The 68,744-nt window shown below is 62.7% G+C and overlaps 1 protein-coding gene across 6 annotated transcripts; it reads right to left on the bottom strand.

The window, feature by feature from the left end:
• Positions 1-31,622: 31,622 nt before the first annotated feature.
• OLFM1 (olfactomedin 1) lies at positions 31,623-67,687 on the bottom strand. Of its 6 annotated transcripts, none has more exons than XM_042964839.1 (6): positions 67,483-67,687; positions 53,835-53,984; positions 48,922-49,077; positions 46,737-46,956; positions 39,470-39,576; positions 31,623-32,541 (listed from the first exon to the last, which is right to left on the bottom strand). In XM_042964839.1, exons 1-6 carry the CDS (start codon positions 67,576-67,578, stop codon positions 31,867-31,869), a joined length of 1,404 nt encoding a protein of 467 aa, XP_042820773.1. In that variant the 5' UTR covers positions 67,579-67,687; the 3' UTR covers positions 31,623-31,866. The 6 variants fall into 6 exon arrangements, with proteins under 6 accessions (XP_042820773.1, XP_042820772.1, XP_042820771.1 ...); XM_042964838.1 differs by lacking the exon at positions 67,483-67,687 and adding an exon at positions 57,348-57,616; XM_042964837.1 differs by lacking the exon at positions 67,483-67,687 and adding an exon at positions 55,901-56,136.
• Between the last annotated feature and the right edge of the window lie 1,057 nt (positions 67,688-68,744).

Here is a 68,744-nt window from a genome sequence, read left to right as displayed (position 1 = left end):
GGCTAAAGGGACGAGCTGTCTAACGGATTAACCTTTCAGAAGGGGTTTGAAAGGTAGAAAACCCTCCAGAATTCGGAGCGAGGGAGCGGAGACGGCGGAGGGACGAGGCAGCGGGAAGGTGGCGAGGTGAGAGCAGAGGCTCACGGGTGGGGACGGTCCACCTGCCGGCTGGCGCACGGCTCTTTCGGAAAGCAGACGGGGATCGTAGCGGTGAGGGTGTCTTCCAGCCACCCAAGGACGGCGGTCTGCAGCGTTTGACCTCGAGAGGCTGGGGGCCCCTCAGCCGAGCCCCCCCCCCCCGCCAGCCTGTTCCTCGGGGACCATCCGGGGAGCCCCAGAGGACAGGCAGCTCAGGGCATCCGAGGACGCGGCCGCTGAAGGACCCACTCCTCCGGTCTATCTGCCCTCGCCGAGAACCCACAGCCAGAGAAGCTTTGAGGATGGGGGGCTTCCCGGAGGAGGGGGTTGAGCTTGTCTGGGAAGGCAGGCAGGATGCGGGGGCGAGGTGGGCCAGGGCAGGGGGACGGTGGGGAGCGGGTGACGGGGGGCTGGGCCTTCACGTGGGGACAGAGGACGGGCTCGCACGCCAGGCACAGGGACCGCGTTTCTCGTGGAGTCCCAGAGCTTCAGGGGCTCCTGGGTGTGGCGCGGGGAGCCCGGCCACGGGGAAGGAGGGGGCGAGGAAGAGAGCTGGAGCCCAGGAGTCCCACTCAGAGACCCGGCCGGGCCCAGCAGACGGCCTGCGCCCACTCCCCCATCAGCGGCCATGTCCCGCGGGCCCCGTGGGACCGCTGAGTGTGTGCGGAGAGCGGGGGGCGGCCGGGTTGCACCGTCCCCGGGGACTGGCGAATTTGAACAACGTGGTTGTCTGGTGCCTGGCCCGGGGCCGGCAGGTGCGTGTAGAGCGGCCCTCGGAGAGGGGAAGTGTGGGGCTGTGGACGAGACCATCCGCTCAGGAAGGGAGTGTTCCGTCTCCAGGCAGGACCCCCAATCTGGGTCGAGACAACATTTCACACACGAAACCTATGTGACACCAGCTGTGTCCCCTTCCTTGGGACCCTGGCCGTGTTTGTTGCCCGGACGTGAGTCCTCCCTCCCATCCTGGTTGGGCCGTTCCAAACACGGCCTGAAGTTCTCCAACATTCCTTCCGTCCAGGCCGCCCGGGACCCAGACTCCTTCCTGTGTCACCCCCACCCCGGGAGCCCCGCCGGCCCTCTGGCCCACCCCCTGGCCCGCTTGGCCTGCACCCTGGCCTTTGTCCGCATAGCTCCCTGTCCCTCGAGGATCTGCCCCCACCCCGGGACGCTTTGCTTCTGTCCCTTGTGCACACTAAGCCTGTCCCCGTTGCAGCCTTCCCGCTGGAGGGCACGCCCATCCCGGAGGCTCACCCTCCCTGAGGCTGGTCCCTTCCTCCCCATCCCAGGAAGCCCGTGGCTGATGTTCCGCCTCCGTCACCCCCTCCGTGGAGCTGGGCTTATCTCGGCGTCCCCTTGCTGTGCGCTCCGTGGGGACGGACGGGGTCTGTCTTGCTCTGTTGCTCAGTGCCTGGCACGCAGCTGGCGTCTCCTAAATAGTCCCTGATGAGGCAGCGGGGAGCCCCCGAGGCCAGAAGTGCAGGGAAAGGGGCTTCCTGGGGCCCCACAGCCTGAGTCTCACAGCCTGCCCCTGGGAGAGGTGGGAACCCACCGGAGGACGTGAGGCGTCAGGGGGCATCAGCTCATACGGGGTCTCCCCCCGTCCCCGGGGGCAGCGTTGACTGTCCGAATTTCGGCAAAAATAATAAAATCCCTTAACTATCTCGTCTTCCGACGGCCGCTCTCCTGACAATTTTGAAATGCGCTTGGACAGGAGCACCGGGGACCTTCCCGGGGCCGAGAACGTCAGGCGCTGACCGATCGAAATGAAAAACCGCCCAAGAAGAGGGCCCTGACTGAGAAATTCTCCCGATAAGCATTTCAATGCGTCCCCAAATTGATTTCAGATACCAAGATCCCTGATAAAGTGGAAATTTACAGTCTCACTGCTAAAATTCCTTCTCTATCATCGACTCAACAGATGGTGTTTCTTCGGGCTACCTTTAATAGCCCTAGAAATTAAATTAGTGAAAAATGGAGAGCTTCCATAATATTAAAAGTCAACTGTGGCTTCAGGAACCCGGTGAATTTCCACCCACAGAAGCAATCCTGTATGAAAAGAAGCTGGAAATGAGTTTCTGCTTAAAATGGAATTGCTGATCTGTCCCCCACTCGGCCCCTTGGGCCAAACCCGGGGGCCGGGACGCATCAGGCGGGTCCCCTCCATGAGACGAGAGGCGGCGTGAGCCAGAGGGTGGCCCAGTGACCCCTAGCGTGCACGTGGGGTCGCTCACGCCCCTCTGCAGGCAGAGGAAAGGGTCATCAACGGTCCTGCGGCCACACGGTGCGTCAGGCACACACAGACTGGGACGACTCAGCGAGGTCCCAGCGTGGGAGACCAGGGCAGCGGCTCAGGCTCCGTCCGTGCCCGACTGTCCCCACGTCACAAGTCGGGAGGGACACACCCAGACCCAAGCCTGTGTTTCTCGGACCCCAGACTCAGGTGCCTTTGCCCAGGGGTGGTGAGCAGGGCCTCTTCCGGCTGGAGGCCGACGTCAGCCTCCGCCAAGCGGGGGCCGGGGGTCCCTGGCCTCTTTCCTCTCTCCCCCCGCTGCCACTTTGGACACGGAAACCTCATCCGACCCCACCATCGACTCTCTGATGTCTTGCCACACGGTCACGCCAAGCCACCCGCCGCTCGGAAACCCCTCCCCTGAAGCACGTGCCCGCTGGCCGTTACCGGGAGCAACGCAGACCCCACAACGACCAAGTCTCAGCCCACGCCTCCCTGGAGCGGAGTCTCAGAAGTGTTTCAAGCCGTGTGGACCGTGACTTAGGACGCGCCCTTGCCATGGCTTCAGCATGGCCGCACTGCCTGCGCGTCAGGGCTCGGTCTGAGACCCTCGAGAACGGAGAGTGCGTCCTAGTTCCCTGTCACGCGGACTCGGACCCACCACGTTCTCCTTCCTGTTTCGCTCACGGCTGGCGTGCCAGTTCCGGGGGGGCTCCTGCTTAGGGCCTTCCAGCTAACTCAGCTCTGACACTGGGCCGGGAGACCCCCCCGCAACCCCTCCCTGGGGGGCTCGCTTCCCGCCCGATAAACCCAGGTCCACGGTCACACACACAGGGAGTGGGGAGCACGGGACGGTAAGAGGTACGACTTGCCACGCGCAGAGGCTTCCGCCGACGCCGCCTTTGGGGAGAGACGACGCCCCGGACCCCTTCTGGCGGGGGCACCCATCTGCTGGCACCTTTGGCCCCAGGGCGGGGCCGCCTGAGCCGTGCTCCCCGCCGGCCTCCCCTTGACCTGCTGGCCTCGCTGGCACAGAGCCCGGGTTCTGCCGCGCGTCCCTGTGACCTGCAGGGAAGGCAGCCAGTCCCCGAGGCCCCCACGTGGAGACCCCAACCCCCAACCCCACGAGGGGTCTCGCCGGCCCGGGGGCGTAGGAGCCCCTTCTGCTCGCCAAGGGTGGGGACAGCTGCTCTCGGCCTCCGGGCACAGAAGGGGGGCTTCTGGGGTCACGGTGACACCGCACTCACACGCTGAGACCCAGGAAGAGACTGGGGGGAGTTGGACTCGGGATAGCTTATTTCTGGAACTCCCTCCCAAGCCGCTTCTAAAGGCCACCTGTTTCTTCCAAGGGCTCCACCAAGCAGCGTGGAGCAGACACACAAGCTGAGATCTTCCCTCGCCCACCTCCCTGACACTCCCCGGTGGCAGCTGGCTCCTCTCCCGGAACATTTTCATGCATTTCTGCGGGAATAACGAGGACAGGTGCATTCTTCATCTGGACGAGCTGTCTCCTTACCTCTCCATCAGCGGAAGGCGCCGGAGCGCCCCTGTTCCCCGGCGTGCTCAAGCCACACACACACACCCCCCGCGGCCAGGGTGCCCTTGGAGGTCGGGGACCAGACGACTTCCGGTCAGGCTCTCCGGCCCCCAGGCCCCCCGCCGTGGAGCCGCCTGGGCTCACGACTGCCCGCCAGCCGCTCTCAGCTGCCCCTTCTCCGAGAGCACTGCTCCGGTCCCCAGGCACCAGACAGGGTAGCGCGTGTGGTGGGAACCTGCGTCCGGTGTCCTGAGCGTGTGATCGCCGGCACGCCTAGCTCCTCACAGTCCAGTCCCCTGGTCTACAAAATGGGAAACAAAATAGCTCCCAGGTCGCAGGACCATCGTGCTGATGAGTGGGATCGTGTGTGGCAGGCCCTTTCAGAACTTGGGATGCATCTGAGCCCAGGAGAGGAGCTCGGGGTTCTCTCAGCTCTGCTTTTCCATGTGTTGGCTCTGTCCCTGGGCTGGCTGCCTCATGGTCGCAGTATGGCTGCCAGGAGCCACCCCTTGTCCTCGTGCCCCCTCCTTCTGGGAAGCACATGATGTCCTACAATGGCCAAACGTGAGTTCTGAAGGTCATCCTGATGGGCCAGGTCTGTATCGGGAGGAGGGGGTCACGCCAGCTCAAGCCCTTGGGCCACCCCAGTCCTCGCGTGGGGGCCGCACGCTGCGTGGAAGGGGCGGGAGGAACAGGGAGAGGTTCCTTCCTCTCGAGCTCCTCTCCGGTCCTCTGTTGTTTTTGGCCACGCCACGTCCCACCGATGATCCAGGCTTGATTCCTGAGCCACCTTCATGACGCTGGTTCTCCGTCCTCTCTTCTTTCCAGCCCGCGGCCGAGGAGGTGAGCACGTGGCCCAAACCCGGTGTGGGGCTGGGAGCCTCCCCTCGGACCAAGGGCCACAGCCTTCCCCAGAGAGCAGGTTCCCGGCGACTTTTCTCCTTGGCAGCTAAGACGGCTTTTCCCCAAAACAATAGAAGTATGCTTGCACCTGTCTTTGTCCACGATGAACAGGGAGGGGCCCTCACGGCCACCGCTCGCCTTTTCCTTTGTCCCCGAACGTTTGCTAGGGGACCGTCGCGCGGGTCATGGTAATTCTTTGCTGAGAGTGAATCTGATTCTTCTGAAAGTTCCCACCGGCACCAACACGTGCAAACAACGCCACTGAGTAGCCCGATGAGACCGGGGGAGTGCGGGGCACCCTCCCCCCCTCCCCTCCTCCCTCCCTCCCTGGGGTCTGGGCTTCGCTGCCACGGCCTCGGGCCCCGGGGAGGCGATGCCACGCGAGGATTACTGCGGGGACCTCCCCAGTGCCTCCGTCAGAAACAGTCACATGGATGGACCCTGTCACCCGATCTATCTGATCTGTAGTCCTTGCGCGGGTGGACGGGTGGGGGCGGTGGAGGGGCTCCCGGTCAGCAAATCACACCTGTGTGAGGTGGTCCACCTGGCCAGCCCAGACCCAGACAGCAGCGGGCTCGGGGTCACCAGGGGATGGAGGACAGGGTTATCACCTTCGGCAAATCTGGTGGCTGAAGCCAGGCCGTCACCCAGAGCCACTCTTTCCGAACTTTCGGGCGCACGCAAATTCCCTCGTTGCCCTTCCGCTGGCCCGCGGGCCGCCCGCCGAGCAGCAGGGACGCAGGGCGTCATCTGGAAAATGGTGACGGTCCCATCACGCCCATTCACAACAAGAATGCAGGTAAAAAGCCCTCCCGCCCCCGCGCCTCTGCGGTAACAGTAAGAAGGAACTGGGTCCTGGCTGGCCGGGCTGGAGGACGAGGGGCCGACCGTGAACAGCCACACGGGAACCCAGCCCCGTCTGGGGCCGCTCTGCCCGGGCACAGTGCCTCGGTTTCTTCCCCAGCAAGAGGGCATCACCCCCCTTTCGGGCTGCGCACACCGAGACTCGGGGCCTTGGGCGGGGCCTGCGTCCTCTTGCTGCCCAGCCTCTCCATCCCGAGGGCTTCCGCACCCCGGGAAGGGGCCCTCGCTCCCCAGGAAGGTGCGGATTTGTCTGGGGACATCGAGTGTCCGGTGTGGTCGGATCACGTGAGGCTGGAGGCGGGTGGGGTGGCTTTGTCTGGATAAGTAGGTTCTACTTGGAACAAGAAAAGCCCTGGGGCCCCTGACGGAGGCACCGTCAGGACCCCCTGGCTCAGGGGGCGCCTCTGAGCCGGATCCCTTATCGAGCCCCCTCCTGGGTGAACCGACGTGCATTCATGCATTCGGTATGCTTCCACCTGTGTCCCGAGGGTCAGCCCGGCAGCAGGAGACTTCGGTCAGCTGTGATAGAACTGGTGAGGCCCCCGCCCCTGTTCTTGTCAGAAGAGACAGCCCATCACCAAGCGGCCAGCGTGACTCAGAGTGGCTCGAGGACAACCTGGACCGGGAGGGAGAAGGATGGGTCCTCCCTGAGGAGTGGATCTAGCCACGCAGGTTCTGGCTGCCCGTGCTGTGCGCAGAAGGGCAGCACGCGCAAAGGCCCTGAGGTGGAGGCCGGCAGGACAGGTGTGAGGAAAAGAGAAGAAGGGCAGAGCGCCGGGGAAACACGCGGGCTCCGGCCGACTCCGGAGTGGGTTTCCCGGAAAGACGCAAAGGCTGCCCCGGGGGGCTCTTTGAGGACCAGGGGTTTGATCGCTAGGCCCCGTGCCCACGTGCTCCCGGGAGCAGGGATCGTGCCGCCTGGCTCTCTCCAGGGCCCTGCACGCAGCCCAGCGCCTGGAGCACGGGGGGCGCCACGGAAGTCACATGGAAACGAGCAGGTCAGTGCGTCCCCCTGGTTGGGGGGGGAGCACTGGGAACAACCCGCCCTCCCAGCTGTGCCCGAGCTCCTGTGGCCAAAGGGAAAGGGCTTCCTCTGTCCGCGTGGCTGGCCTGTCCTGAGGAGAGGGGTGCGGGCCGGGTGCCCCTCTCCTTCTGCCAGATTCTGCCACGTAACCACGGTGGGCGTCATGACCTCGGCCTCTGCCTCTGGCCTCCATGGGCGGGCTCCACGGGCCTCACTCGGGGCCGGGCGAGAGGGACTGTGCTGGCCTGGGTGTGAGGCACGACGCCCCGAAGGACGGACGGAGACGCGCCAGGCCCCGGCAGCGGCTTGTGCCGACCCCGCTGGCTGTCCCTGGGGCCCGCGTTCCTTTGGCCAAGCTCACCCTAGTGCCCAGGGGACACGGCTCCTCCCCCAGAGGTAAGGTGCCGGCAGGAGGGACTTTCTGCTGGATCATAACCCACCCCCACCCCACCCATCTCTGGCATCCCACGGCTCTGGGGGTCTTTAACCGCAAGACTGTGCATTCGGTCAGACGCGGAGCCCCGGAGACGCGAACCGGTGCCCTGAATGCCGGCCCTCTCCGCCGCGGCCTTCCTGGGGTGCCCCCCTGCCCAATCCCACTGCGCGCCCCCCGCCCCGAGGAGCCTCGGCCGAGCGGGTCCGAGCCCGGGCAGCAGGGCCACGCAGACCGGGTGCGGAGACGGGCGAGCCTCTGATGCGTCGTCGTCAGACAAATGGGAGGCTCGGTCCCCCACCCCTCCCTCCTTCGCCCCCGAACAGATGAGCTGCCTCTCGGAGGTCTGCGGGAGATCCGTCTCCCTCTGAGCTGTGGGGCCGCCGCGCTCCCAGCACACGCATCCGCCCTCAACTACCTGCGCGGGGCCACCCCCTCCTCCTAAATTTATAGGCGGCGCGTCCCTCCCGAGAAAACACACGTTAGTAACGATAAACACAGGCTCCGGCCTCGGAAACAAATGCCCCGAGCGTGGAGTTTAAAGCCGTGGCGGCGGAATCGCGGGCGCGCTCTGCAGAGACAGAGCCGGCCCGAGTCCCTGCGCGGCTTCCCCGGCCCGGCTTCCGGGGCCTCTGCGGCCCCGTCAGCAGGGACGACGTGGCCCAGCCCAGTCCAGACCTCAGAGGACGGGGCGGGGGGAGCTGAGGAAGCAGGGGAGGAAGGGCGAGTGTCGCCGTCTGAGGGCGGGAGAGCCCCGTGTCCGCGGATGGGAGCCACGGCCTCAGCTCTCTGGCCAGGTGCCTGGGGCTAGAAGACAAACGAGCCCGCCAGGGGACCCGGCACCCTCACCGACCGGAGCACAGCCGGAAATACGCCCGGCAGAGGCTCCGTGGACAAAAGGCCTGTTCCCAGTTTATTTGGGGAAGGGCCCTCCGCTCCTTCCGGCCCCGCTCGCTCGGTGCGCCGGGGCGGGGTCCGTGGACTGGTCAGCGCTCTGGTTTGCCAAGGGGTTAGGGCTCTGAGAAACACGGGGGACCGCTGACCCCCATCAGACGGGGAGACCCCTGCGCAGAGAAGAAAAGCGACCTCACCCAGGCTGCCCTGAGCCGGGGGGGGGGGGGGGGGTGGCAGGGCAGAGTCAGGGCCAGATTTCCACACAGCTTCCCACCGGCCCTGCCACCCTGGTGTCACTGCCCCTGAGCTGCTCGCACGCCTCCACGGCACGTGCCTGGCCTCCCCACACCTCCCTAACTGTGGAGCAGCGGGAAGGCTCCAGGCTGGCCGAAATCCATCCACACCCAGCCCGGCCAGATCCTGGTGTGTGTTTGCAAAGCACTTTCTATCCGTCGTTCCCTCAGGAGGCCCCAAGACACTGCCCGGACGCAGATCCTGGGAAGGTTAAGAGCACCCCAGGTTGCCGGCAGGAACCCAGGCCTTCTCACCTCCCCAGGGCCCCCGGCTTCAGTCTCGCCTCTCCTCCCTGCACGCCAAGCCCTACGGCGATCTCCGAGGATGCCGTCGGCTAGACAAGGCAGAAAGCAGAGCCCGACGCGGGGCTCGAACTCACGCACCGTGAGATCATGACCTGAGCTGAAGTCAAGAGTCGGATGCTCAGCCGACTGAGCCGCCCAGGCGCCCTCTCTGTTTTTTATGTTAACGGTTGTCCCCACCCTTGGTCCTTGGCTCCACGGACTGGAAAGATGGCTGGCCCCAAGCGCCACCCTGTCACCACCTACCCACCGTCTGCCCTGGGGAACCGAATTCAGGGCTTTCCTCCAGCACAGCCGGCTGGTGAGAGCACCGTATGGTCCCGCCTTGGTCCCGGCCTTCCTTGTTCCGTGGTTACTGTGGATGTCGCCCCGGGGCCTGATCTCGATGGGGCCCTGCAGCCTGGGAGTGGCTGCCCCCAGGCCAGGGTGGAGGCTCCGGGCAGGACCAGAGCCAAGGACTCACATGCCTCTGGGAGCGGACATCCCCAAGAGCCACTGTTTAACCATCAGATGACTCAAAAGGGTTCCAATTTTGTAGAAGCTGTTTACACGGGCGCACCAGGACACGTTAGCAATCACGCCCCCTCCCTCACGCGACTCGGGCAGGGTGATAGAAGCGTGTATTCCGGGTGGTGTTACTTCCGCTTCAGCTAGGTCTCTAAGTGATCTGAGCAATCAGGTAGTTTACCGAGAGCCATTTCCATGGAAACAAAAGAAAAACAAAGGGTAAGTAGTCCCAGCAAGGCCCGCACTCGTTCTCGGAGCGGAGAGAGCGTCCAGCTGAGAAGATTGCCACAGGGCCACCGGCGGGAAGGCCGTCCACATAGGAGCCGCAGTGGTGGCTGCCCGGACGTTCAGTCGCCCTGTCCCCTGCGGGAGCCAATGTGGCTTCAGCAGAGGAGCAGTTTGATTTCCATCTGACTCCAAGGCAAAAGAGCGGGAAGAACTTAGAAACGTCAGCTTTTGGGGGGTTCTAGCCACAGGTTGGAGGAAAGTGGGAGAACTCCGGATCCGGTCCGCGTGACGGGCAGAAGACAAAAGCCCAGGCGGCTGGCAGTCCTGGACTCTGACGTCCGCAAAGGTTATCGCGCAAACACGGTTTTCCTCTCCAGCAAAGCTGAACACGGTTAAGGTTCATTTGTTTGCGCACCGAGTCTGGTTTTCAATAAACTCGGCCTGATGATGGATGTAAGGAGAGTGTTACTTAAGCGAGAAGAGTGACTGAACGTACAGGCTCTTTTACACCTGCTTTGCCGGAACTTTCCACGAGGAATCCAGACTGCACTTCGAAAAGCCTCCAGGGGCCGGGAAGCCAGGTCAAAGATCCGTCCAGTTGTGTCCTGTTCCAGGAAGACAGATTCTTCCCAGTCTCAGGCAAATACATAAATTGTCATGAGGAATGACAGCACTAAGAGTTTCTGAATTCTGGAGGGATCAGGTAGGGAGAGGAAGATAAATGTTTCGACCTCTGTCGACGACTCACTTTGCCGGATGGCTGTGAGTTACAGGCGGCCGCAGAGAGAGAGGAGAGGAGGAAACCGCGTCCTTCAGACCTGGAGTCAAAGCGCAGAGGAACCAGCAATGTTTAAATGAACCCCCTTCTAGGGGCGCCTGGGTGGCTCAGTCGGTTGAGCGTCCGGAACCAGCAATGTTTAAATGAACCCCCTTCTAGGGGCGCCTGGGTGGCTCAGTCGGTTGAGCGTCCGACTTCGGCTCAGGTCATGATCTGGCGGTTCCTGAGTCCAAGCCCCGCGTCGGGCTCTGTGCTGATGGCTCGGAGCGTGGAGCCTGTTTCGGATTCTGTGTCTCCCTCTCTCTCTGCCCCTCCCCTGCTTGTGCTCTGTCTCTGTCTCAAAAATAAATAAAAACATTTAAAAAATTAAAAAAAATAATAAATGAATCCCCTTCTCAAAAAACAGTAGGCTCCATTCCTGACCTGGAAGTTCCTAAAAATCAGGGAACTACCTGCATTGGGGTCCCCTGGGGAGGCCATTGAAAGGGGTCCCTGGGCCTGGCCAGACTCTCCTAATCAGAGCTCCTGGGGGTGCAGGGGAGTCTGCGGTTTTAATCATCTCCCCCTGCCCCAGGTGAGTCCTACACCCTCTGCGGCCTGAGAGCCCATGACCTGGTCCAATCTCCCTTCACGCTTGGGAAAAGGAGGTCCAGTTCCCCCAGGACTCTCCCGGGTGGGTAACACAGCCAGTGCTCAGCCCAGGGTATTCCCTGCTTGGGGAATTCTCTGACCTTTGCAGGAAAGGGGCCGCTCGACCGCTCATCTTCCGCACCGAGGATACACAGCCCAGCTCAGAACTGGCTGGACAAGACGAGAAGTTCGCAGCCAGAGACGAGCCTCGTGTGCATTCTGTCCATCTTCTCTCCCGGGGCAAGCGTGGCTGGCCCCTTGGCCTCGGGGGAAGCCCCTCCCGTCCGCCCCCATGTGCCTGGGGGTGTGTGCGTGTGCGTGTGCACGCGCCAGACGGCACGCCAGCCCTTCCCCCGGCCCTCTGCGCACACGCAGACTGCGGAAGGTGAGCTGGACCCAGGGCACGTTTTATTGAGCAGTTAGCAGTGTCGTCCTTGAGCTGGAATCTCTTCTATCCCTCGTCTCCTGGGAGCCACGCAAGAGCCCCGTGGGCAGGGTCCTCACCTTGCGGAGGGGATGAGGCTCAGGCTGCTGAGGAGGCTTGTCGGCATCCCAGCCGGTAGGTGGAAAGGTGACGGGACCCCAAGATGTCTTCCCTTCCCTACATCCCTACGGCAGGGGTGCTGGCCGTGGTGCTGACACCCTCCTGCATGGCGGGCTCAAGCTCTCCACTGTCTGAACTTGACGTCTGCAAATCTACTTTCAATAGTCCCTCTGTTAAGAATGGCACAGGCCTCGAAGGTGAGCCACACGGTCGGGCGCCACAGAGCCCAGCGGGACGCCTGGGTTTCTCCCGCGTGAATCCCTCCCCGCACCCTGGCTGGCCCCGCCTAACACTCGGCCCCAGTGGCGGCCTCAGCGGGCACAGTACCGTGAGGTCGGAGTCACTGTGGCAAATGTCATGCAGAAGTGGGGAGGGTCAGAGGAAGCAGTGATTCCAACGCCGGATGGCAAACGCAGCTGTGACGAGCGGGCTTTTGGTGGAAAGGGAGGGGAGCCGAAGAAGTCGGGCAGGGGTGCGGGAGGGTGAGGGGCCCGCGGGCTGGGTGGCCCCAGACTCTGAGGGGCGTACCTGATCATAGCATTGCTCGTGCCACAGCCACAACATCCAGCCCCGGGTGCACCCACCCCGTGCAAACGGCTCTAGTTTACAGAGTAGCTACCCCTGTGGGCTGGAGCCTGGACCCCCGCCCCCAGGCTGTGCCTGGGCCACCCTGTTACTTCCAAGGCCAGCTTCTCTGAGCCACGGACAGGAGCAGGGGCCTAACGTGCCCAGATCTGAGTCTGGAGGGGGGGAGTGGAGGAGGGCTGGTGTGGCAGGAGAGGCAATGGGGGACCGTGGGGCAGCACCAAGGACTCGGAGAGGCAAGTCCTGACGAATAGAGTCCATTGTGGAGGAGGGGGGGGGGGGGGAGGAGCCCAGGCCCTGGAGCTCCTCCCTCCACAGCACAGGAAGGAGATTCTGCTCCGAGTTGCAACCCCGGGAGGGTGTCGTCTGAGCCATGCTGGGGGCTGCTGGCGTGGGTGTGGTCCCATGTCAAGACATGCCCCCCCACGCGGATGGAGAGCATTTGGGGGGCTCTGCCTTCTAAACACATGAAGCGTCTAAGTTTTATGCATGGCCTGGTTTATTTATTTTTAAGTTTTTTTTAAGGTTTATTCATTTTTTGAGAGAGAGAGACAGAGCGTGAGCGGGGGAGGGGCAGAGAGAGAGGGGGACACAGAATCGGAAGCGGGCTCCAGGATCCGAGCCGTCAGCACAGAGCCCGACGCGGGCGGGGCTCGAACCCACGAACCGTGAGATCGTGGCCTGAGTCGGACGCCTCACCGACTGAGCCCCCAGGAGCCCCTGCGTGGCCTGATTTATTAATTTAACAAACACCCAGCGCTGGGCCAGCACTCAGTCAGTCCCTGCGCTTAGTCCTGGGAGGGGGGCACAGGTGGTGTCGGGGCGTGTTCTAGGGAGGACACCTTGGTTGCTGGAGGGGGCCTTGAACGCCGGTGCCACCTGGCTTGATGTCATGAGTGTGGTTCGCCACGTGGCTGTGGCTCTCCACCTCTCAGCTGCTGGCGGGAAGGCACTTCCGGGGTCCCCCCCCCACGTGACCGCTTCCGACCAATGAGCTCTGAGCAGAAGGGGGTGTGACGTTCGATCTCTGGGGCAGGTGCGGGGCTTCTGCCTCCAGGACCAGCACTGCCCACGGGGTTTCCCAGCGGCCTGCACCATGAGTGGGCCGACCCGTGGGGTCCCTGTGTGTAAGCGACACCTACCCCTTTGTTGTTTTAAGTCCCTGTGACCTTGCAGACCCGTCCTGACTGACTTGGGCGCTGAGACCGTGTGGACCTGTAGTTCCAAATGAGACTGCAGATCGAGATGTGTATCTCTCCGAGCACATCTCTGGGAATCTGTTTCGGGGATCCGAGACCTGTCACCTACGGGAAGGATGGGAAGGGGCCAGGGGTGCTGGTGGAGGCAGGGGCTCTTCCTCCCAGGGGAGGGTGGGGCCAGGGAGGGGCTGTGATGGGGCCTCTCGACAAGCGCTCCAAGTCAGGGACACAGGAATAAAACTAAAGAGCAAAGTCCAAGTGGCCAGAAAGGGGAACGTGTTGGTTTTGAACACCTGCGGTTCGGGAGACTGGCGAACCTTCCCTAGATGGCACCCCGAGGGTGGGCAACCAGGAGTGAGTGGGCAACACAGGGGTGAGACGGGGCAGGAGGACACCCACCTGGGCAGCCCTCACTCTGGGGCGGAGGACACAATGGATGTCCCATCGAGCTCACCAATGTCAATCCTACTTGGAACAAGACGCTCCTGTTTCTGCACTGAGGCTGTGTCTTTGGGCCACATTTGAACATCAGAGGTCTGGGAGTCAAGGAGGCCTCCCTGGAAGAAGAGACGCGTAAGTTAGTAGCCAGCCTCGGTTCAGTGAAGGGGGGCAGTGGGGGCGGGGGGTGGGGGAGCAGGTCTGGCGTCAGGGGCTCGGGCCGGGACCCTGGCCCGCTCTGGGTGGCGGGCCCGGCCCGTCCTCTGGGACTGGGGGCCTTGGGAACCAGAGGAGGGGGTCGGGCACGGCCCTGCCTCGCGGCCCCGGGCGTCCCAGGCTCCCAGCAGGTACGTGGGCGCAGCTGGCCGCGGAGGGCGGGGTGCACAGGGGCTCCGCTCGTAAACAGAGCCCGCTGCTCCTTCCCCGCCCCCCCTCCCCGGCTGCGAGAGGTGACGGTGTCTGTTCCCCATTAATCTTGGTGAGAAAGCGCCGTGGGCTGCTGTAATGAAACCCGTGCGTCTGGTTGCCATGGCACTCCTGCCAGTGTCGGTGCCCATCAGCCGGCAGAAGTGGGTCACACGTTCACCTCCTCCTCGTGTTTGAACTTCTGTAAAATAATGATGAGTCAGACCCAAGCGTGCGCCCCGCCCGCCGCTGTGAACTCGCCCCCTCGGCTGCTTCCTGAGCTGCCTTAACGAGCTGCCAGCCTGACGAGGGGCTGGTGCCCACCCACAAGTCACATCTGGTGCCAACGTGCCTCTGTGCTCCCAGACCGGCCGCGGAGGCCACACACCGTCGTGCAGGCCCCTCGGGGAGCCTGAGCTTCGCGCTCTCACGCGGACCAAGGGGCCTGTGGACGCGGCCGGTGGGGGCGGCTCGGTCCAGTCTCCACCCTGGGTTTCTATCTGTCTGGGGTCAGGGGGCCCGGCAGGGTCTCCTGCTGGCCGCCTACACCCTGCCTGGGATTTTTACAGTGTTCACCCACTCCAGGCACAGAGGATGACGAGACAGACAGACAGGGCGCTGCCTTCGGAAGGAGGAAGGTGAGGTGAAGCTTTTGCAGGTGCAGAGATGCTGGAAGATGGGAAGGACAAGGGACACACTCTAGTGGAGTGAACGGTGGCCCCCAAAAGATATGCCTACTCTGAGTCTGTCACTATGACCTTCCTTGGAAAGAGTCTTTGTAGACGTAATTAAGTTAAGGATCACGAGATGAGATCATCCTAGTTTAGGTGGGAACAAAATCCAAGGGCAAACGTCCTTAGCAGAGAAGGAGAGAGGAGGCCAAGTGAGACCAGAGTGACACTCAGGGACGCTGCCTCAAGCCGAGGGCCACTGGGTCCCTGGGAGCTGGGACGGGCAGGAGGGACCCTCCCCCGGAGCAGCGCCAGACCCTGGGGGAGCTCGGAGCCAACCTCGGCGGGAGCCAGAGCCTGCAGCCTCTGTCCGCTGACAGGCCACCGAGGCTGGGTGGCGGGGCGGCGGGGCGGGGTGGGGACCTGGGGGCATCTGCTCAGGCCCAGAAGGCGGAGCCGGTTCCCGAGAAGGCGGAAGGACCTGCGAGCTGTCGCGGGCTGAGTGAACGGACACCTCTTACCGTTGGCCGGATATCGGGGGAGGGACCGCGGGGCCTAGGGCTCGTCCTGGGGCTCCCGTCTGAGCCGCGGGGGGAATGTGGTGACGTGTGGTGAACGGGACGGCACGGGGGCTTTGGAGGTGACGGGGACCCACTCTGGGCGGACATGTCCGCCAGACGTCCGCGTGCAGATGCCGGTGGGCGAGTCTAGAGTGAGGAGGAGAGGCCGGGGCTGGACGGGCCTCTGAGCGCTTGGCACGCCCCTGCCTGGAAGGGCCCGGCTCGGAGCGGGTGCTCAGCGGATGCCGGCCAGCGTGCGTCCGGACTCTCTGCCCAGCCAGCAGGGCCGCAGGAAGGGCCGGAGGGGGCCGGGGCAGCCCTGGGGTGGAAGAGGGGGGCCTTCTCCAGGGAGGCTCCAGAGAGGACGGAGGACGGAAGGCTCAGGAGCAGAGGCCTCCCCTGCCCGCCGTCCTCACTCAGCCTCTCTGGGCCCCGCTCGGAGTCTGGGAACCTGGTGTGGAAGAACCACGCCGCCACCCGTCCAGGCCTTGGCAGCCCCCCTCCCCCGGACACAAGGAGTGACATCAGCCTGGGGCCAAACTCACCCGCGCCGCTCGGCCCGAGGCCCCAGTGCGGCTGTCCCCTGCTGGTGCTGACTGCCCCCGACCCTGCTCCCCGAAGCTTGGGAGCGAGGAGGACTGGGGCCTCTCGTGCTCTGACCTTGGGAAGCCAGGAGGGCGGTGAGGAGACGCGGGCTCTGACAGCCTTCTTCTCGAGAAACAAGAGATTTCGCTCCTGAAGCAACACGTGGCACTCGCCTCGGGGCTCCTGGCTCCGGGCGGGGCTGGTGGGGATCCTGAGGGACGCGGTCCAGGGTCAACCGTCTCCCGTGGTCATGTTCCCCGGGCCGGCTCACCTGTGCCCACCGGGCAGGGGGGAGGAGCACGTGTTCCCCCTCCTCCCTGGGCTGTGGGTCTCCCTGGGATCCTTCTCCATCACCCAGACGGGACCCCTGCCCTGGGCTGCACGACGGGGCTTTTGCAGGGGCTTGGGCACGGCTTCCGTGGAGCAGGAGACGCGCACCACACATGCCGGAAGATTCCCGAGGGGCATCTGAGGCACACCAGGTGGCCCAGGTGCTCCAGTTTTCAGGGGAGAAAATATTTCCCAGCATCCCTTGCGTGACAGTAGTTGTGTGACCAGTGGGATAAGCAGAAGCGTCATGTGACAGCTCTGGGGACGGTCCCCAAATGGCAGTTGGGTGATCACCCTGTGACCTGCTTCTTCTTTGTCCTCTCCTTCCTCCTGATGCCTGGGACAGAGATGTGAGGGCTTGAGCTCGGGCCGCCATCTTGGGCCATGAAGACAAAGGGGAGGCGGAATAGAGGCCAAAAAAGTCTGGGTCCAGGAAGCTGAACTGGCAAACCATCCCTGCTTGGCAAACCACCCGTGGCTTGGCCAAGTCTAAGGGAACAGAGAGAGTGTCACTGTGAATGTGACACTCCTCTGAGACCTGAGATGAGGAGGCCGCTCCCAGCAGAAGCAACGGCCCTCGCCAAGGCCTGTTTGTGAGGGCAGGACGTCGGGGCCCACAGTGGTTGGGACGCACTTAGGGGGGCACGAGGCTGGGAGCTTGTCAGGGGCAGACAGCAGGGGCTGGGAGTCAGCGTCCCGTCCTGGTGGTCCCACCTGCCGGGAAAGGGTTCCGGACCAGTCCTCTGCACCTGTCTGTGATGTCAGCAGGGGTCCTGGGACCAATCCCCCCTCCCCAAACTGAATGAGGGCCTCTGTCCCCTGGCGAGGGTCTTCAGATCCCTGAACCTCATTGCTGGCCAGGCCCGGGGGAGTCCTGGGCTCCCGAGTCCACAGCATCTCAGAGACTCAGAGGGAGTCAGCCCCTCCCGACACCCCCCGCCCGGACGGTGTGGAGAAGTCCCCGTCGCTTACAATCAGCCTCCACACCTGCTTTTGCTGAGGGTGGTGGCTCAGGGAGCACCTTCCAGGCACACGGGCCCCCCCAGGGTCCCGCGGGGTTGCGGCACTGCCACGGCGGGCGTCTCCTCCCAGAGGAGGGGCGGCGGAGAGGAAGGGAGGACCTCCGGCCCCGGGCTCGCTCCCTCTGTGCGCCCCCGACACCGTGCGGATGAGGAAGGCCGAGGGGTGAAGTCTGGAAGACGGGCCGGTGCGGGGAACAGCCTGCGTGTTAACGTTTGAATGGGGTGCACGTCCCCCTAGACGTGGGCTCCTTGGGGAGCCCCCCCCCATACCAGCGTGTCCCAGGATGGGCACCTGCAAATGTCTGCAAAGCGAGCCACTCGAAGTCAAATGCCAGGGGCTTTGCTCAGACCCGGGCTCCAATCGTCCCCACCTGCCCCCCGCGCAATCGGCCTCCCCCATGAATTCGCGCCCTCGGCACCTTTAGCAGCCGGCCACCGGCCACTGGCCACCGGATGCTGGGCCGTGCCGTCCCCCGCACGTGTCTTGGCTGCCAGACCGTAACCCCAGCAGGGGAGCCAGTGCTGGGGTGAGAAAAGAAGGTGGGGTGCATATGGGAGGAGGGTGCCGGAGGTCCCGTCCCTCCCTCCAGCAGCCCACCCGGCAGGCCTCAAGGTGCAGACACCCGACTCTTCTCCGGATCCTGCTCTCCCTCTGGGGGGGCGAGGCCAGCTGCTCCCCGGGGTCCTCGTCCCGTGCCCTGCCGTCCCCGTGCCGCAGGGGGGGGACCTGGGCCCTCTGTGAGCTGAGCAGGTTTTTTCCACTGCCTCCTCTGTTCCCTGACACGAACTTAATTAGCTCTCTGTTTTCCAAACAGGCGACGTGACTCAGCACTTCCACACGCACGGTCTAAATTTGTCCCTAACCCCCAGGTGTCTCTTAGCTCAGTCCTTCCGTCAAGTTCCATCACAGGGTTAGAGCCCACGGCGGAGGGTGATTTCCAGCAGCTTCCTGGGAGGACCAGGTGGGGTCCGGCCACACAGCCTTTCTCCTGACCGCCCGCCCCCCTGCAGAGGGGCGGGCCACAGCCACAGATGGCCCAGGTTCCTTCCTGGGGTTTGTCCTTTCTCCTGGTGGGAGGGGGCTCCATCCCTAGGAGTTGCTGGAAGTTAAAACACAAGGTCACCATCCGCTCTTGCTCTGCAGGCATTTCCGGAAAGCCGTGCAGACCTTTGCTCCAGCTGCTTGGGGTGAAGGGCACAGTAGAGGGGGGTAGGGCTTCACCAAAGAGCAGCCAAGGGACCCAGCCCAGGGAACCCCCCCCCCAACTCTCTGCCCCTCTCCAACTCCCTTCCCCTTCTCCTCAATCCTCCCTTGCCTTCCCCACCCTGCCCTCCCCCTCCCTCCTTCCCCTCCCCTTCTTCTCCCCTCTCCCCTTCGCACCCCCCTCTCTGCCCCCCTCTCCCCTTCCCCTCCCCTTCCCTCTGCCCCCCTCTCCCCTTCCCATCCCCCTCTCTCTGCCCTCCCCCTCCCCCTCTGCCTCCCTCAGTGCCAGGCTTTGCTTGTGCTGGGGGATGGGGGGCACCGTGGTTAGGGGTTAGTCGTGGCCCTCCCCTCCTCAGATATTAGCAGGAGGTGGTGACCTGGTGGGGGCGGGGAGGAGCTGTGTCTACCCACCCCCTGCCCCTCCCCCTCCCCTTGGGACACATCAGTGAACTCCCTCCTTCCCCCACTTGGTCTTTTAGGGCGATGTGACGAGGTTTTTCGGGATGGTCAGGGACACCCCAGCAGCCAGACCCAAGCCCAGTGCCCTCCCCAGCACACCTACTCCCCTCCCACTTGTAGGGGTCCCGGCAGGAGAGAGCCCCTTCCTGGGGGCCCACCTACGTGTTTTGGAGCTGGCCGCATTTCTGTGCGTGTGGACAGAACCCGCTGTCACCCACACAGTCCGCCCCCCTGCAAGCTCCCTGAGACCCCCAGATCCAAGGGGCAGAGGGAGGGCCCCCCTGTTGCTTCCTGGGGCTCCTGCTCTAAGGAGCCACACAGGCCTGCCGGCACACTGTGAGTCCAGGCAGCGAGGCGCAGGGGTGGGGGGTGCACGAGGAAGCTCTTGGCCAATCCCTCCCTCCCCTGCCCTTCCCGGGGTCCCCACGCCCTGCTTCAGGCCCCTCTTGCTTCTTTAAAGCAGCGTCTTCCCCGCCCTGACCCCCGCCTCCCTCAGGTAAGGACCCCTAAAGGCCACTGGGTCACCCCTCCTCCTCCAGAACCATCGATGGCTCATGTCGGTCTTCAGCATCTGCCAACCCCTCCTGACGTGTGAGGTCACAGTTCACAGGCTCTGGGGTCAGGACGTGGACGTCGTGGGGGCTGCTACTGCGTCTTCCGCAGGGTCCCCGGCCCCTTTCCCTCCTTTCCTGTGTGCGCCTGTCCCCGTCACCCCGGCTCCGGCTCGGCCTGAGAGAGCAGCACCCCTGGGGCCCGGCTGCGGCTGCAAGGGGGCCCGGTCCTCGGGAAGCCGCGGCCGCGCAGGCTGGGTGCACAGCGCTCTTCCTTGAGTGGCTGCGACACGCAATTAGGGATGTGGAATGCGTCGCATGCTAACGTGCATGATTGCTCTCCGCTTCTCCTGCCGTCATCAAGCAGCTAAATAATGTGGCCAGATGCTCGGAAACGGGCTGCCGGTGTCAGCGCCAGCCCCGCCAGAGCCCGTTGAAGGAAGCAGTCGGCCGGTGACGGACGAGCAGAGGGTCCCTCGCTTCCTGCCCGGACCGGGGGCCCCTCCTGCGGGTTCTCGGGCTCTTCCGGCCGCAAGAGCGGGAGCAGCCGCCACCCCCCACCGGGATCTTCGGCCCGGGGCCCTGACTCGTCAGCCGGGCCTGAGCCGCGGCACGCCTCCTGTGGCCCGGTGTGACTGCCCGAGAAAACACGTTGGCTGTTTTCTGGAGAAACGCAAGTGGGGCCCCGCTCGCTTGGGCCGCTCGCTGCCGCGGGGCGCCTGGCTGAGCCCCCTCCCGCCCTGTCGGTCCAGCCGGGCCCGGCGGGGAGACCCTAGTTCTGGCTCTGCCTTCACCTTCTCTCGTGCGACCTTCAGGAGCCACATAGTTTCCATCCTCTGGGTGGAAACGGACGTGGTGACCTCAGGCAGCTGCCTTCGCGTCTTCTCCAGCAACGCCAGCGTGGCCTGCTCCCCGCTCAGAGCCCTCCGTGGCTGCCTGCTGCCACTCCGGGTCCCGCCGCCTCACGCCCGGGATGGGGGCCTGAATCGCCCCCCCCCCCCCCGATGGCTCTCCTGCCAACCGGTGACCGGAGTCCCCGGCCGCGGCATGGCGGCCACGGGAGGGGCACAGCCAGCGCCCAAGGAGGTCCCGTCCCGCCGGCAGGCGGCGTCCGTCACGGACCTGGCCCCTCCGTGAGCTGGCTTTGTCCTGAAAAGGGCCCACGTGCCTTCTGGAAGGACCTCACGTACCGATCCACCCAAGTCGTGTGCACAATTGGAGCCAGTCACCCGGCGGGCCCCGTCCTTGAGGGATGAAGGGGTGAAAGGGACGGCCGACGAGGCTGCAGGACCAGGGTGAGAGGAACCCGCAGCATAAACGCAGCACGGCCTCGCCCTGTGTTGACGTTGCGTCCAGTCCCCCGCAGCCCTGCCAACCTGGGTGAGCCTCTCCTCTGGGGACCGAGGCCATGAGCTCAGGGAGGTTGAGTCGCCTACCCGGGATCACCCAGCGCTGCACCTCCAGCCTCCGTGAAGCTGTGGCCCAAGAGGTCCCCGGAGGTATGCTTTTTATCCCCACCGCCTTGGCAAGATCTGGTCCCCTTGACCGGCTTCCTGGCTCCCCGGCCTCCGGGAAACGACCTCCCCCAGCCTCCCCTGCGCGCAGATGGGGGTCACAGACCGACTCTGGCCTTGGGAATGGCACCTGCTCAACATGCCTTTCAGCTGGGGGCTCAGGATGGACCGAGCCCCCCGGATCCTCGCGGATGCCCCCGGACGCCCCTGGGTCCCCGCGCACCGCCTGGAAGGAGAGGAGGGAACCTGGTGCTCGCTCGCTGCTGCTCATCCAACGTGTCAGAGAGAACACGGCCCGTCCATCAGACCGCGGGCCAGAGACCCTGGGGGTACTCAGGAGGGCCTCTCTCTACATCTGTGCGGAGCGCCCAGCGTGCCCGTGAGTGGAAGCATCCGGGACTGAGCTCGGGAGGGCCAGCACCAGGCCCTGAAGCTTCTCCCCCCGGAGAAGCGAGGGTCCTCCCTGGAGGGGAGGGGAGGCTCAGGGCGACACGTGGCCGCCACCCTGCGCCTTGGCAGGCGCCTTTTGGGAACCCGGCCCCCCCAGGGCCGTGTCCTGTGCCCCCTGGCAGCCTCAGGGACATGTTGGTTGACTCCCGTCCCAGTGTCAAGGGAGACCGTTTTACAACAGAAGGGAGACCAAGGCTCGTCTGAGGCTCATCTCCCTGATTTAGAAAGCCAGCGGTTCCAGCAGCGTGCGGTGGCCGGTGTTTTACGAGGCCCTTTTACGCGCACAACGCATTTTACGACTTAAGAAAGCGACCGGGCAGCGCCTGCCTTTCCCTGCGCAGGAAATCGACACGCCCAGCATCTCCAATCAATAAAATCACATTTTGCTGACTTTGAGATGTCATCCCGGGGGTGCGCTCGGGCTGCGGGAGCCGGGTGGGGCGTGTGGAGCCGGATGCTGGTGTGCAGAAAACCCATCTGGCCGGCTGCACAAGCAGATGGCCCCGGGCGGGCGGGGCGGTGGCCTGGAGGTGCCGGGTGGATGGCCCAGCGGGCAGAGGCTGCGGGGAAACTCAGGCTCGCACCCCATGGGGGCTGGGGACAGAACAGAGGTCGCTAGATCCGGCCCTGCCTTCACGCAGCAGGCACCCCGCCGGTGATTTTCCTCCCCTCCGCTTGCATACGGCCAGTGGTGGGGAGCTCACCACCAAGGGAAAGTTCTTTCTGCATCTGCTGAAAACCCCTCCCTGGACCCGCCCCCTTGGAGGCTCCACCTGTTAAGATTGGACCCTTCTCACCCAGAAGGGAGGTGGCCAGCCCCAGAGAGCCCCGCTTGGCAGGCCCTTGCTCCCAGCTGCCTCCTTAAGCTCTGAGACCCAGGTGCCCTCGCGTTGCTCCTGGCCTCAGCCCCACGCCTGCCTCCTCCCTCCTGCTCGGACGGCTGGTCCCCCTGGGGCTGGGACCTGGCTCCCCGCACCCCCCCGGTGGGGGGCTCTTTCTCCAAGTGGTCCAACCCTGTCGTCTCCCCGCTCTGTGAAGCCCCAGCCCGTCTCCTGCGGAACCTGCCGGCAGCATTCTGTGCACGGTCCTGCCCCAGCAGCCGCTCAGCCCTTTGGCTCCATTGGCCTGCTTGCCCCCCTACCGGGGCCACCCTGGCAGTGGGTCACGCCCTTGACCTGGTCACCCCAGGGTATCTCCTCCTCCCAAATCCTGGCTCCAGCCTCCCTTCCTCCAGCCTCCAGGGTTGTAAGTCCTCAGACGGGGCCGTGCTCTCACGACAGATGGCCACCCCGCCTGACCTGCACGGCGTCTGTGACCCCTCCCGGTCACCCCGCTCCCGCTCGCTCCCACTCGCTCCCTGTGCCGTGAGAAGTGACCTTCTCACTGCGGTCGACAGGCCCGGCCCCCGAGCGGTTAACCCATCGATCTGTTGCTCTGTGTGCTTGTGGCTGCCCAGGGGCCTTTGACTCCCGGCACTGCCTTGAAACCCGAGACCCTACGCCCCCTCTCCCAAGTCCCCCCTCACCTGACGCTGACCTCCCCTCTCTGCACTGAGAACACAGGGGCAAACGGAAAGGGGCCGCCGTCCCCCCAGGGCCCCCACCGTGCGTCTGCCGAAGCTCTACTGCTCCCAGGAGTGGGGCGCCCGGACCCACCACAGGCCCCTGTTTCCGTGAGTCCCTTTCTACCCCTGGGGATTTGCGTCCTGCAACTGCCCGCCCGTTCCCCTGACGGCCCCCCTGCGGCCCGGCGTCCCCACCTGCGCAGACCCGTCCTCGGTCCCGGGCCCCTCCCCGGCTGCCCCCCTCTTTCCCAGCTTCTCAAAGGGGCTACGGCACTGGGCACCCCAACTTCTCCAGCGACCCTCCCCTCCTCCCGTCCGCGCCCCTGTCCTTCCTCCCTCTGGCTCCAGCCACACCTGCTGGCTGGCTCTTCCTCCCATACGCCAGGCGTGCGTCCGTCCCGGGGACTCGGATCCCCGTGGACAGTGCCTCCCGGGAGAGGCACCTTCTCTCCCATCCCTCTCCACCCCTGCTGCCATCGGCCGTGGGCTTTCTGATTTCTAGCCGCACCCTCCGCCTCCACCCCCAACATGGTAGGCCTGCGGAGGAGAGCCTGCCTTCACCACCGCATCCCCAGTGCCCAAAGCACCACCCGGCACATAGTAGGTGCTTCGGAGATTCTGGATGGGTGAACGGATGAACGGTTGTTTGGTTAACTGAGCTCAGAAGCAGATGGTTACGTCCCACACCGACCAATGCGTCAAAGCAGCCCCAGAAACGGAGGGTCCCTCTGGCCATTTACAAGGCCCTGAGCTCACTCACCTCTGTGCAGACACCCGGACTTATGGGTCTCTGTGTTCCCCATGGCTGCAGGGCCCTCCATACAGCAGGTGCCTGTGCGGGGAACCCCAAAACATCAGGCTTGAAGAGCCTCAGCTCCTTGGGCATCGAGGTCTGGTAGCTCAGAGGGGGAGGTGAGTAGGGAGAGCCATGGCCTCGCCCAGCCAACCTGGCAGGTCAGCCTGACCCGTGGCTGCAGCACCGGGGACACACCTGCCTCTCACTTCTCATGCTGTGCGTCCACCAGGAATCCCAGAGAGAGGCTCCTGGGCACGATGTCACAGGTGACCTTGACAAGCAAGGTCATGGTCCACGTCCCCAGGGCTGCAGCCCCAGTGCCCCTGCTGTCAGGGAAAATTCTAGACCAGACCAAGTAGCCCCAGGGCCATGTGCCGCCATCAGGGAAAATTCTAGAGCCCTGAAGCTTTTGCCTGGTTTATTTGTTATCCGATGGTCTTAACGTCCACACAGCAGCTCTGCTCCCACTTTCCCACAGGGGATGCCCCATCTCGGGGCAAACAAGTCTCACAGAGAAGCTTAAACGAGCAGCGTGTTTGGAGATGGTCTGAGCGAGCCCCAGACCCAGAGCCAGCGGAGCCCAGATTGGGATAATTTCACCATGAGGGGGATCGCACAGCTCCGAGGAGGCGTCTGTCCCGCTGGCTTGAGCGATCGCCTTGAGGCACGTCCGTGACACCCGTGGTTGGGGCCAGTCCAGGTGGGTGGAGGCAGCGGCTCAGGGACACTGTCTGGGGCCAGGGTGGGGACGCATGCGAGGGGCACACGTGGAGACGAGTCCACGAAATGGAGAAGTAACAGATTGCCCTTCCCTGGCAATCTGCCGCAGGCCCGTGCTGTGTGCCGGCTCAGGTGTGCGGCCCGGGGCCCTGACGGTGGCCGAGCCCCAAGGCCCTCTGCCCCCCGGGAGCTCACGTGATAAAGCAGCAGAGGTCAGCAAACATCACGGAAGAGGCCGCGGAACATCGCGAGTGAGCCTGTCTGCAGAAACGCAATTTACGGGCACCGTTCTCGAAACAACTGGCTGCACCTCATCAAATAATGTTTCTGTAACTCAGAGCTAATTGGTTTTCACCGTCAACCTTACGCATTCTTTGGAGTAGGATCTATTTTCTGACTCTCTGTATCTGTACCCGTCGCCTCATTTCCTCATTTCATTTCGGCTGCTCTGAATAATTCACACACAGCAAACTGCTTCTAGCTCCTTCCGCCGAGACATCGGAGGGGGAGGCTGCGCTGTCAGGCGGGCTGGGGGTGCGGGCAGCCTCCCCTGATGTGGGGCCTGGGCGATTTCGAGCTACAGCAGGGGCACCGGCGGTGTGACCTCCACGGCCCCAAAGGCACTGGGGCTCTCGGGCCCTTCTCGTCCTTCTTGCGTCGCACCCGACTCGGGTTTGAGCAGCAGGGAGGAAGTGTGCAGAGGCCAGAACGGGGCGGGGTGGGGCGGGGGGGGACAAGAACCAGAGCCAGGCCAGGTCCTGCACCCCACGGGGACGGCATGCCGGAGGGCGCGAACAACCTCGTCTCTACGCACGGCGGGCGCCTCCGAGGACGTCTGGAAAGGTTTGCTCCATTGGAACAGAGAACTGACCGCGGCTGGAGTTTCCTTTGCCTTTCGAAGGCCCGTGCCCAGCTTGAACCAGCCTTCCTCCTCGATGCTCTGGTGGGACTACGTGTACACGTCATGCAGGGGCAGAGCTGGGCCCTGGGGACACCCAGGTGATGGACCTGCCCCTGCAGGTGGGGTTCACCTTCAGGTGGAGAGAAAGTCCGCCCTGTGAGCCTCTGGGGCAAACGTGCCGGGCAGAGGGCACAAAGGTCCTGCCATGCCACGCCGGAGACGAGCAGACCCGACGTTTGCGGTCTCCCCGAGACCGTGTGGCCCTGTGGCTCCAAGAGGGGGCTTGTCACTGTGGCTATCTGTCCGTGGTCGGAGAGGCTGCTCCCTGAGTGCAGCAAGGTGGTGGGCACGGCCAACCCGTCCCCAGGGCCGCTGGAGGTCACCGACTGCTCCGGCCTGGGCTTCCCGGCACCCAGCACGCTGTGCTCCGGAGTCAGGGGCACCGACGGACCGCTAGCCAGGCCCCAGCATCCCCATCCCGAAGCCCCAGCCTCCATGCTGTGCCAGGTGGGCTCGGGGGGTCCTCACCACGGTGCCTTTGGAAGCCGCAGCCCTGGAGGGTCAGTTGAGGGGCCCCCGGGGCCCCGTCGGCCAGCCCTGGAGCAAGGGTCTGACCAGGTGACGCTGGCCTCCAGCGGGCAGCACCCCCTCCCAGTGCTAGATGCCTACATGTCCCTGTGGCTTCCTTTGCAAAACGCCCTGACAGCCTGTGCTGGGGCCAGAGAAGGCGAGGGTCTCAGAACAGGGTGTTTCTTACCAGAAAATCTCCTCTCAGCTTACATTAAGCCTGTACCTACGGAATCATTCCTGGCTCGAAGAGGCTGCCTGAATTTTTCTGTTATTTTATTGCCCTTCTACGGGCAAAATTAGCTGCTGGTTTTGCAACAGAGAACTGGGGGCTGGCAAACGCCTTCTGGAACTGTCTCATCTCCGTGGCCAGAAGGAGAGCCCCTCGGCACCCGGGGGTCACGCGTGGACAGACAGCCTTCCGGAGGCCGGACTCAAGGAAGCACATCCTGTCCGTCCCCAGTCATTTCTTTCTTTCCTCTTTTTAAAAACTTTTAAAATATGTTTATTTATTTTTGAGAGACAGAGACAGAATATAAGCAGGGGAGGGGCAGAGAGAGAGGGAGACACAGAATCCGAAGCAGGCTCCAGGCTCCGAGCTGTCCGCATAGAGCCCGACGCGGGGCTCGAACTCACAAACTGTGAGATCATGACCTGAGCCGAGGTCGGACGCGTAACTGACTGAGCCCCCCGGGTGCCCCCGTCCTCAGTCATTTCTGAAGCCCCTGGTTGCGAGGGCCGGGCCTGGAGCCTTGGAGCTGTAGTAAAACTTTAATTGAATGTCTCCTTTCTGGGCCCTTCCTGGGCAAGCATCGGCCCCTCCGCTCACCTGGTGCAGCCGCTGTTTTTCTTCTTTATTATGGCCTGCCACAGCCGATTTAACGGGACAACGGGCGCCGGCCTAAGCCAGACAGGCAGCCGGGAGCTGACAGCCGAGACTGTCCCGCTAATTAAAGGAGGCGGCAGGGCCGGGCCTGGGAGCGCTGGGGGTGGGGGGGTAGGGGGTGGAGGGCAGGGGCACCTCCTCCTTGCCCGTGCCGAGGGCCAGCGATGTCCTTGTAGCAGAAGCTGTTGGAGGGAGGCAGAGGGGACGTCCCCCTGGGACGACACAGAATCCGATAAGCAGAAATGAAACAATGAGAGTGTGGGGGAGCGACATCGCTCTCGGAGACCTGATTTTCAAGCCGGTAGCGGGGGGAGATCAATCAGGAAACTACTGGGTTTTTTTATTTTCACGGCGTCAGCCCCCTGCCAGGCCTGACTGGGGGAGGAAGGTGGCCCGGGGTCGGGGTCGGGATCGGGGCGCCGGCAGCCGAAAGTCTGGCCGTTAGGGGACGGCTATATGACACGGCACCGTCTCCAGGCACAGCTGTGCCTTCAGCAGAGGCGCATCCCGGGTCAGCCTCTGACCAGCGGTGCTGACAGGTTCAGGCGTCAGCTGGGCTCCCCGGGGCTCACTGTCTTCACCTGCTTAGTGAGGACAGCGGTGCCTTGGAGGCGAGGCAAGGGATCCCCTGCCAGGACACAAGCTTCCCGGAGCAGGAAAGGGAGGCCGGAGGGCCCCTGGCCTGGAGGTCACGTGGGGCCTGGCTGCAGCGCACCCCCTCCCGGGAAGCGGAGAGCGAGGGATCGCGCCCTGAAGTCGTTGCCGACGCCTGGTGCCCCGGCCAGCTGGGCAGGGGTGCCGTGGGGCCGTGGCCGCCTCCTGAGAACGGGGACCGGGTGCCAGCGTCACGTGGGACGCTCTCCAGCACCCCTCCTCGCACCCTTCCCACGCGGCCCGCGTCAGGCCAGGATGCTCAGGCCCCGAAGGGTGGTGGAGGCAAGGTGGAGCCCCTCCATGGATGTGATGGTGCAGGGCTGGGGCGGGGCGGGAGGCTGGGAAGGCGGGGCCGGTGGACGAAGTCCTTTGGGCGGAGTCTCCCTTGGAAGGGGGCCGGGCGAGTGACCACCCCCGTTTCGTCATGGCGGAGACGGGTCCCGCTAGCCTGCAGGGGCTTGGAATCAACCAGTGTGCACGTGTGTGTGTGTGTGTGTGTGCATACGTGTGCTTTGCACACCCATACGTGCACACGTGTGTGGAGGCGCGTGTGCTGGGGCGGCAGGACGACGGGCACCCAGAGGGAGGTCCTGCTCCCCTACTTGCCAGCCGCCCCCCTCCCCCCCGGACAGACCCCTGTCCCTTCCCTCCCGCAGCCACCCTGCAGCAGTGAGTCACCAGCCCCCGGGGTTGGAGGACCAGGCACACCGTTCCGGCACCTTCCGCTGCCTGCTGGGTGATGAACAAGCTTCCGGTGACTCACACATGCTGTGCGTGCCAACGGGCAAGCCGAGGGCGGGGAGCGTGGCGCGCAGGGCCCGGCGGCCCCGGGTTCAGGGCCAGCCTGCCACTCGGCAGCGCGTTCCGGCCGCTCCTTGCTCTCCGGGGTCGGCGTCTGCAAAACGCACGTGGTGCGGCACCACGCGGGACGGGGTTTCCCAAGGATCCCTCAGGAGGCAGGACCTCACCGCGCTCTTAGAGTCCTGGCAAAATCTCTGGATTTAAGCACTTCGTGTCACCTCTGCGCGATGGGACGTCACACGGCAGTGCCAAGCAGCAGGGCACAGTCCCGTGCTCCCAATGTCGCCTTCAGGAGAAGTTGCTACACGAGGACAGCAAGGGGGCAGGGGAATGTAGAGGCGGGGCACCTTTCGTATAAGAAGAGTGGGTGTGGGTGAGGCCTCTCCTCATTTTTGGCTCCGAAGGACTCCCTGTCCTCACAGCCTGTGAAAACAATCTCTAACAGTAGATTTATGAAAATGAAATTACAGGAGACCCTTCTGGAAACAATTTACTCAGGAAATGGAGATTGTTCTCTCCAGACGGCCTCCTCAGTACTGCAGGTCTGGGCCACCAAGGGAGGGACACCTTACCCGATGGTGAGTGGATCTGCCGTGGCCCCTTCACACTGAAAAAGCTCTGCTCCGCCAGGCCCAACGCGCTCAGCATCGGATGGACCGTCGGGCTCCCGGCTCCTCAGGCCCCAGAAAGCCCCCTCCCGCGCACCCGGGGAATCCAGCCTCCCGCCCTGTGGCGCCCAAGTTCCCACGGCCACTTCCTCCTGGCCTTGATTCTTTCAGTGAAAGTTGCCACGTCTCTCGGAGCCACACCAGCACAGGGGGCTGAGCAAGGATCTGACCCAAATCCCCCTCCGGCCTCTGGGTGGGGGGGGGGGGTTCACTTCCCCCCGAGGAACCACTCGGCGTCCAAACCTCGGCTCAGCCCCGCCCCAGCGTCCACTCAGCCTCTCCAGGGACCTGTAAGAGTCTGGAACATTCAGATGCCTCCCTTTGTGTAGGTCCTCATCGTCTTGTGCACGTGGACACCGTTTTGGGGGTTGGAAGGTCAGCTGCCCTGAGAGACGACTGGGCCTCTTGGAGCCCGAGGCCCCCGATCTGGAGACAGGGAGCATCACCTCATCTCCAGGGTGCGTGTGAGGTCAGAGGGGCACGTGGGGGCGGGGCGGGTGCCAACATCAGCTTCCAATGTGGTCTGTGCTCGAGTTCCCCTTGGAACCTCCGAATAGAATGCAGTTGACCGTTCCAGTAAAGGACCACCATCCACCCCCGTCTCGTGTGCTCAGTGATCTGCAGTCATCACTGCCCTTCATTTCTGACCCTGCTCATGGATGTGACCCGGCATCTGCATGGCGCCCCCGTGCTTCCCAAGAGCCAGAGATGACCTCTGCCCCCGCAGCCGTGACCCCCTTCCAGCTGGCTTGCGAGAGAGTGGGCGTCCTCCCCCCACCTGGTCTACAGGACCCCGTGGGTCTACGGGAGCCACAGAAGATTCCACGGACAGGCGCGTGGGGTCAACCATCACGGACTTCGGAAATGGGAAAGCCCCGGGCCCAGCCACACTCAGAACTGGGTGTCTCCTGCCGTGGCCTCGAGTTCCCCCAAAGAGCCGTGGGTTTTGATTCCATGCCAGACTTTTAATAAAGAAGATTCATCCACAGATGTCCTGCCATCAGCCAATATATTCAGTTATTGGAATCTGGGAGATTTAGTGGCTGGCCGGTTGTTTTATTTGCTCTCTGGATGGAACCATTTTTCTTGCGTCTTTAATATCCTGGAGGAATATTTTCCCTAGCAAATACTCAGTCGGAGACAGCAAATCCATTCTGGACCTCTCGGGTCATTATTTTGTTCCTGGAACTCAGAACAGGTATTTGTACATTTGCTGGCCCCTCTGTCATTCGGGGACAGTCCCAAGAAGCTGGCCCATAATTGCAGCTGTAATTACGGAACAGCCCCTGCCCGATGAGCTTGGACGGGCTCCTCTCACACCAGGAACGGGCAGGGGCCTTGGGGGCTGAATTATCGCTTGACCGAAACTTGGGGCTCTTACGTGAATGACCAGCTCCCACGCGTCACGGGGACGAGTTTGGATGCCTCACTCCCAGAAGACCTGTGAAAACGTGAAAGTGTGACCCTGCCTCCCCCTTTGACCAGCTTTCCCTGCAAGCTCGTCCTGCAGTGGTGTGACAGCCGTCTTGCTCATGGGGACGAGGATCTAATTAAGGAGCTGGCATCCCTCTGCCCGCCCCTCCTCTCCTGATGTCACCGGTCAGGGCCTCTCTGAGCTCCCTGGCAGAAGGACGCTGGGGTTCCGGCAGCAACAAGAAAGCAGGAAAGGATTTGGGGTGGGGGTGTGGCCGGGCCCCCCTCCGCATCGACAGGCACCTGTGAGTCGGCCCGGGCTCCTCGGATGCGCAAGGTTCTCTGTCCCTCACTGCGTCCAGAGATGTCCCTGGAGGAGACCCCAGGGCGGGGTGAGGTGGGGTCCCGTGGTGCAGCCCCACATTCAGATTCACCCCAGGGGGCGTGGAGCCCCAGGCTGGTTCTCAGGCTTTTGGTGGCGGTGGTGGGGGGATGGGGGTTAGAGACCCGTGGAGAGCGTGTGTCCTCCGGGGAGAGGACCGCCCAGACTCTGGAATATGTCACAAGGGGCCAGAGTCTCCGTCCCTTCCAAAGCCTCAGGAATGACAAAGGGAACAGTATCTCCTACTATCTTTATTGTTCCTTAGATAACTGGACAGTACAAAGTTCCCCTCATTTCTACTTAAAACCTGTACGTCCTGCGTTCTGTTACCCTCAGGAACGTTCCTTTCCCACTGGAAACGGAGTTTCCCCAGACAAGCCCTTGCCACCCATGGTTACATTACTGAGATAATTTAACAAGAGGAGTAGAATTCCTTTGATTACTATCAACATGAACTTGATTACCTCTTTCTAAGGGTGAACACTGAGTATTTTTTTTTTTTTTTCTTTTTGGAAACAAAAACCATCCACTTATTAACCCAAACTACGGCACGGCATTTACAACGTTCACAGCATCAACTGAACACACAGAGCTACCGCCTCAAGGAAAGGACAGACGGACGCGGCACGATATATCTACGGGGGACACGAGCTCAAACAAGTGGGCGCTGCGGCCGTCCGCTCCACGCGGGTCCGTGGGGACGCCGAGCCTCAGCTCAGCTAAGACAGGACACGCGGTGGAGAGACGGCGGCCGTCACGGATGAGTTACACTAGCCTACGTCGGCCCCTGCGGACGCCCCGTGCGGCCCGGGGCGGGGGTGGGGGGGAGCCCTGGTCGGGACACGGCGGTCACGTCCACCGGAGCTGGGCACGATCTAGGGGGGATGTCCATGCGACCTGACGGTGGTTGTTCTCGGCCGAGAGCCGGCCAACAGTCATTGCCTTGCTTCTGCATGAGATTGTTTGACCGGAACGGGGGCCGGGCGGGGGCGGCGCTTGGGGGTGGGGGTGGGGGGGTCAGGGAGCCCTGGACTGCAGGTCCAGCTGCAAAGACGGGGGGTCTCTTCCCAAGGGTGTCGCCCTCTTGCTCGGACCAGAAGTGCACGGAGAGAACGCTGCTGATGATCGTTTCGAAGTCAGTGTATTATTAGCATCGTGAGCTTATCTTGGCAGCTGCTTTGCAGAGACTTCCACGCGGGTGAGGACCCGGACCCTCGGCCTCCGGGCGGGCGCGACTACAACTCATCGGACCGGATGACGTGGAACAGGGTGACGTTGTAGAGGATCTGGTGGCCGTTGTTCCAGGCGTACAGGGCGCGGTCCTTGGGGTTGTAATCCAACATGGAGATGTGGGAGTACTTGTTCTGGAAGGGGATGTCGATGTACTCGTAGGTGGAGGCGTTGGTCTGGTACGCGTAGTGGACCTTGGTGCCCCCCGAGTAGCCGTTGGTGACGTAGAGGGTCCCGCAGATGATGAAGGCCTCGCCGGCACTGCGCTTGGGGTAGCTTGTGTTCCAGGTCTGTAGCACCTGCAGGGACACGGGGTCCAGCTTGCTGATCACGATGTTGCCGGCGTTCTGGTTGGTGGCGTAGACGGCCCACAGCCCGTTCTCGTCCACCATGAGGTCGATGTCCGAGTGGCCGCCCCAGGCGTAGTGGTACATGTTGTTGTAGCCGGCGTAGTCCAGGCTGCGTGTCTTGAGGATGGCCTCCGTCTTCAGGTCGAACCTGATGACGATGTGGCTTTGGAACTTGTTGAAGTAGATGGAGCCGTTGTAGACCACCTGCCCCGTGCCGGACCAGGGGTGCGGGAGGCGGTGGGACGTGAAATTGTCCGTGGTCATGAAGTCGGCCATGGATTTGTACTCGCGGACGAAGCGGTTGTTGTGGTAGCCGTCCATGTACCAAACCTGCGGAGAGGGCACACCCGTCGGCCGCTGGGGGTGGGGTGGGGGAGGGCTCCTCCCTCGGACCAACCCCCTCCCCCCCGCCCCCCCCCCCCCCCGACTCCGGGCTCAATCTACCGGCCATCGGGCCGGCACCGAGAGAACCAGGGAGGCCACACGGGGTCCCGTCATGTCCCCCCTCCGAGCCCGCAGGGCGCGTGTGCAAGGGCCCAGGGCTGCTCCCCGCCTGGAGAGAAGGGTCCGGTGCAGAGAAGGGCTGGGGGAGCACACCCTGCAGAGGGGGCTTGGGGGCCGCCGGGCCCGAAATGGAGCCCTCTGCTCGGGCTGTGTCCACTGCTCCCTCCCCAGCCGGGTGCTCACACTCATGGGGGGAAGGAAGGGACTCCATCAGGGTACGAACCCCCAACCAGCGAGACGGCGCCGGATGAGAACGCCCGCAGCCGCCAGCGGCTCCTGTGGCGTGGGGGCCCATCGCCAAGGGCGCCAGGGAGGGCCAGCCCCCGCGAGCCAGGGGCCGCCGAACACGGGACCTCTCGCCCCTCCAGGCCGTCACGGCTGCCCTGCCTGCCGGGCAGCAAGGCACCGATTTGGCGTTTGGGGCGCCGCGCGTGGGATCTCTCTGCCACACCCGACGCGGGGGATTTTTCTCCGGGAAGAACGTGGGCTTCGCGCAGGGCCCCCGGTGTCACAAGCCACCACGATAACAAACCCAGTCGTGGCCCCCATTTGGGGCCACGGTGGAAGAGATTTCCGATTATCGCTTAAATGCCAGTTGACTCGAAAACGGTCTAGACTTTGTACAAAACGCTTTAGTCATTTTCCACCAATACGGGAGCAAATTAGAAAGCAATGCAGTTAGTCAGAGGAAAGTCTGCCGGGCTAGTGCAATCCCCAGTGCATCTGTCTGGCAGTGAGACAGCTGCTTTATCCATCAAGGGCTCTGCCGGCTGCAGGAGAGATTAAGGGCGTGGGGCTTTCAGACATGGCATTACACACGCGTTAAAAAATTTACAGAAAATCATAACCTCGCTCCTGAGGCATCCATTCGGATGCTTAGAGGCAGGTGCGCTTTCTGTTTTTAACGCGATAAACACACACACACACACACACACACACACACACACACCAAAAAACCCAGGTCTCGTCTGGAGGCTTTTATTGCCCTTAGCCCCCCGGCAGACCAGCCCACGGTGATGTGGGTCTGGGATCAGAACGGGCAAGTGCCGTGAATCAAGGGGTTTCGGAGGCCGTGACTGCGCGGCCGAGGGGTGGCCCTCCTGCCTCCGCCTGGCTCTCTCCTGAGACGGGGAGCTCACTACTGATTCCAAGATGAGGCTCCAATGACACCCCCCCAAACCCTCTCCTGACCCGTGCCTGCAGGAACTGCCTCTCTCCCTCTCTGAATGAGCACAGACATCTCCTCCCCCACGAGTGGGCCTGTGATCCTAGAGACCCCCAGGGTCCGGTGCCTCCTTGCCGTGGGCAGAGATGGGTGAAACGGGCATCGAGTTGCTCAGGATTTGTAAACTGCCTTTTCTTTCCGGAAATTAGCAAATTGGATGCAGGGCACCATGCTTTTGGAAAATGCAATTTAGGCCGGGAGGGAACATCAGCACAAGGGGCCAAACGTTTAACCACAAAGAGACAAGACACTCCATGCAGAAAGAGGCACATGATCACAGCCCCACGGGCCCCGAGAGGAGGGGTCCCTGCCTTCGCAGAGGGCACCTCTCCTCACTCTCCTCTCCCGACCGGAATGCCTTTTCCCTCCTTTCCACGTCCCCAGGCTCACACGGAATCCCGACTCTCCGGCCTCGTCCTGAACCCCCACAGCTGAGCCCCTAGAGCCTGGAACCCGGCTGCCCTCTGAGCCCCGGGGCACGCCCACTCCCCAGAAAGATCACACCGGACTCCAGGGACGCAGCCAGGCACGCGTGTTGGTTAAAGCTCCCGGGTGAGGTCGGACCCTCCGGCTTGGAGCCCCCGCTGCTTTACTGTGGACCTGACCCTGCCTGGCTCCTCCCGGGACTCTCAGCCTGGGCTCCTCGCCCCCCGGCCCCACCACTCCCACGTGACTGGTTTCCGCCCTGGCCCCAGCACCAAGATTTTTAAGACCCATCTCTGGATTAGACAAACCAGGTGGAAAACCATTTCCCCAGCTACACAGGGCGAGTGTGGGGCCAGACCGTCTCCCCGTGTCCCCTCCCGGGCAGCCCAGGGCCCGGCCCAGAGCAGATAAGCAGGGGGGTCCCCTTGACAAACCGACTGTTCGAGAGTTCTTGCTCCCAGCCCAGGTCCAAGGCCAAGGCTCCCGCAAGGCTGAGCTTCTGGAACGTGTGGGGCGGCCACGAGAGGGTGGCCCAGGCCCCAGCTCCCGGCTGGAGGCCAGATCCTACCAGATGTTTGGGCACTTGGCATTCACAGCCGGGTGGGGGCGGGAGACCTTTTTCATCTCGTGCTTCCCGGGAGGACTCCGTCTGAGACCCAAGGCCGGCCACCTAGGTAAAGGCCCAGGTCAGCACCGCCGTGTCTAGAAGCCCGGGCACAGGTCTGTCTTCACACACACGGGACTCTGTGGCCGGGACTGGCCCCCTGCCGCTTCTGGTTCTCACGCCCACCCGAGTGCCGAGAGGGCTGTTACCCCCATTCAGACAGAAAGCTGAGGCCAGAGGGGTCTGGTGGGTCTGCCAGTGGGCAGAAGCTATGCCCACACCAGGTGGCCAGGCCCCGGGCTCCCAGCCAGGAGGGGCTCTGCCCCAGGGATGGGGGTGCCCCTGACATCCGGGGGGTAGAGGCCAGAGGGCTGTGGACCACCCTCCTCCGTACAGAGTGATGCTGTCCCCGGCGTCAGCCGGTGGGGCCGACGAGCCACGGGGGTGCTGGCCCGGCCCGGAACCGGGCATTATGCCCGCAGGGTGCAAGGTCTTGCCCTGGAGCCCGGAAATGCCCCTGGCTGAAGACCACCGAAACCCTCCCTTCCCCTCCTAGGAAGAGGGCCGCACACCTGTGTGGTGCATGGCAAGCGGGTGTGGGCGACACCCAGGCCCGAGGTTTCTTTTGCTCCCGCTTAGGAGCCCAAGCAGACACATCTTTCCCCGGGCGAGGCCGAATTCAGAAACACACCCACCTTGACCTTCGTAGGCGCCAGTGATCTTGAGGAAGGGCCCTGTGGACGACCAGTCCTCCTGGAGAGATCGTCCCAGATACAGGCGCAGACCCTCGGTCTCTGCCTGGCCTCAGTTTCCCCTTCACAGAACACGGCATGGATGACGTGACCCCGAGTGCCCTCCCCTGGCCTCCTACGTCAGAGGCTCAGAGGCGGCCGTGGCCACAGCAGGCTGCTTCAGAGCGCATCTCACGATGGAAACAGTGGCCTGTGCCCCCGTGCCCTCAGTTATGCCATCAGCTCCCTGCTGGCTCCGGGGCCTGATGCCGAGTGAACCCCCAGACCATCACTCTCCCCAGCTTCCGCCTGCCTCTGCACCTGCCAGGCCAAGTCCCTGGCTCCCGGGGACTGAGAGATGCTCCCACCGCGATGCCCTCTCCCCCCACTGATCAAGCTCACCGCCCAGAGGCCGTTTCCTATGCTCCCCCGGAACCCCCCGGGGCAGGGAGCTCTCAATTTTGTAGTGGGGTGAATGGTGGCCCCCCCCAAGATATGTCCACATTCAGGAACCTCTAAATGTGACCTTATTTGGAAAAGAGAGTTTTGCAGATATCGTTAAGGATCTCCAGGTGAGGGCCTCTGGGTTAGGGTGGGCCCTAAGTCCCATGACTTCTGTCCTAAGAAAAGAGACGTAGACACAGAGGGACTGACACCTGGGACATCCACGGCAGAAGCCAGCCAACAGGAAGGAAGGTGTTCTGGACTCTAGAAGGTTGGTCCACAGAGTGGGCAACAGGTCTCAGAATCGGGGCAAGGGGTCTCCTGGGGGTGAGGGGGCGGACACAGCCCGGCATCAGGGTTAAGAGCTTCTGGAGTCCCGGTGCCACCACAGGCGTGTGGGCCCGTCACGGCCGAGAGAAGGCAGCATCTGGACACAGTGGAAGGACACCAGAGGCCAGCATAGCGCCTGGCACACAGCTGGTGCTTAATAAAGGAGTCAAGGAAGGACACAAAGGCGCCCTGAGCTAACCTTGTTCTAACAGCTCAGCGCAAGGGCATCGGGAAGCAGCAAGCTGTGGCTTCTACTCTGCAGCCCCCCATGGGTCCCCCCTCCGGCCGCCAAGGACCCCCGCGCAACTTCCCCGCCCCCGGCCTCTGGCCGCGCGCCTCTCGCTGCGCCTGCCCCCGACACTGACACGGATTCCTGTTTCCCTTTGGAGCACGTTACTGGTCTCCCGCGTGTGTGGGACACCCCAGACGGGAACACGAAACAGATCACACGAAACGGCTCTCTTCCACATCAACGGCAGGGCCCGGGGACGCGTCGCGCAGCCGGCTGGCTGGGAGCTGGCGGTGGCTCCGAGCAGCCCCAACCACACGGGGGCCGGGCTCTGAGCTGCCGAATGCCCAGCGCCCAGCGGCCCCCACCAGCCAGCCCCGGCTCCTCCCTTCCCTTTGCTGGCGGCTCCCCGCGAAGCCGCCTCCCGCCGTCCCTCTCTGGCACGCTCTGTCCGTCACCAGGGCCTCCTCTCCTGGAGGGCGATTGAGTCATCGAGCAGAAAATAGATGTCTAATTACCAAGAGCATGCATCAGCCCTCAACAGCCCCGCACACCTCCATCCTCCCTGTTCGGGGCGGGCAAACAGCTGGGCCTCCAGGAGCCCCCACACGTGGTATCTCTGGGAAGAGAGATCCTCTGCCCGGTGCTGTTTACAACAAAGGAAAGCGACATCAAAATGGGGGCCAGAGGCACGTCTGCAGCGTCAGACGCGGGCTCAGTGCCCCCGACTCGGGTTCATTCTCCGCAGCGACCGAGGCTGGCTCCAGGCTCCCCAAGGGCCTGTCTGGGTGTGTGTGTGTGTGTGTGTAGGGGGCGGGGAGGCGGGCTGCAGGCAGGAGGTGGGGAGAGCGTGGTCTGGGGAGACTCAGCCTGCTGCACATGTTCGTTAATAAACCCACGGACCGGCCTTTCCCGAGACCTTAGCCAAGAGACTGGACCCGGGTTTTCTCATCAAACGGCAGACGTAAGGGTGGTCTCCACACTGGCAGGTGGCTGGAGGGTCGCAGGAGGCCCGACCGGGGCAGGGACGCGTGTCAAGGCCCAGCCGCTACCTTCCCTTGTGTTGACGGACCCGTGCGCACACCTGAATGCGTGAGCGGTGCCGGCACGGAGAGCGGTGCTCTCTCGGGGCCCTGCCTGCGCGCCTCGCTTTTGTTTCCCGAGTGCCGCCCCAGAGCAGGGCTGGGGTTCGCCACGAGGGATGTGGACCAGAAAACCCATCTGGATAACAACTAGCCAATCAAACCGTCAGAAAACTTGCCAACTGACTGCCAACTGACGTGGCCCAGCTGACTGTCCAGACTCTGGAAACAGAACGGAAATGCCCGGCAGACCCGTGTCTGCACGCATATCCCGGGTTTGCAGTCAGTCCCTGGTCGGCCCCCCCAGAGTCCTCCGCGGCAGGGGCTGGAGAACGCCAGGAAGGCAGGAAGGCCCCCCAGGCGGGGGCGGGAGGGTGGGCAGACAAGTCTCAGGCTCCCAGAGAGCCCACAGTCACTGTCCCCAACCCACCTTCCCCAGGAGGAAGTGTGCCAGAAGCATGGAGCCACCCCTTGTCCCAAATACAAGAGATGATGCCTCATGCTTCCCGCAGGCGTGCGAGTGGGGGAGGGGAGCCGGGGGGATCAGGAATCTCGGGGAGAGAAAGCCACCCACCCCTTCCCATTAGAGTCGCCCAGACAAGGCCCTTAGAAGGTCTCGGATTTCTAACCCCCCCTGCTCTCAATCCTGCCTGAAGGAAGAGGTGAGACTTTTTACGAAAGTGATCAGTTTCCAAATGTCCCGCAACCCCCTGAAAACAAGGGGGAGGGAGGGCAGGAACCGCCCCGGAGTCTGGCCTGTTCACGCGGGGCCGGGGCGCATGGCCGCGGGACAGCGACAGCGTGGCCCAGACCGTGTCCTTCTTCCCCTGGGAACCCCGGGCGAGTCTTCCCCCAGCGGAGGCTCTATCGTCACAGCTCTGTGCGGGCGTCCCTGCGCTCAGCCAGCCAGCCCTCGCACCCACACCCCAAAGGGGCTCAAACACCACAACCTAGGCCCTGCGTTTCTCTCCTTTTCTGCGTTTTTACCCAGGGGAAAAGTCTAGAAAAAAAAAGAACACAGCCTCTTCCCTAAATCAAAAAGGAACACGAGTTTCCATCAGCCTTGAAAGGAATAACAAATGAAATACAAATGAGATGTCATTAAAGTAAGGAAGGCCAAACAGTTCTCCTGGAGCAGAGATGGGGCTGGAAACGTCTGGGGCGGCTGCAGCCACAGAGGACTCCAAGCACCCCTGCCCCCTCCCCCCTCCCCAACCCCTCTCCCTGCATATCCCTGCCCCCTCCCTCTCCTCCCCCCCCCTCCCCCCGTCCCCTTCCTCTGCCCCTTCCTCCCTGCCCATCACCCCCCTCCCCAGCCAGAGAGACAGAGTCGAGCCTCCTTGGAGGCTATGCACGGATCCACCTGCTCTGACGGTCCCCGCAATCCATCTCAGGGCCTCCTACAGTGACCCATCCCTGTGGTCTGGGGCTCTGGGTTAGCACGGGGACCTCAGCGAGGGACCTGGGCCCCTCTGCAAAGCTGCCTGGGCCCAGGAACACACCCCCAGGGGCCCCAAGCTGTGCTCAAGCCACAACCGCTGGAGTGGTTTTCTGGGTAGGTGGGCACCCAGGCATCGGAGCGAGGGCCAGACACACGGGGGACGGAGACAGGCTCGCCTGGCCCACGAGGGCACTCTTGTCCAAACAACCTCACACCCAGGCCCGACGGAGGGGGGCACTTACCCTGTTATCCCCTTCTGGGGCCAGAGGGTCTGTCATCCAGGACCCGAACCTCGAGCCAGAGGTCTTGATGGTCACGGGGTCACTGATGCCCGTCAGCTTGCCACAAGCTGGAAGACAGTGCACAGTGCAGAAGGGTGAGTCCCCCGGCCCGACCCCAGCCTCCCACCGCAGGAGGACGCGGGTCCCCTCCGCCCCTCTGGGTCTAACGGCTGCCCTTGTTTTCCTGGGCAATGGGCTCAGCCACAGCTCCAGCCCATAACGCGGCCGGAGAGATGGCAGGGTGCATCCGAAGGCCCCGTGCTGCAGGGTCACCCCAGGGCTCCCTGCAAGGTGCCGCCTGGGCCCTGAGGTGCCTCTCTGGGAGGAGCCCGCTGCTCTGCACCCCTCTGTCAGTCAGAACCAGACTAGGGGAGTGGCCAGCTCCTCCTCTGCCGGACAGCCTGTGAGCCTCTCCCGCAGAGGGAGAAGCTCCCTTCTGCCTGGGGGGAGCCCTGCAGCCTGAGAGCAGAGACCCTGGAGGCATTGATGGAGCAGGGCAGAGGGACAGAGGGGCCCTCGGATGTGGCCTGAGGGCCAGGACGGACTCAGGGCCACACAGCCACTCGGCACCGCTGAGGCTGGGACCCAGCACCCTTCCCACAGTCCCATGGGCCTCCCAGGCTGCACCTGTCGGCCCAGCAAAGACTCCACTCTCGGGCGAACACCAGCCTGTGTGCACAGCCACTCAGCCCTTCCAGAATCCTGGCCACAGGGCGCTCCTGACCCATAGGAGCCTATCAGCACGCGGACATGCGGTCCGCAAGGTCCCAAGAAGATCCGGGAGTTTTCGGAAGATTGTCAGTGACTTAACCCGGGGACACAGTTTAGCCAGGATAATCCTGCAAAGCGGACGGCAGGCCAGGCCTGAGAGACTAGTCTCTCTCTACAAACTTAAAGCGGGGTGAGTATATACATTAGCATCATCGCACAAGACTGCCGAGACAGACCCCTGACATCGCGGCCCAGTGCCTGGCAGGAGCACGGAGGCCGTGGCGGGATAGGTAAGAGCCACCAGCAGGCAGGAGCGGGGCTGGCTTCGCCTCCAAATTCCCATCGGTGGTGCCGCCCTGCTCCCGGCTGCTGCCTTGAGTCCACACCTATTTTTACCCGCCTATCCCTTCCCCTTCTCCAGATTGCCTGTCTGTTCCGCCTTCAGGAGCAATCGTGTGCTCTCCCACGTAAGTACTGTCCCCTCACAGACCGAGCTTCCGGGCAGCAGTCATGGCTCGCAGGCTGCAGGCGGGCCAGGTCTCCGAGAACCACAGCAAGCTTGCCGGGCCCTGTCCCCCCTCTGTGGGAGGAGAGAGGGTGGACGAGGGGACTGGACGGCCGTCCAAGGTTAGCCAGCGTCTACAGGGACTAGAAGTAAGAAAAAGTGGGTGGGTTCTCGGAAATCTCAGGAGAGCCCGTACCAACTTTTCACCTAACGCGCCTCTTGAGGATTCAGGGTGGGGTTCCCTAAGTGTTTGGTCTGGAGGAGGGGGAACGTGGGAGAAGCAGGACCCAAGGCTGGTGTCCCCCTGCCCGGTAGGGTTCCTGTGACCTGGGGGCTCTGGGCTGCCAGGAGACAGCAGCTTCTCTGAACTGGGTGGGAATCTGGAGATGCTGACCAGGGACCCCTCCAGCCTCCCCACCGCTGAGCCAGGGGACAGCGGTCCTGCCTGGAAGGAGGAGTCCAAAGGGGCCATCGCCCCCAAGGATGTCATGGCTTGGGGAACCCAGCGGGCCTGCGGGTTTCTATCCAATCGCCCACCGAAGTTCCGGCCAAGTCTGTGCAGCCATACCCCGCCCCCCCCACCCCCCACCCCGTGCTGGACCATGACTGCCCGAAGGAGAACAGATGTCTGTCCCCCACGCCATACTCAGAAGGCAAAGAGCCGGCCAACGCCGCAGCTCGGCTCAGATGCCGGGCCCTTCCTGCCTCCACACCTTTGCTGGGGCTGTTCCCTCCACCTGGAATGCACCCCCCCACCCCGGCTCCCCCCACCCTCCCACCGGTCCTCTGTGGCTTGGCCCAAACCCACGCCTCTTCCCGAGACCTCTGCCTTCTGAACTCTGCCCACCTTGTCCCCGCTGACTCATGCTCACGACCACACATTTCCTGGGGCCGTGGACCCAAGCGGCCCGGTCTTACCGCCCCAGGCAATAAGCCCGTTGCACTCACGCTCTTTCCGCAAGGCCCAGCCCGGGGAGCTGTCCGTGAATGAGTGAGTGAGTGAGTGATCGCTCAGGTACTTAGAGGTGAGATTACTCCTCTCAGAAAATCCTCATGAGTCTACTGCTTTGCTATGTGCCCAGCACAGGGGACAGCAAGGGAGCAAGGGTCACCCTCCCCCGAGTGAGGCACAGACCTTCTTCCTTTTCCACGAACTCAGAGGGGAGTAGTGGAGACTGAAGGGGTTGACCAGGGGGGAGAGTCCAGGAGGGCAGCTGATGTGAATCATGGCTGTGAACTCAGACTACGGCTGTGGAGAAGACGGGGTTCGTCCCCAGCAGAGTCAGGGTCACGGCTGCCCTGAACCGCTACACCACGTCCTGCCCACCGTGAGCCTCCTGGCCTGGGCTGCGGAGCAGGGGAGCAGGGCCTTTGGGGCTGGAGGCAGCCAGCCCTGCTTGAGTCAGGGAGTTATTTTTGGTTCTCTGTCCAGACGGGTTCTGCCATGACCTGGGGAGCTAACATGATCTCAGAGAGCCCCGTGGCAGGGCCTCACGGAAGAGTCTTGGCACATTCAGTTCAGGAAGGTGTCCCTTTCTGTCACGAGGGCTCAGGATGTGCGTAAGGTGGGGAGGAGGCTCGGGAAGCGCCCCTGCGCAGGTGCAGCTTGGAGGGGGCGGAGTTGCTGGGCCCGCACGGCCGCCCTCGAGAGCCCAGGACGGGTCTCAGGAGGGAGGATGCCCGCAGAGCCGGGAGCCCGGACGAGGCAGTGTCCTGCAGACGAAGTCATTTGCCTCTTGCCATATTCCTAGAAGGAACTCGCTTCTGACAACAGCCTGGACAGTCTCCACGAGGAGCCGTGAGCGGGTCCGGGGCGACACGCCCGCCAAAGAACCAGGCCAGAGACCAGACCGTGGGGTCGACGGCCCCACGGCAGGCAGGCCGGGCCCCCGGGCTTTTGGTCTCCCTTGCTCCCAGCTTTCATCCCTCAAGGACTGGGAACAGTTCGCAAAGCTGGGAGCTTGGGCAGACCTGTGTCCTTGCAGGGAGAGCAGCCTGAGGACAGAGCTCAGGCTGCACACAGCCCTGGAGCCTGGGAGGGGCACCCGGAGAGGGCCGCTCACCCCGCCTCCACTCACGGGCAGGGCAGGGCAGGGCAGGCATCAGGAGACCTCTCAGCAGGCATAATCCTGAGCGCTTCCTGGGAGGACTCCAGAAGGCGACGCCGGCCCTGCCAGGATCCCACCCAGGCCAAGACGTGAGGAGGGCCTCGGATGCGGGTCTGCTTCCTCCCCGCCACTCCCTCGGGGTCTCCTGCAGGCAGAGGCACCCACACTCAGCTCTCAAGCCTCGACGGGACGCAGCACCCTTGGGCCAGCAGCTCGCTCACCGGCCCCTGCAGGCCCCAGGGAGCAGGTCACGGCCGATCCCTCTGCCTCCCTGAACCCGCCACACCTCCAGGGCCAGAGAACAGGAGGGAGGCTTCAGGCTTGCCTCCTCCAGGAGAGCGAGCCTAGGAAACGGTGCCGAGGCAAAGCGCCGTGCCCGACACCCAAAACTGGCAAAAACGTCTACAGTCTGATGGCTAGCAACGTGCACGCTGGGCTGGTGGGGTCGGTGATGCCCCGGGGCTTCATTCAGATGTGTTCTCCGTGGGACAAGAAAATCCCCCCCACCCCGCCACCACAGATTGTAGTGCTCTGGGTGTCTGGGCACTTCTTTCCCACCCAGGATAGTATAATGCGGGAAGCCCTAAAATCAGCTATCCCTCCGCCCATTCTTAAAGACAGGAAAACTGAGGCCTGAAGCTAGCAGGCACACGACACGCTCGGGATGTGTTGATGTACAAACAACATTTTGCACTGGATCCTGAGTCTCTGGCTCGGCTGGTGTAGCTGCTGGGTCACCTGACTCCGCAGGCTCCCCCCAGGGAGGCAGTGAAGTTTCACGCCCCAGCTCGGGGGACAGGGCCGCTGGGCAACCGTGGTGCTCGCTTATCTGGGAACGAGGGGAGCTGCAGGGGTGTGGCCGGAAGTGCGCCCCCTCCCCCCCCCCCCACGCAGAGGAATGCCCAGAGACGCTGAGCCCCCCTCCAGTTTTAGAAAAGGAGTTTCAGAGTCGTTTTTTTCTGGCTGGGCCATCGGGAAAAACATACAATCCCCTTGAGAGAGAAATCTTTACCAACAGAGACAAAACAAATGGAACCTTGTTTGTTTGTTTTTCCCCGTGTATGTTTTGGGGTCAGGGATCACCAGCATCGTGGACTTAAAGAGAAGGCGGCCACAAGGAGAACCCTGATTAGAGGCGCTGCACCGTCACACCGGGCAGGTAACGAGGTGCCGTTTGGCAAGCCAAGGACCAAGAGACAGACTGGAGACCAAGGCACCAAGGCGCCAGGGCGGGGCGGGGCGGGGCAGGGCGGGGGGGGGGCGGCCGGGGAGCTGCGGGAGCCCCAGCCACCAGCCCCCACGGAGCCACCAGCCCCCACGGAGCGGGAGGCGGGCTCTGTGCTTCGTGCTCACCGGAACCTCCAAGCAAGCAAACAGGCCGCTAAGATGGGGCCCGTTTGCAAGGCGGAAATAAAGACCAAAACAGCAGCCGCAGGACGGGAGTGTGGACCTTAAGTTACTGAGCCTAAGTGACAGCCCAGGGAGATGGGACAGCTACTGCTCACTGTATCATCCACTGTTCATCTACCCCCACACCTGCTCACCCACCTGGCTGTTCATCTATCGACTGATTGACCGCCTACCTTCCTGCCTCCCTACCTACTTACCTATCCTCTGCTATCTGCCTGCCTACCTAGTTATCTATCACCTACTTCCTAACTGGCTGCCTACCTATCACCTACTACCTACCTACCTCCCTCCCTCCCTGCCTGCTTGCCTACCTGTCACCCCCTACTCTGTCAGATGCAGTGTGCAGCCATGATGGGAACAGTGTCCCTGGACTTCCACCGCGACCCCAGGGCACGGGGACTCCTACACCCTCACCGTACAGATAAAGCAGGTGGCAGTGCCTTGGGAGAGTCACACGGCCACAGAGCAGCACTTAACCACTTTACCGCACTGCCTGCCCCAGACGGAGGGTTCTCCCGCTTTGGTGTTGTTTACCTGAATCGCCCGGGGTGCTGGTTAAATGCAGATCCCTGGGCCCCACCTGCAGACTCCGATTCAGTGGGTCTATCTACAAGTCAAGGTGTTTCTGAACAAAGAAACGCAGAGGCGAGACCACACAGCTGCACTCCCGACACGTAGAGAATGCGGTCCCCGGGACTGGTCCTCTCTCTTCGCTCCCAAATCAACCATTTTGGCGGCCCCAGGGGAACCACGTGAAAGCCCCAAGGTTCAAAGTTGCAAGGAAAATTCACGCAGCTTCTAAAAATAGGCCAAGTGTTTTTAGGGGGTGGCATCCCCCTCGGAGAGGCCTGCGGCTTCTCTGCCTTGGTAACTTTCCACTCTGAATTTCCGTTTTGCTCCCTGACCCCTGACTGGGAAAGCATGGAGGTTTCATCGCCATTTCTCACTGGTATACACAGTCAGTATCCCAGCGAGGGGAAAACATAGTCAAAGAGCCCTCCCCCACCCCCAGAGTCCTCAGAGGCTGGGACAGACCTCTCAGTGGGGGTGTTGGCAGGGTGTGGCCAGAGAGAGGCGATGGTCAGCGTGGGGTAATTGTGGCTAGAAACCCAAACCTGTGCCCAATGGTAAGAACCACACAGCCCATCGTCTTAAACACAGCCCCATCATTGTGAACATTCGAACATCCACACGGACCCCTGCAGTGTCAGAACAGGTCCCGGGTCCCCCAGCCCCCGACACTGGGGTGCGGTGAACCATGTCACTGGAAAAACGCAGCAGACGATCCCTCATGTGACATGGCGTAAGTGCCCACGGTAAACCAGATTAAAGTCCCAACGCCTCTCGCTGTCCCTTCCGGGGCTGAGGTATGTAACAAGCGTCTGCCTTTGCTGAGGTGCCTAGAACGGCATTTGAGATAATCTGGATGTTCCGACTGGCTCAAACGGGTGCGGGGGGCGGGGGAGGGGGCCCTGCCGACTCCTTCCTCGCTCTCTGGACACTCCCTTTCACCTCACAGCACTAGGGATTTTAAAAAGTATTTGTGACCTTCGGGACGTTGTAAGTTTATAAAGAGGCATTTGGGGTGTGTTTTTGTGTGTGGGGGGAGAGGGAACAAAAAGGGAATCAAGTTAGAATATCAGATAAAAACCTAAGGGAAGCTTCTTCATAAGTCAAAATGACCCTCCGTCACCCTAAGAAGTACACGGCAGGGACACGAACCACCTTGGTGTCAAAAAACGGTAGGTGAGAAGGGCCAGCGAGTCTCGGTAAGAAAACCCAAGAATTAATTGGAAAAACTGAAACGTGCTAGAAGAGTGGACCCAGACGCTAACGAGCCACGACTTGTGGAAGCAATAATCCACGGGAGAGTTGACAAGGCGAGCGGGTATTCGATCCCAAGAACCTGAAGGGGTTCCCCCAGCGGCGGGGGTCCTTCCCGGAATAGGACAACGGGGTGGAGGGGCCGGTGGGCTCAGAGTTGCCGCTCTATCCAGGCTGTTAGGAGGGACTCGTGCCTTTACTCCCCGTGAACGGCAAGTCCTCTACCGTGGTGTGACTGGAGTTTCTCTTGTCTTTTATTCAAACTACGCCCGACGCGTTCTCTTGGGAGTTTCCTCAGCCCCTGTCCCCAACCCGGAGAGAATCTGAGATGTACGTTTCCAGCCCTATCGACCTCGTGTCCTAAACTCACCCGGGACACACGCGCGCGCACACACACGCACACGCTCGTACACATCCTTCAGATGGTGTGTGGCATCTGATGCCTTCTCCAGATGTGCGACTCCACGGGGTCTGTGAGCTGGCCTCCTCTGCACAGGGTGGGACAGTGCCCTAGCCTGAGTGCCGCCTACCGGGGAGCCTAGGCGGGAGCCCTGCCCGGGGCCTCTCTGAAGCCAGGCGGGCGCTGTCCGCTTCAGCACCACTCCCTAAGCCTGTGTGGGAGCGGAGGTGGGCGGAGCAGAGCCGCGCCCCCGCAGGGTTCTGGTCCTACCTAGTTTTTGCATGCATGCACGGAGCCTTTCTTCAAGATTGGACACTCTGCTCTGCAGTTCATCGTAGTCATAGGCGCCAATCTCCTCTTGCAGCTCGTTAAGCACTGACGTCAGGTTCTGGACCTCCTCTTTAAACTGCAATACCAATTTGGCATCGGCCTTGTACTCCTCCAACACAGGTATCAAAGGCCTAAGTTCATCCATTTTCGCTTTTATCGCCTGCAAGGTTAAAATAAGCTGGGTTCAGTGCTCTGCGTGCAAAAACTTGCCACACCCTGCCTTGGCCTGGCTTCTCTCCCTGGGTGAGGGAGGGTGTGCACCTTCCTGCTTTCTTTATAGGTTTATGTATTCTGGTCCAAACGGGGTAGAAAAGCATATTAAACAGTCTCCAGAACACCAACATATTTGGGAAAGTCTTTATTGTCAGTTTAGAATGCAACATCTTAAGGTTACATGCTTTTAGTCACACACACAAAGTTTCTTTTTTTTTTTTTTCTTTTTCAAAAAATGCATTGACAAGGGTTCAAACTATCCATGAAATGCATCTACAGTCACATGCAAAAGAGGATCCTGGTTGTATTCAAGGTTCCTTAGTGATATGGTGCTAAGTATTGGAAAATAATAGCAAAACTGCATGGTGCCCAAGCTCTCTGACCCTCTTTCATGGTTACATGGGAGTGGACTGCCTCTTCAGTCAGTGCAGCATTGAAAAAAACGCTTTTAAGTTAGCCCTGCAAGCAAGAAAATGAAATACTGTTGAAGAGCTGCCTCACTAGCTTGCCTTAAACAGACAGCCATTAATAGACAAATATTTTCATGGTCACTTAAAAAAAAAAAAATCACACTGCGATGCTAGATTTCGTCCAAACCAACTGCTTTAACAGTTACAGAGCTTCCCTCGCAATTCCTGTTGAAATTCTCAGTGCAATTAAAGCATGGTAAAAGGCAAGGGGCTGCTTCTCCTCCCCCGGGGCCATACTGCCCCCAGTTTTGGAACCGGGAGGGGGATGCCTGCGTGCACAGTACCAGCACGGCGCGGCTAGCCCTCGGCGGCTAAAGGCACCCTCTTCTTTAGGGGAATCTGAGTCTATCACGGAGAAGGGAATGAATGCTGCCCTTTCAGGGAGAGACACAAACTCTTTTTGGTCAAGCAGGTCAAAATCTCTCTCTGAGATAATTCGCAATGACGTGTCAGGAGCAAGGACGTGTTCACCTGCCTCCGACGTGCGCAACCGCTTCATTTCTCCTCAACAGGCTCAGGCCTGCTATCGTTTTATTTATAATATAGATTTATGACTTCGTTAGCCTGCCATTTTGCCTATATAATGTATCGCTCTCAAAAGCGGATTAGTTCTTGCTTCATGCAGGGAGCACATCGAAGGAAAACATTAGCATAAAAAGGACAGGAAGACAGAGCATCAGCAATTTCTAGTCAAGCAGGGTTGTGTAATTTGACCTGTTCGTTTATATCTGGGCTAGATTGCTAATTAACATGCATGTATACCTTAATTGAGGTGCGTATAATTTTTCAATTTGAACATTTTGAAGCTGACTAAAGTAGAAATGTATATATACATATTTCTACATATGTATATATAATTTTAGGGCCAACTCTGGCTTTAATGTCCAGAGTTACCCGGGGGGGGGGGTGGGGGGGGGAGAAACACTTACCAGGAAGTGAGAAAGATGTTGGTGTCTCTCTCCTTCTTCCCTGCAAATCTACAGTGTGCCTTGTCATAGCTAAATTAGGTCAGATGTGAAAAATTGCCCTGAGTGATCCCCGCTCAGAAACGGCTCTAATCAATGAAGCTAATCCTTGGCTAATGTGATTTACCTGCAGCGGCTTGAGAATGACAACGACCAATCATGTCCCTTCCCGGCTAATCTGTGACCTGGCTCGAGAAGCCAGGTCTGGGGATCCCCCCGCACCACCCCCCCCCCCCCCCCCGCCTCAGAAGCTCACGGGGGTCTGAAAGCCATTCCTCAACCCACCCCTTTCAAGGTGTCATTCGCCAAACCAGGGCGGGGACAGGCTGCCTGTCTATTTCCAAGGACAGCAGCCCCCTTGCAAAGGGCGATTCTCGCTGGGCTCCTCCCCGGGCTCCCGGTTTCTATTTCCAGAGGGAAGGGGTGAAGCCTGAAGGGAAACCAAGCCCAGTCTTGGAGGAGGAGGGACACACTTACCTTGAACTGCCTGGCCAGGTGCTGCCTGTGGCTCTCCTCCACCTGTCTGAACTTGGACTCCAGCCCCTTCATCTGGTTCTCCATCTTTTCCACGTACTGTAAGTCTCTCTGAGTCCGCCTGTCCAGGACCTCTATGGACTGAGACATGTTCTGCACCTGTCAAAAAGGCAACAGGTTCAAGGAAGGAGCCGTAGCAGGTGCCCGCCCATCGTATTTGCCTTCTAATACACGACTGCGACCTTTTCCACACGGCCAACACACAGGGAACCGGAAGCGGCCCACACATCATTTACTAGTTAATCACCAACACCGGGGAGTGTTATGACCAAGGACTCCCCAAACAGAGCAAATTGCTTTGGTAAACATTTCGCCTGCCACGTTCCGGAATGCTTTTCCTTGCAGCCAGGGCTGCCAATCAGGGGTTCAGGAGCGTCAGGTCCTCCCTGGTCACGCACAGCTCCAGGCACATGGCTTTGGGTGACTCTTTTTCTTCCCTGTGTCAGGGATTGTGTTTAAGTCTCTCTACTCTGCAGGATGAAACCAGTTAGGCAGGCACGCATACCAAGAAAGACGAATAGTGCCTTTGGGCTGCCCCCACCCCAGGAAGAGCCTCTCTCTCCTCCTAAATCTCCCAGCCGTCCTGTTGCCAAGGCTGATGGCAGGAGCGTGGAACCAAGGAACAAGAGAACTGTTCTCCCTGACTCTCTGTCAACCCCTTTCCCCATCCTGCACGCCATCCATCACGCCCCGCGGTATCACAGGTAGATGACTGCTCTGCAAACATGTACATTCCGAACATACAGTCAGGAATCGATCACCCAGCAAATGAATAATCACTGTTTTACATCTTTGCAGGCAGATCAGAATTGAGTCTCGCCTCAAGATGGGACTTTAATATTCAACAGGATTCCAGGGAGCTTGAAAGAAAACAGTTTCAGTGCCGCCACCTGCCAGAGCGTTTTATTTTCGGGAAAGTGGCTCGTGCTCCTGGGCACAGGCATTTGGGGCGGTGGGGAGGCAGAACGGAGCTCAGGGTTGCTGCAGCGGAGTTTGGGTCATTTTCCCCAGAGTCCAATCCAATTACGAGGGAGGACGACACCTTTACAACCGCGAACTTTCAGCCCTGCTATTCCGCTGCCTTGGAAAACTCTCTCCCTTTTAGAAACAGAATCATTCGGGTATGACACGTAGCCGGACTTGGCCAGTGGAAAGCTGGTAGTGGTTCGGTTTCGGTGCCTCCTGTGCATCCTCCACCCCCACAAATAAAATAAAATAAAAGAGCACATCTAGAAGGCTTCTCAGTGGGAGAAACATTGACATTACTCATTGCAGCACTTTGAAATGCCCGGAATTTTACGGTTAGTTATTTAAAAGTAACACACAAACTCAGTTTAAAACTTCACGTTTGTAAAATACAATACGTGGGTGACTCTGACTCTCTCTGATCCTTTCTCTTTAGACGTTTCACGGGGACCTGGAATATATTTGCTCTCTTACCTTCTCTCTCCCTGCCCTCCTCGCACTGAATAACCAGCTGTCTTACCTCCTCACACTGAGTAACTACAGCACTCCCTTTGGGAAGACTCGTGAGTGTTGGTTACCTTAAAGCCCAGCCCAAACACCACCTCCTCCGGGGAGGCTTCCAGGATACGCCAAGCCAGGAGTGGCTGCACACTGCCTGGAAACAGCACTACCTTGTCGGTGCCATGCCTGCAGGGCAGTAACCCACTCATCTGCTTCAACAGCCAGGGGGTGGGAGGGGGCTGGGCCTCGTTCACTCCTGTAACCACAGCACGAGGCCCACACATCATAACGTGGGGAGTGTCCCCCCAGCAGCCACAATGCTGGGAGCAGGAACACAAATGGCGCCTCCAGTCCAGACCCCTCTCCCCTCCTCTCCTGGGACATCCGATTCCCCAGGAGCAAGGGCCTCCGTGGGCAGAGCAGGAGCCACTGGGTCCACCGGCTCCAGTCTCGAACTGCCAACAGGGGCCACACGCTGCACAACGGGCTTTTCATTTGCCAGGGAAGGAAGGCTTGGAACCAATTTTAAATAAGATCAAATTTAAGATTTAGAAAACAAAATTTAAGGATGCCAAGCTACCCAGCTGCCTTAACAGAAAACGCGACTCTCCCTCTGCCTCTCCCACCTCGAGGGAGGGTGGACCCTCCTCTCTGGCGGGTCACAAAGCGGAAGGGCACAACCACTCCCAGGAGCGCCGGAAGACCCCGCCCGGGGCCACCCACCCTCTCTCCCGCTGGATGTGTCCCTGAGAAGCAGACCTAGGAGCTCAAGGTCACGCAGCTGCTAAATGACACCGACCCCCCCCTCCCCCACGCTCTGCCCAGCGCGGCAGCAGGAGCTGGGAAAGCGGGGGGAGGGGCAGCGACAAGCAACGGACACACCCGGCCTCCGGGGATTAGCGAACCGCTAATTATTTACTGAATGTCTTCAGTGTTCCAGGCAGTGGGCTAAGCCCATCACGTCACTACTCCGTTCAAGCTCGATGAAACCCCGGTTGGCGAACACTATTTCCGGTCCCACTTTCTGCATAAGGAGAGCCAGGCTCAGAGAGGTCGAGCGGACTGTCTGCCGCCACACGGCGGCCAGCCACGATTCAAGGCCTGGGCTGACTCCAAAACCCACGCTTCCAAATTCAGGGCAGGTGGCTTCCTCGAGGGGAACAGAAACAGAGCCCCCGGCCCCCCGCAGGCCTTTTCCACTCTGTGGGTTTCCAGGGGCCCTCATCCCCCCGCCCCCGGCCCCGCGTCAGAACCGGGCTAGCTAGCGGTCAGGCACTGCCTGCTGCCGCCAGGGCCCCTCCCAAGGGCTCCGGGCCAGTGACAGTCAGAGCCCCGGGCGTGCGGCCCACGACTCCACCGCGGGAAGCCCCCCGGGTGGTTTCGCGTGAAGCCAGGCCTGGGAGACACAGAACTAGACGCGAGGTGGCCGGCTGGGACCCCGGCCCCACCGACGGCACGCACGATCAGACCCGCACAGCTCGGTGCACGCTCCCCACGGCAAGAGAAGGGGGGGCGGCGACCGGAGGGAGGCCCCACGACGAGAACGCCGAAGCCCCCTCTTTTACAACAAAAGCTGCTGCCCTCTGAAAACACGGTGCCCACCGGGGTGTAAAATAGGGCCTTAAGTCGTTAAGCCGTGGCGCGGTGGCGTCTGTAGGCAGAAGAGAGGGCTCCCGGGCGGCGCTCTACCGGCTCTGAGAGCTTTCTAGAATTCAGAAAGCACCTCCCCCAAGAGCTCGGGGTTCTTCCTCACGGGCCCCCAGCCCCGCCCCCAGCCAGGCCCTCAGCCCCGCCCCCCAGCCAGAGCACGCCCCCCCCCCCAGCCCCGCCCCTCAGCCCGGACCCCCCCCAGCCGCGACGCCAGACAGGCCCCCAAGCCCGGCCCCCAGACAGGGCCCCCCCACCCCAGCCCAGCCCTCCGCCCGACCCCCCCTGCCCCGCCCCCCTCGGCCCATCTCGGCCCCGCCCCCATCCCCGCCCCCCAGCCCGGCCTCAGCTGTCCCAGAGGCCCCTTCAAGCTCCACCTCCTGCCTCTGCAATTCTGAATAATTAAAGGCCCAATTAGGCTTTGGTCTAGTTTGGTGTTAATGAACGTTTGTGGAATCTGCTAAATGCGTTTTACATTAATTCCTTGCAAGTGACGTACTGGGTGGGCTAGAGATGAGAACAGAGACCACACTGTCCTTAAAGGGGAGCGGGAGCCACAGCCCAGCGCCGCCCAGAGCCTCGGCCTCCCTTCTTCCTCCCCATGAGCCGAGCTGGGAGCGCTCCCCGCCCCCAGTCGCTCCCCGCCCCCTTCCCTCCACACTTCCGGGAAACTGAGGGCAAACTGGGACCTGGTCGTGTGAGGGGTGGTGGTTGGGCGGGGCCCAAGCGAAAAGGTCCCGACCTAGCACCACAAGGTGGTCCCCCTGCCAGCGACCTGACCTGCCCCAAGACCCTCGCGGCTCGGCCGGCGCCTCCCCTCGTGTCCTCAACAACGGCCAACGTACAGTTTTACTGGCGCGTGTGTGATGTGTTTGTGGGGTGTGGGTGTGTGTGACTGTGTACGTGGGATGTCCACGGGGTATGTGTGGTGTGTGGGGGTGTGTGTAGATGGCCCTGTGCATGGCGTGTGCGTGTTGTGTCCATGTGTGTCCGTGGGTGGTGTGTGTGCGTGCACAGCTCTTGGGGGGGGGAGGACAGAGGACGCCAGGCGGGGGCGCCGCTCCGCGGTTTGAGTGCCGGCCCTCCCCTCCCCCCCAGAGCCAGCTGCTTGGCTCGGGACAGGTGGTCCACCCTCTGACTTCCACTCTTGAAACGGGGTGAAAAATCTCACCAAGTTTACATGATCCTCGTGGAGATTATTTGGAACGATGGCTTCCGAGTGTGTATTTGAGCCACACGGTGCCGTTCGCAGTGGGTGCAAAGGTGAGGACCCAGTGTGATTTTGCTCCCGAAGGCCTGCTGGGGGGGGGGGGGCAGGGGGAGAGCCCCAGGGGCAAAATCCAAAGGGCTGCAAGGACGCCCCCCGCGGAGCTGCTCCGCGCCAGCCCCCAGCCCCCTGGACTGCGCGTTTAGGGCATCGCCAGGAGGGACCGAGAGGTGGTGGCAGCGAAAGAAAGCACCCGGCGTCCCCGCACCCCGCTCCCACGTGGCTCCTCAGGGGAGTCTGCAGCGACGGGCGGGGTCTACTCGTCTCCTCCTGGGCCATCCCTGGGGGTTCTGCACCCATCCATTCACTCAGTCACTCGTTCACAAACATTCTGAGTGTGGACGTGCCAAGAAAGAGGGAGGTCTTGAAGCAGGACAGACCCTGCAGGCTGGCCGAGGCTTGGTGCTGGTGTGGGCGCGCGCGCGCGCGCGCACACACACACACACACACACACACACGCCCCACACGGACTCACCTTCTCCAGCAGCTGCCTGAGCTGTTTCGTGCGGGCGTCCCGTGAACACATGGTCTGCTGGGGGGCGACCACTGTGCAGATACACCTGCCCTCGCTGTCTTGGGCAGAACTATAAACCTGCCAGCTCTCCTCGGGGTTGGTGGGCAACACCTGGAGGGGGGGGGGTGGTGAGGGAGCGAGAGGGAGAGAGAGGTCAGACCGTAAGGCAGTGCAGCAGGAAAGACACCTGGGGAGGACTGTCAGAGTCCAGCCTCCAGGAAAAAAGGGCAGAAACGGTCCAAAGACGCGTTGGTTCTGACCACGGGGAGGGAAAGGGGCCCCCGAGAACAAAGGGGCGATCTCCTATCAGGGTCCCCAGGGCCAGAAGGAAGTGAAACAGACACGACTCTCTTAATTCTTTTTTTTCAAATCCAGGGCATTTTTAAATTCCAGGGATGTTTGGAGTTCTGGCATCTGACCAAATTGATGGGTTAGGAGGACGGGAGGGAAGAGGCCGCAAGCCGGCAAGGAGCCAGGGAGGAAAGCAAGTGGCTGGTTCACTCGCAGCACGTAATTCAGAAAGACGATCTCCTCCCCACAAGGCAAGCAGGGGTGGCTGGCGCAGCCTCGCTCCGCCGTCCCTGACGCGAAGGGATGTGGCACCCGCGGCAGAACCCGGGATCCAGCCGCCCGTCAGCCCAGAGCCGCAACGCCCCGAGCCCCGACCGTCCCCGGCACCCCGGCAGAGGCCGCCGGAGGAAGCGCCAGGCTTCCGACCCGGCTGCCACGCGCGGTCCTTCAGTGGATGTCACCAAGTTTCTGGCGGCATGGCGCTCGCACCCAGCCTCGGTCCCGGGGTATGCCCAAGGACCCACCAAGGAACCGGAGCCGTGTGTGGCCGGTGTCACCTTGCCGCCCGGCTCCGGTCCCGAGCGCCAGGGGCACAGGGTGGACGCTGCTGTGGGAAAACACTCCCTGAGCACAGACCCTCCCCGGCAGCCTGCCCGGGCGCCTCAGGTCACCTCCCTGCTATTTTTAGCCCGGCTGGGAGGAGAACCTATAGTAGTCATACATTTGTTTCATTCATTGCCAACCCCAGAGGCTCAGGACCCAGACCCGGGAGCAAAGTCATTATGAGAGCACTGGAAGGAAGCACTTGAAACGGCAGGTGAACGTGACAAGGGTCTCAGGAGGGGCTCACACGGAGACCTGTGCCCAGGGCAGCAAAAACCAGGTGGGAGAGGAGCCTCCTGCCCGCCCCCCCTTCATTCCCCACCAGGAGGGGCCCGCCTGGGGTCCTTCCTTCCTCCGTTCCCCTCCGCTCAGGGCTGCTTCCCGCTCGGCCTGCCTCCCAGTGGCTCCAGCCAACATCCGACTCAGGCCTGCCCACAGGCGCCCCGGCCACTCGCCACCCGCCCCCCCCCCCAAGGCCTTGATGAGGGAGGAAAAGCCACCTGGGAGGCAAGGCAGAGGGGCAGAGGGGACAGGAGGGGCCAGCTCCACAGGCAGTGCCCCCCAGGGCCACTGCACCCTCCCTGGCCACCAGGGCCGGGACCGTCAGGGACCTGGCTTGGGGACTCGCAGCCGCCAGCTCCCCCAACGGCCGCTGGCCCACTCCGGCAGTCCGTCTGGCTTTGACAAAGTAGGGCGGGCTCCGCACGAGCCCTGGCTGGACCAGCCCTGACAGGGTGGAGCACCGCGTCCCCACCCCTTACTTGCTGAGTGACCTTGGACAAGTCCCCAAGTCCCCTGCCTCAGTTTCCTGACCTTGTCCGCGAGGGACTTAATATTAGTTGATGCGGACTCCAGGCCTCCGAGTCCCTGAGGCCCCCTGCCCCGAGAGGAAACCCCGGCAAAGGAAGGAGGCGCGCCCCTGGGGGACCGGGGCGGGGTGCCGGCCGGCGGGGCAAGCGCGGGGGGCACGGTCACCCCCGCCGGCGGTAGCGTGGGGGAGCCGCCGCCGGGGACCCCTGCCCGTGCCCTTGGCCCCGCGCCCCCGCGCCCCCGCTCGGCGCCGCCCAGCCAGCCAGGGGTCGGGGTCGGAGGGAGCGGGCGGGAGGGCCCGCGGGGTGGCGGCGGGGACTTACGCCGGTGCTGCGGTCGAGCGTCCCGCCGCTGGCCGCCGAGAGCTTGGTGGTGTTGAGGCCCACCAGCGAGGGCAGCGTCTGGGACATCCAGTTGGTGATCATGGCCATGGTGCTCAGCACAACCCCGATCTTGAGCAGCGGCACCGACATCGCGCCTCGAGTCGCCTCCTGCGCCCGCGCGCGCCGGCGCCGGCTCCGCGCCCCCCGGGCAGCCTTCAGGCGGCGGGCACCGCGGCGGGCAGGGGCGCCCGGCCGAGTCCCCGCGCCCCTTCGGCCCGCCGCCGCCGCCCGCCCGCCGCCGCCGCCCCGCGCGCCCCGGCCATGGCTGCGCCGCCCCGGGCGCCGGGGACGGTGGCCGCTGCCCGCTGCCCGCTGCCCGGTGTCCGCGGTGCCGCCGCCCCTCCGCGCTCCGCGCCTCGCCGCCGGCTCGGGCTCCGGCTCCGGCTCGGGCTCTGAGCGCCGCGCGGGCTGCGCGCGGGGGCCGCGGCCGGGAGGCGGGGACACGGCCGGGCGGCGGCCGACGCAATCTGCCCAGGAAATGGGTGGATTTTTCCTCTCCGCTCCGGCTCCCCGCCGCCCCCTGGCTGCTGGCAGCGAGGCCTGCAAACCCCAGTCGCCAAGGGGTTGAGATGGGTGTTCAAGGAGGAGAGCCGACCACCGCCCCCAAGTCCTAAAATCGCGGCGGCTTTAGCGTCCAGACTGGTGGCGCCGCTGCTCCCTCCCGGCGGCCGGAAGGACTGAGCGAGGCCTGGGCACCCCTTTGGGACCCCCCCCCTGGCCACCCCATCGCGCGCTCAGCCCTCGCCCTCGCTGCCCTGGACCTACTTGGGGGGTGGAGGCTCCACGCTGCCCGCCAACCCTGTCTCCCCCGCACTGGAGCCCAGCCGGGAAGGGGTCTCCAACCCCAGCGCGGGGAGGGGAGGGGCGAGGAAAAGGGTGGGAAGGGGAAGGCTTTCTGGAATCCCCCGGGGATGGGGGGTGGGAGGTGGGGCAGGTGCTCTAAGGCCTCTGGGAGGAAAGGAGCCTCCTGGCAGGTGCAGCACCCACCAGTGTGGGCCCCTGGGTTGGGGTGGGAGGGGTCCGAGGGCAGGGCAGGAGCTGCGTTTAGGTTTGGGCTCAGGCATCTGGGCAGGAGAGCTGAAGGTGCCCGGCCCATGAGGAGTGTGGAGCTGGGCGGGGCCTTGGGGTGTGTGGTTGGGGGCAAGAGAGGAGCCCGAGTCCTGGGGCCCAAGTGGAGGGTCAGGGCAGCCTGGCGTAAGTCCCCAGCCCTCTGCGGCATCACGGCAGGACACGCGCACGTCTCCGAGGCACGGGGCTGACTGGGTCGAGCACCTGAACGCGGCTTTAGCATTTGCAGGAGCCTTTAGGGGATGAAGGGTCCGTCCGTCCTCAGTCCCTCCCACTAAGCGTCCCCGGAAGTTTGGGAAGCATTCCCCAGATCACTCACCACACTCTTTTCTGCCTGGGTGAAAATAAATCTCCCTTCCTGAACCGGGACTGGAAGGATCCGGCCTTCCCGGGGCCGGCGAAGATGGACACCACCTTCCCAGGGCGTCTGTCTCTGTTCCATGCCCTTTGGGAGAGGGGACGATGACAGCCAGGATGGTCCTGGCCCGAGTGTCGGGTGTCCGGTGTGAGACCCCAACGAAGGGTTTCCTGATTTGTCTTCCCGAGGGGCACAAGGGAGTGCAGGTGGCAGGTTCCAACCGTTGGGGAAGGCCGCCACCTCCCAGTGTGAGCCGGTACTGCAGGCTCCGCGGCGAGCCCGCCCGCCCGTGCAGGTCACACCAGGCCACACGCGCGCAGGCCGGGTGCGAGAGGCAGCATTCACGCGACTACCGGAGCTCAGCCTCCTTCCCCTGCCAGCGCGTGACCGGCAGATTCAGGGCCGCGAGCCACGCTGGCCCGGATCACTCACGCTCAAATCCCACTGCGGGCAGTGGCCGCTTCCTTGGCGGAAAGAATCTCCAGTCGAGCCCAACCCCGTCTACAGAACTCTCGGGCCGCACATCTAGAAGCGGCAGGGGCTTGGATACAGCCTGCCGTGCAGCCCGGGACAGGAGCGACACCAACACGGGAGCCGATTCCTGGACACTCGCCATGGCCGGGCACCGAGCGTGAATGAAAACTCTCTTATTAGTGGCCAACACGCCGCTGCCAGAGAGAGGTGTCTCGGACGAGCCGCTCAGCACGGAGAACGCAGACTCAGGGCAGGCGGCCTGGGTTTGAGCCCTGGCTCTGCCACTAGCTGTGAGCGATTGGGCCTGCTGTGCCTCAGTTTGCCCATCTGGGAAACGGGCTCGCTAATAACAGTCACCTCTCTCTCCGGGGTACCGTGAAGACGGAGCGCGTTAGTGCGGGAGCGGGTTTGGCACCCAGTTACGGTGCCTTTCCCGGTCACCCCGCTTGGCGGGAGACAGCACGCACTCGGGAGGCCCCTCCGCTGAGTGACCAGGGCTCAAGTGCATGGCAGGGCTGGGACTCGTGCCCCCGGGGACCCCTGCCGCCCCTCGTGACCGCTTCTGCTGTTGATACGGACGCACAAGTGCTCAGAAGGTATTGCTGGACACGAAAGTAATCCCCCCCGACCAGAGCCCCATTCGAGGAGGATGAGGGTCCAGATGGGCAGATAGAAAGAATGAAAAAAAGGAAACAAAGGAGATTTGAAGGGCACCACGTCCGTCAGGCTCCCCAACTGAGAAACCCAAGACCAGGTAGTTTGCGACGACGGGGCCGACGCTGCTCCGGGGAACTCGGGAGGCGGGAGGACCCCGGGACCCACGAGCTGCTTCGGCTCCACCCGCCTGGGACCCCCTCCGACCCTCGACCCTCCTCTACCCTCCGCGCACGGGCACTGGGGGCAGGCCTGGGGACGTGAGCCCTGCAGCCATGCTGGGGAGCTGGGAGCGTTTGTGGCGTCCCCTGAGGCGTGGCTGGGAGGCCGTCTTTGTAAACATCGGGCTCTGGGTGACTCCCACGGGGTTTGCCAACTGTGGACGGTGCCTCGGAACTGCTACAGCTGCCTGGGAGCCGAGCCGACGCTGGGAGGTCAGAGAATTTGAGCGGGACTTGGGGCGACAGCTGGCTCCCACCCAGCCTGACGCCTGTCAGTCCCTCCTCACCACCTCTGCATCCCTTTCTGTGTTTATAAAGGAGCAAACGGGCACCATTCACATCCCTCCCTCCCAGAGGGTGTGTGTAGACAGAACAGGGGTGTGCGGTGGGTATAGCCCTGCTCCTGACCCACAGTGAGCCTGCACCCCTGCCACCCTGCCCTGCACCCCTGCTGCCCTGTCCTGCACCATTGAGGCCCTGCCCTGCCCTACACCCCATGCCCTGCCCTACAGCCCTGTTGCCCTGCACCCCTATGCCCTACCCTGCATCCCTCCCACCCTGCCCTGCCTTCCTGCCCTGCACCCCTGCTGCCATGCCCTGCACCCCTATGCCCTTCCCTGCACTGCTGCTCTGACAAGCTGGAGGTTGGAGGTAAGTCACTTCTGACTCCTCTAATCCCAAACCAAAGTCCTCTCCAGGGACTGGAATCCATGAGTCAGTAGGAGAGACTCTTGCTTTTAATGCATTTGAAAGGGTCATCCGAGAAGCCTTGAGCAAGTGTAATTTGATTTAGGAGGCCACGCAGTATTTCCGAAAGCAAACTGTGCATTGTTGAAGAATGAGGCATTTGGATTAAAGGATCCTTGGCGTCGGCCAGCCCCAAATGTTCCTGAGGAGGAATTTAAATCCCAATTTCCACACGGCTTCCCTGGAAGCAAGGGCTCACTTACGCTCACCGCTCTCAATAGCCACCGTAACACTAACTGAGCAGCTGCTGTGCCCCAGACGCCCTCACACCGGCTGCATCATGTCCCTTGATCCTCGCGGCCGCCCATGGGCGACGCTCTTGCTGCGTCAGGCTCGGGAAGACGGCAAGACCTTCAAGGTCATGGGGGGAGCCGGCCATTCCCAGGACCGAGCTCAAAAACGTGGCACACCTCTGCCTGTCAGACGTCACGTCTGCTCCGGCCGCTATGACAAAACACCGCCGACTGGCAGCTTATGACGGCAGGCATTTGCCGCTCGTGGTATGGTCCGGCCCTGGGAGGTCCTGCCTCCCGGCTTGTGGCCCGCGAGGAGGCACGACGTCGGAGCATCTCCGTTCTACAGACAGAGCACAGGTCCCCAGAGTAGGGACTCGCTCGGGTCTGGGCCTTGGCAAAGGGACAGCCCCAAAGAGCAAAGTTTGGATGCCCTTTTGCTGTGGAAAAGCAGGCACATTTTCCCAGGGAGCCTGGGTGGCTCAGTTAAGTGGTGGACTCCTGGTTTTGGCTCAGGTCATGATCTCACGGTTCGTGGGATCGAGCCCCCGTGTCGGGCTCTGCACAGCGAGGAGCCTGCTTGGGATTCTCGTTCCCTCTGTCTCTCTGACCTTCCCCAGCTTGCACCTGCTCTAGCTCAAAATAAATAAACATTAAAAAACATTTTTTTTTAAATGTTTATTTATTCTCGAGAGACAGAGACAGAGCACGAGCAGGGGAGGGGCAGAGAGAGAGGGAGACACAGAATCGGAAGCGGGCTCCAGGCTCGGAGCTGTCGGCACAGAGCCTGACGCGGGGCTCGAACTCACCAACCGTGAGATCATGACCTGAGCCGAAGTCGGACGCTCAACTGACTGAGCCCCCCAGGCGCCCCAATAGATAAAGTTTCTTGAAGAAGCATGCATATTTTTCTGAAGCTATCCGCACATAGCCGGGTTGGGGGAGAGAGGGAGGGCAGACGGAAATGGGAGAGGGTTAGGGGGGCCACGTGGGGCTACTCTGCTCCCTCACCCTGTGTGTGCCCTTTCCATCACTCTCCTGCTGGGGAAGAACATTTCTGCAACAGCGAAAGGTCTGGTCTGGAGCCGGGCACCTTGGGACGTTTGTTAGCCCGGCTGCAGAGCGGAGAGCTGACCCATCCTGCTGCGAAGCCTCCTCCCGGGTCCCTCCCTTCCGCCGTCCATGCATGCGGGCTCGAGGTCCTGTGGAGCTGGGACTCACGGTGTCTATTCCAACCCCCCGGGAAAGAGCAGCCACTTCCCCATGGGACAGTGCTCTGTGACCCGCAGCTGTCACCAGGGCCGCTTCTTCCCTCAGCCACGAAGCCCCCTTCTAGCCCTCAGTCCCGATTCTTTGTGCTTCAGAGAGCTGACCATTTGTGGCCCCTCCCCGCGGCCCCCCACACCCTCTGCTCCTCCTCTGGAAAGTTCCATGCTGCTTTCATAAACGTTGCCTCAGACTGGCTTGCATCCAGACCAGGAGGCCACGGCCGTGTGTCCTCTCAGTTGCCCAGCGGAAATGGGGTCTGCTTCTGGGAGTGGCACTTTGGAGACCCTGGACGGGACGGCCCTGCAGGCAGGTCGCCCTCTGAGCTGAGCTCGTGGGCTTTGGGGGCCCCCCAGACATTACTGCTTCCTGTCGCCCATTAAGGGAAGTCACCATAATTGACTGAGGAGAGCAGTCTGGTTTCTGCTGAATTTAAGTCATTGATCTGGACACGGGTTCACGGATTCCAACATGGCTCAGAAGGCCAGGTCTGCAGGACCAGGGTGCTGCCCGATGCCCCTCCCTCCCAGAGCACACGCTCCGCCCCCAGCCCCGCCTCCAACAGATTAGGACTCTGCCTGATGGGGGGGACTCCGCCTCAGAAACCTTCCCAGCCAGCTCTACCAAAGGGAGGTGTCGTGTCTGGGGAAATCGAGTACCTGGATGCCACGTCCCCGCTCGCTCGCGTCTGACTCCGCCCCTAGGCAGGGAACGGGAACTTTCCTGCACCTGGCGGGGCCGGTGCTCGGGGACTCACGTCTGAGAGCCGCGGATTATTTCTGAAAGCCTGCCTCTGTTTCTTCTCCGGGACCTTGTTCGCTGTCAGATTTAGCACCAACACCCTGGGGTGCTGAGTCCGCTACTGATAATATTTATAAATATACCTCGGCTTCCTCTCTGACCCTCAGACACCCAAACCATCACTGAGAGCCAGAGGGAGTAACTTCGTGTCCTTCCGGAACCACCCATGAGAGCCATTTTGCACACTGGAGGAGTCGCTGCCGTGAAGGCCAAGCTCCCGGATGGCGTCGCGCCCCGCTCCCTAAACCCGCAGGACCGGAGCGAGAGGCTCTCTGGGAACGCCACACCCCGCGCATCTGAATGGGGACGGAGCCAGGAGATGGGCCTCGGTGCGGCCACCCACTCTCCTCCTGGCCGCCAGATTGTAGATGTCGTTAAACCGCGCACAAGGAGCACACAGGCCAAACCCCTGTGGCCAGGATCAGAGCAAGTGGGTTGGAAAGCTCGCGTCTTCCAACACTGCCCGAGAGCTAAGAGGGCAGCTTCACCCCAGTCACTTGGCAGGTGTCCCAGGGTGGAACCTGGGCACAGAGGAAGGGGGAGCTGCATTTGCCAGAAGACCCCGAGCGGGGCCTGGTCCCTCCTCCCCAGCGCTGTCTGAATCACGCCCAAAGCCGCACGGAGCTGAGTGTGTGTGTGTGTGTGTGTGTGTGTCCCTGCCCGCTTCCTGGGCTCAGCCGTCAAGCAGACGTAGAGCTCCCTCCCGGACCCCCATTTTGTTCCTGAGAGTGTCCACTCTCCAACGCCCGGCGGGTGGACACGGGGACTTGTTCGAGGCCACCCGCCCTTCGCGGTGGGAAGGGCTCCGCAAGGTCAGGGTCATGCCAGACGCTCCCGTGCCCTGCTGCCCCCCCTTCTAAAAGCCGAGCCGGCAGGTGGGAGCAGGCAGCACACGGGGCCCCGCCGCGGGAGACGCGGGAGGCGCGGGGGACGACGGGCTGCCCAGGGGCGCTCCGCGAAGCTCGGGGGTCTGGCGCGTCGGCCCCAGGCGCCTCCCTGCTGGCTGCTCAGTGGCACCAGCCTCCCCTCTGCTGTTCATGTGTTCACTCTGTCTTAACAGAGACACGAGCTCGGGTGTCTCAGGCGTCAGACGGACCTGGGAGCACACGGAGGGGTCTGTCACTTACGCGCTGGGCCGCCAGAGGGGCTGCGTCCCCTCCCCCAGCCTCGGTTTCCTAACTCTGAGGGTGGGGATACGGCACAGGGCTGCTGGCCTCGCCGCCTCCTGCTCCAGACGAAGCTCCTGGCGGGCAGCGTGGCGCAAGAACCCCCCTTGCTGGTGTCAGCCCCTGTTCCTCGTGTGTGTGTGTGGGGGGGGGGTCGCCCGAGAGGTGAAGGGACGGGTGTTTTCGGGTCCCACCTGCTGCCCCCTCCCTCAGCCCCAGTGGGAGCCGCACTGGCCAGTGGAAGCGGCCCTGCCGTGGCAAGGACCCTCAGGCTGCCGGTTTCGGGGTACGCGGGGTGTCCTCGGGGCTTTTCTCCACCGCCGAAAATCGGTTCGCGTCCCTGTCAGCCCGGCTCACGGTTGCCATATGTGTCTAATTCAGTTTAGCTTGTAATTAGTTTTGTATTACTTTACACGGTGATGTTAATACTGATTACAGGGCCTGATAACTTTAGTAATAAATACAACCCAAGGCAGAAAATTACCTTTCTTTTTATCGGGGAAGGCTGAAGTCAGCGCGGGGAGGAGCACATTGCTTTCGGACTTGAAGCAGCCATCAGCGAGGACGATCTACAGCTTGATGCCCCCCCCCCACCCTCCCCGGGTGTCACGGCACCCTCCTGCCCGGAAGGCGGCCACTTGGGAATCCGGAGGGCTCCTCTCCGGTGGCCTACCAACCCGCCAGCTGCCTTACATGCTGTGTGTCGTGAACTGACCGGTTTGGGACGAGACCCCGGTGCTCCTGAACCCCCACCCCACCTCCGCTCGCACTCCAGCGTGCAGGGCACCCGTGGGGGAGTCCAGGTGAGTGGGGTCATCGGCCCAAGGTTAGTCTAGAGCAGGCCACACAACGGGGCTGTTGCAGTCTAGTTACATTGGCTCAGGGAGCGGGCTGGGTTTTCTACAGCGGGACCGGCGGGATCTCAGGAGGAGAGGACAGACTTGAGGTGATGGGTCCCGGTGGGATTCTGGGGGCTAACCCCCACGCCAGCTGCTCTGTGACATCCACCCTGTCCGTCCACAGCACCCCCACCCCTCCCCAAAGGGGGCCGGGGTTTGCTCTCATCTGGGCTCCGGCTCCCGGCCCGGCCGTGCCAGCCACAGCGACAGCAGGCCGCAAGGGCACTCTGCTCATTGTTCACGGCCGGAAGGCCGTCACGGGTGTGCACGTGGGGGGCTCACGTCCTTAAGAAAGGTCAAGCCCGGCCTGGGGCTCGCGGTAACAACAGAACCTCTGCGTCTCTGTTGCAACAAATCCCATTCCTCCACACGCCCTCCCTCCTGCCTCGGCCGGCCTCCGTGTAGCCCCTCCGCCCCCCTCCCTGCCTGCTCACGGCCGGGCGCTCGAGCAGCCTCAGGACCGATGCCGCCACCTTCCCCGACGCTCAGCCCCGCTCCGACCCCAGAGCCCTGGGCCCACACGGTCTCCTGCCCCTTGCAAAGCCTCGGGTCCCACAAAGCCTGTCGGCACAGACGCCAGACCACAGGGATCGGACGCGTCCGCACCCTGAGCCCAGGTCTGACTGCGCTAAACCCGACCAGCTGGCGTCCGAGAACAGCACGAGACAGGGAGGGCGAGTGAGCGGCCGAGCAGGACAGGGTCTGTGTGAGGCCACCTCTTCCAGAGTCATCCGGTTATGAAAAGGCAAGCGTGCAGGCTGAGAGGTTAAGAGCTTCCCTCAAGGTCACCTCGATGGCGCCTGGTGGGATTGGGGTACGAGCGCAGGCAGCTGGGGTCAAGGTCGTCGCTACAGAGCCCCCCCTCATTTCACACCTTCATATGCAGGCAGCATGCTTCTATCGGTGGACCAGGTAGGCCTGGAGCCCAGGAGGCCCCACAGCCTGACTCCCCCAAGAGGGAGGGGGCGGCTCCCCCGTGCCCCGCTGGGACACTCCCCAAATCCTTCCCAGGAAGCGTGAAGCACCAGCCTTTCTTTGGAAATCACGGAATAAGGCCAAGAAAGGCCTGTCTGTCTGAGGACAAGCTTCACCTGGGCCCACCAGCCTGGCACGTAGTAGGCCGTCCGTCACTGGTTGGCATCTGGTGGCGTGGCTCATCGTCCGCGAGCTGTCGGGAAAACAGGTGGCTCGGCCACGCGCTCCTCTCCCCCGCCCGGCCGCGACAGGTACCAGCCCCACGTTCCTGACTCGCTCCCGCTTCAACGCGGGCTAACCCGCGAACGCAGCGGCCCTGGAGCCCTGTGGGCACGTCCCCGGAAAGGCCTCGAAGGGGGGTGTGTGTGGCCATGGGGGCCACTTACAGAAAGTGGGAGAGAAACGGAGGGGGGTGTGGGGGGGGAGACAGACACCTCGCGGCTCAGCCGCCGGTGCTCGGCCCGCCCTCTGTTTGCTTATCTCAGCCACTGACGAGTGCACTTGGCTTTGCTCATGACATCTGGCTGCCTAGGGCTGGATTACTTGGGGATCAAGAGAGCAAGACTTCGGAGCGTGGTTGTGCCAGGAGCTCTCAGACTGACCGCAGCCCAGCCCTGGCCCACACCTGCCCCACTCCACTCCCCACCTCACAGGTTACTGGTGGCCACTCTCTGACCCTTCACAGGCTGGGAACAACCGGGAGCGAGCTTACCTGGTTGAGCCTTTGTTCTAAGATCCCGCCGCCGGGATACGGGACAACCGGCCTCCCACAGAGGACTCTCTAACCTCCCAGGGAGGGAGGGGCCGGGCCTCCTGGCTGCACCGAGGGACACAGTCCCCTGAGACATCCCACAGCTCAGCCTCAGAAAACATCAGCCCCCCTGGCTGGCCCAGGGAAGGGTGCGGTCGTGGGGCGCTGACCTGGGTCCTGAAGGGGACCCGGAAGCAGGAGGAGGAGGAGGCAGGTGTGCGTGCACAGGGCTTGGCTGACACCCCCCGGGGGCCGGAACCGGCAGCGTGGCCGGGCAGACGCCTTCGCCACCGAGACAGAGCTTCCAGCTGAAGTCGGACCGAAAGTTTCTTCCAAGGACAGGGGATCTTTACACAGACCTGGGGAGGAGACCTCTCGAGGAAAAGCCTGCGTGGTCTGGGAATGGAGACTCGGGGTGCCTGGAAGCGAGGAGGCCGTTAAGGCTCGGAGGGCGCTGGGGGCGGCCACGTCCAGGCCCACGGACAACCAGCATTCTCTCTCCCAAAACGTGTAAATGAGGCACACGCTACTCACTACCTGCCTGGCTCCTTGCTGCCCACGTGTGCTCCGGTCTGTGGAGTGTGAATGTGTGAGTGTGCACGTGCGTGCACGTGTGCAACTGTCCATCAACGCTACACCAGCCCAGCCTCGGCCAGGCTCTCCCCACCGCCGAGGAAACTTCTCTCCCGGAGACCACGCGGCACCTCTCTAGGGGACCCGACCGCCCGATGGCCCCAGGGCAGGGGTCTCTGAGGGCGGCTGGGACAGGACCCTCGCGACGCCGGGGTGGGGGCTGCGTCTCCAGGGCAGAGCCAGGGAGCCGGCAAGGGCTTCAAGGCAGAACAAGGGAAGACTGTTCCAGAGCCTTCTCTTCCGTGATCCTCCTCTTGCCCTCTCTTCTCTCTTTGTTTCCTCTTTTCTCCTGAGATGGAGGGAGGCGGAGGGAGGGAGGGAGGGTCAGGGGCCGCTGGGGGCTTGCAGCAAGGTGCTGGCGGCCCTGTCCGCCCCCTGGACCCGCAGCCCCAAAGGGCCAGTGTCTCCAGCTCCGAGCGTGGCACGGTGGCACCACTGAAAGGGCATTTTAATGTCACCCCCGAGCAGCCTGGCTCCTGAAGCTGGCAGCGTCTTCCCAGCACCCCGCTGCCAAGGAGACACCCCCATTCCAGCGCTCCCAGACAGCCCTCTCCTCCTCCCAGACCTGCCAGCTCCGAAACGGATTTTTAAGATGGAGAATACCAGCCAGAGACGGGCTTTCTATTGATACGTTGCTCAGGGGGTGGCAAGCGAGCCCGCTTCAAACGCCCAGCGGTCCCCACACGCGCACACGGCCCTCGCTTGGCACTCACGCTTCATGCCGCGCATGTGGCCACAACCCCCCAAGCCTCCACACTGAGTGCACAATGCGCCCAGCCCTGCTCCCGCCGCCTGTCCTTCCCGGTCTGGCCTCCCAGGCACAATTGCCACCCCTGCTCGGGGGAGCCCCAAGGGCAGCATTACAGCAAAGGCAGAGACACAGGAGGCTCCAGAGTGGGGGGGGGGGGGGTGGGACTCAGAGCTTCGGCTGGAAATGCCAGGAGCTCGGACACCCTGCTCTGTCTCCCCCGCCCCGGGTGCCACCATGCCGCCCTCTGAACTTCTCGGGGCGGTGGGGGGCTGGGGGTCCTAGGCGAGAGGGGCACCCCCTCCCCCCGCGGCGCTGGGCCGGCGCTGGGGGTTCCGCGGGTGGGGGCGCCCGGCGGCGGTCTCCGTCGGCCTGCACCCCTCCCTCCCAGCCGGGTGCGCGGCGCTCCGGCCCCCTCCCCACCCGGGCGCGGAGCTGCGAGCCGCTCCCCGACTTGGCCGGCCCGGCGCTGGGCGGACGCCGCGCTCCCTCGCTCGCAAGGAGGAAAATGGCGTTGGACGCACGTACTTGAGTGAGTTCGGTGCCCATCAGGACGAGGAAGAGGAGGCTGAGGAGCTTCCGGGCCGGTTGCATGTCTGGCTGCCACGGCCGCCGTCCTGGCATATGCGGGAGCCCCGGTGCTGGCGCCGGCGCTGCGTGGACGCGGACGCGGACGCGCTCCCGGCTCTGCTGGCCCCGCGCCTTCAGCACCCGGAGCCTCCGCTCTGCATGGCGAGCGCGTCCTGCGCGCTGTCCCCGCTGTCCCCGGGCGGGCGGGGCGCGGCCCTCCGCGGCCCCTCCTCCCGCGCTCCCCCCCCCCCCCCGCACGGGCGCGCCTGGGCGGGGGGTGCCAAAAGTTTGCGAGGAAGGCGGCTGGGTGGCGCAGAGGGACCCGCGCGCCACGCTCGCGCGCGGGAGTGGGGAGGGCGGCGGCGGTGGGGAAGCAGGCTGGGACAGGATGTGACATCAAAAAGGCGGGGGAAATTTAACTCGGACGAAGAGTCCATCCTGGCTGGCGGCAGCTGCGGGAGGCCCCGGACCCCCTGGGGTTGGGATGGGAAAGGCAGAGTGGGGGTGGGGGGCCTGGCCGCTGGGGGAGGATCTGCAGGCGGGCTTCACATCTCCGGGAGGGACAGAGATGGCAGCTGAACATGCCCTTGGGGGTCACCTTTTAATGAGACAGAGCAACGCTCAGACCCAGGAAGGATGTTCGGGGTTGGGGGGGTGGGGGGGTGGGGGGGTGGGGGGGTGGGAGGGAGTGCGGGTTGGGGACAGAGCCTGCAAGCAGGGCGACCGGGGCTCAGGCCTGTCGGCCCGGGGTGATCAGTGTGTGGGTGCAAGGGGAACGGAACCTGTGCTGGGGCCCCTGTCCCATTGGGTGTGGGGGTGAGGACGTGTCCTTGTGTTCACGGTTGTGTGCGGGGCAGGGGAGTGGGGGGCACACGCCCTGTAAGGGTCCCCGGGGATCTGCCTTGTGTTCCTCCTTGTCCTTTTACATGTGTTCCCGCGGAATTTACGAGTCCCAGACCAGGGCGGCTGGTCCTGGGGGCCACATTTTCCATTTAAACGCTCCCTTCTGGGGAGGAGAGTCCCCAGGCACCTGTTTTCTTGGAAGTGAAGGTGGCCACAGGAATTTAGAGGCATCTGTCTGGTCTCTGTCCCGTTGTTTAGTGGTCAGCCTTTTGGAAATAAACTCTGTGAAGGAGGCTCCAGGCCCGAGAATCCCAGAACATAGAGCGGCTGGGGGTGGTCCGGTCCGATCTTCCCACGTCGCAGAGGGGGACACTGGT

Source organism: Panthera tigris, chromosome D4, assembly GCF_018350195.1.
Source record: "Panthera tigris isolate Pti1 chromosome D4, P.tigris_Pti1_mat1.1, whole genome shotgun sequence".
Lineage (NCBI taxonomy): Eukaryota > Metazoa > Chordata > Mammalia > Carnivora > Felidae > Panthera > Panthera tigris.
The sequence above is the reverse complement of the archived record's forward strand: the minus strand, read 5'-3'. Positions and strand labels throughout refer to the sequence as shown.

Coding starts and splice junctions, on each gene's coding strand:
- OLFM1 (XM_042964837.1), bottom strand. CDS start 56,050: ATGTCGGTGCCGCTGCTCAAGATCGGGGTTGTGCTGAGCACCATGGCC. Junction 46,957..48,921: donor ACCTGGCCAGGCAGTTCAAG/GTAAGTGTGTCC, acceptor TTAACCTTGCAG/GCGATAAAAGCGAAAATGGA. Junction 39,577..46,736: donor TGCATGCATGCAAAAACTAG/GTAGGACCAGAA, acceptor ACTGTCTTCCAG/CTTGTGGCAAGCTGACGGGC.